Source organism: Agelaius tricolor, unplaced genomic scaffold (assembly GCF_023055355.1).
Source record: "Agelaius tricolor isolate 1412-34295 unplaced genomic scaffold, bAgeTri1.0.p SCAF_15, whole genome shotgun sequence".
Classification (NCBI taxonomy): Eukaryota; Metazoa; Chordata; class Aves; order Passeriformes; family Icteridae; genus Agelaius; species Agelaius tricolor.
Window position 1 is genome coordinate 1,939,864 of NW_027269275.1, and position 63,060 is coordinate 2,002,923.

Genomic DNA, 63,060 nt, shown 5'->3' on the forward strand with positions numbered 1-63,060 from the left:
CTCTTTTCCCCCTGAGCAGGGGGATGAGTCCCTTCCCTCCTCATTTCCTGAATGTCCCCTCAGTCCCAGCCCCACACGGGACAGCAGAGGCACAAGGGGCTGGAAATGCAGCTGGAGCCACTTGCAAGGGCAAATCCTTAATCTGGGCCCCCTGTCTGCTGTGGGCACCAGGTTATCAGGGAGCTGCATCCTGAGCAGGGAGCTGAAAAACCCCTATCAGCATCTCCTCTCCCAGCAGTGGAGCACAGCTCCTATCAGCTCCTCTCCCAGCAGTGACACAGCTTCTTGAACAGCTCATTTTCCTGCAAGGAAACTGGACTCTCTGAGCTCCTTGCATAAGAATTTGAAAAATGTCTCCTTTTTTTAAAATAATTAATGTAACAAATTCCTTCAGGAGCCATTCATCTTCACTGCTGTACACCATGACAAAGTGAGACAATCTGACCAACCTCAGCCTTCTGGCAAGGCAGGAAATCAATCCCACCACCTGTGCTGGACTGTAATGACAAATAGGGGCAAGAGTATTTAACTGTGGAATAATATTAAAAATTTAATTCAATAATTAAAATTATTAAAGTCATACTTAAGATACATTGAACATTTGCCTACATTTATTATAAGTGGTTCCAAAGAGTGTGTTTTGAGTAATCCCTGCACTTCTCAGTTTTCTTCTGCATTATTTAGTGAAAAAAATCCTCTTTCATTTGTAGTGCACAATGCCAAGAGCTACACCCTTGTGCTCAGTTTAACACTGAAGCTTCCCCTCCTGAGTGCCCTGAGTGGTCTCCAGACTTAGAACTCAGCATAATCAAGATGCTATGAACATTTTCTCCTTCTGAAAGGCCTCCTACACTGCCTTGCTCCTCAGGTCTTCACTTTACCTGTGAAAAACACTGTGACATTTCATCTTTACACCCAGCACGGGCAGAGCTTAGCAGGAGCCCAGTCTCATTAACAGGAGGGCTCTACCCTTTTTGGTTTCCAGGTATAAAAATTCTTCTAGGTAGGACACTTCCAAACAGCTTTGAAAGTCCTGTTTGTGCAAAGCAGGCATAGCCTGTGCTGATCAAGTGTCAGTCACCAAAAGTTCCTCTCAGATATTTGCTAGCTGCTAAAACTCCTCTAAAACAACAGCAAATAACAGACCAACACTGGTGTTTCTCTCAGAGCCAGTTTCCTTTTATTCAGTTCCCTCATAGAGTCAGCAACAAATAAGTAGATAGAGCAATAATAATGCTAAGTTTATCTTGTTTCCTCCACTCCCTCTTCTCCCTGGGTTACTAAGGCTTGGAACAATAACAGGATGCCGGGATGCAGGATGGGAAAGGCTGACTCCCAGCTGGAAAACCTTGGAGACTGGAGAGCTGAACACTCCCAGTATTGCTTCACAAAAAGAGAACTGGATCTTTCTATTTGATTTTCGTTTTTTGTATTCTGCTTCACATTTTGGGATTCTGTTGGGTTCAGTTTGCCTGATTTGGTACCAGAATGAAGCTTGGCCACCTTGGACTCGGGTAAGAGACAAATGTTATTTTCTGTCCTTCAGCCATCAAGTTCTTTTCAAAGGGTTTTTTACCTCCACCCAGATTATTTTCTAATGTCTTAAATAAGTTAAGAAATATCAGCAAATGGGCTATGAATTTTATACATATCCACCAAATTCTTTGGGTCTTACACTGATGGCACCCATGCCAAGTTAAGTACAAACAGCAGAGCTGTTACCAATTGACACTGGAAGAGGAAAATCTCTGGCTTTGTTGGGCTATACCATAATATTCCCAGATTATTTTAAATATATATATACACATTTCATGGGGTTTTGGGTATTGCTTTGTACTATTTAGATCACGTTGCCAATGTTCATCCATAATGGAAAAGAGGTGGAGATTGTGCTGCCAATTGCACCTGTGAAGGCTTTAGGAAGGGATTTCCCTCCTGGTGTGGACAGGTGCACTCCAGGGCTGTTTGCAGTGAGCAGAGGTGCACTGGGCTGGGATTTGGTGCAAATGTTTTATTGAAGTGGATTTGGGGTCTGTCTGTAAGGTGGGTGGCTTTCCTGTGCCCAGGGCCAAGAGGTGACAGCCACCGTGTGCTCTGGCCAGCTCTGGCATATCTGTTTAAAACTGAGAGGGGAGTTCATGCAAACCCAGGTCAGTGCAGATGTGGTCCCCTAATTCCCAAGTTTAAAGTGTCCCAGGTACTTTAACACCCTAACTCTGGAGTGCCAGGTTTTACAGACCTTGTTCTAAAAGACCAGCAATTCTTATTCCAGAGGTTCCTTGATCTCAGTGGTTCAAAAAGACCCATCTTTTTTCTGATGGGTTATTTTATGAGCAGTGGCTCGACAGAAAAAGTTGTTTGAAAAGGCTTTTATCTTGTCCTAGAGCAGGTGTAGCAGGTCCCTGAACTAACAAGCTCACTGTGCAGCTTGCAGAGACAAAGCATTTATGCATAAGAGATGAAGTGATAGTGGTTTTTCTGTAAGAAATCCATTCTGCAATAGTGGGACTGTCAGTGTGCACAGCACCTCACCATGCTGGCTGTCACACTGTAATAAAGATTAAAGAAGGAAAGAGATGCAAGGAAAAAAAATATGGAAGAAGATGAATTTCTGTGAGAAAATCTCTTCCATTCTTAGCTCCCAAAACCATTCCCAGCTGGCTGTTTCTGCAGTTAACAAAGGTAGAGTTAATCAATGTGTCCCTGCCTCCTGTGAATATAAATCATTAGATCAGCATTTGTAAAAGCACACAGTATTATAGATGCTCATGCAGGAAAATATATTAGACAAAAGCAAGGATGCTCCAAAGATTTACAAAAGCTTCTCATCTTAGGTTAATTGGTGCCTGGTAACAACAACCCATATACCAGAAACAAATCACAGAAATGCTGACTTGAAATTTATCTCTGGTATCTCCAGGAGCTGTTTTATCCTTAAACAAAGGGTGACCCACAGGAGAAAAGGACACAGGATGCATTTAGCACAGGAAAACCTTAGAATGGTACAGTGTGCTACAGAGAAAAATGGGAATTTACAAGTAATAAAACAAATTAATTTGAAAGCAAAGCATAAACTCAATTAAAAAATCATTCCTGCATTGCCCACAAAGCCACAAACCTGGGTTATTTTTCAGACTGCTACAGCAGCACTGCAATGCATGAGGAAGCATTTCCCAAAGCTCTGCTCTTTAACAGAAGACCATAAGAGTGTTCTTTAAGCATTTTTAAAAACTGAAATTGAGTCCCTGAGCAAGGTGCAGCTCACAAGATGCAGGGCACACAGGCAGGGCAGAGTTAACAGCTCTGCTGCCAGCTTTGCCTCACATCCTGCCTTGCTGAGGAAACTGCTCTTAAAACAGGATAGAGGTAAAAATCACAGGGCATGGCTCAGAAACTGCTCTGATTGACAGCACTGGTGGAAAAAAGGACTTCACCATCCCTCCATAAATCAATTAATTCAATTAATATTTCAAACTCAAAATAGAAAAAAAATTCATAAAACTCTCTTTTCTTGTCTGGGTATGTGTCTACAGAACTACAAGCTTAAATCAGGCCAGAAAATAATTTTTGTTTTTTAAAAGAGCAAAGGTTTACATGATCAAGATAACTGATGATTTCTGGCAGCTGAGCTTTCTGTAAGGAATCTTCATTGCATTTCCATCATAGTTGCAGGTTTTGCTCAGATTCTACAATTCAGAGGTTCTAATTAATTCAGAGGTTCTAATGTTAGTGCCAAGAAGAAAATAAGAGCTTCCCTTTGTGAGAAATTTGCTGGGTATGAAATTACTTTGGTGTCTTTTTCTTTTATTTTTTTTTACAAATGGGTTTCCCTTGTTATCCTTGTGAGTTTACAAACTGAAACCCCTCCGAGTTGTGGTGTGAGTGCTTTCCCCTGCTCCCCTGAGCACAGCAGACAGGGATTGTTGGAGCTTGGCTGGCACAGAGGTGCCCAGCTCACCCTCACCAGAGCAGCTCCCGCAGGCCCTGGGGAGCTGCAGGAGAGCAGAGCTTGGGCAGCAGAGCTGGGCACTCCTTTGGGCCATGATAAAAGGCTTTTGTCGGCTTCCCCTCAGGGCTCTGCTCTGCCCAGGGCCATGCAGGTGTAGCAAACACAGAAACCCAGCACTGGTGTCCCTGTCACGGCCAGGAGCCACCAGCTGTGCTGCTGAGGAGCTTCCAGGGACCCCTGCAAACCAGGGGTCTCACCAAGAAATGCTGGGGATAAACCTGTGCCAAATGAAGGCATGGTCTGGAAATGAAGGCACTGCCACCCTTCCAGGACAGTGGTCCAGGAGGGACCCAGGCAGCCCCACTGCCACCCCAGGCTGTCCCTGCTGGGGCTGCAGCCCCTCCCCAGCTCCAGGACCCAACAGCACCCAGCACACACCCTCTGCCAGAGCAGGATTCCTTCCCAGCCCCAGCCCAGCTCTGCCAGGGCAGTCTCATTCCATAAAGCCATTTATTCCCATGCAGGAGCACAGAACAGCCCCAGCTGCTGCCTCCAGGAGGGATCCCAGCCAAGGAACCCCAGGGCTTTTATCCCCTCCCAGTCCAAGGGTGCCCAAGCCTGGCTCTGCCTGCTGAGCCCTGGGCTCCTGCTGCCTCCCTGTGCCCTTTGCTGGGACTCCCACATCCCCAGGGCTCCACCTGAGCTACCCCAGAGGCTGCACAGAATGAATTCCTCACCACACCCCTCAGCACTGCACCTCCTGAATTCTGCAGCGAGCCTGGCCTTGGAATATGAAAAATCAATAATAAATTGTGAAGAAGCTGTTTGCAGTTCTTGAGTGCAGGAATACAAATTAGCCCCTTTCATTTGATTTTCACTCATCTGCATCAGAATTTCAGATCTGTCAATAAGAATAGAACTGGCTGTATTTTGAATGCAAGCTTTTGCTGAATATGTTAAGTTCTGTCATCTCCTGGAAGGGAAGCTGTTTGTGCCATGATCTGTGCCTGTGCTGCTGCACACATCTCTTGGGCAGGCAGGGGGATTTGGGGCCCAGCCCTCCCATTCACAGGACCTGGAGCAGCTCAAGACCTGGGATTTCCAGGGCTGGCAAAGACAGGAGAAGGGCACAAGGGCAACCTATCCCTCCATGGCACTGCCCACACTCCAGTTTTGGTGCTCTGAGAATGGACCAGGGGTCAAGAGGTGAGCAGACTCTGGAAGACTTTTCTCCAGACAAGTATTTTTGTGTGAGAGCAAAACTCTTACTATAGATTAGCAGCTGCATTTGAAACCTTTATCAAGTATTAGCCACAAAAGGCCAGAAGTTATAGTGAAAAATGACAGATATTTTAAAGAAAGGCCAGCACAAACTAGGGAGTGGCACAGGCACTTTCCCAAAGAGCAGCAGAGAGAAAAGAGTGTTCTTCTGCCCCAGCATTGCTACCTGAACTGCAAGGACTTACACAGAGCACCATCGTAGTTAGAGGTAGACAAAAAGGCAAAAATGTTTTCAATTCCTCCTTTCCAAAACCCAAAGAGGTCACTTTTATTGTCCCCTTCTGTTGCTGTGCACTTTCCCCAGCATCCTGTGGCACAGCTCGAGGCAGCAGAGGCCTCTGTTTGTGCCAGATCTGTTACAAAGGCACAAAGCAGCAGTGGCACCTCTGCCTTTGTCCTTTCCCTGCATCCCCTCCCTCCCAGCCCCACCTGCAGGGTGTCCCTGACCCCTGGCAGAGCTCAGCAGGGCCAGGGGGGCTCTTGCAGCACACAGGGCCCTTGGCCTCATTGTGCAGGACAGTGGGAAGGGAAATTCCACTTCCACCAAATTCCTTCTCCTGCCTTTGTCCACGTTTCTAATCCATGCTCTGGTAGCTCCAGTCTTCCTGTTCCCCTTCCTTTGGTGATGCTATCTGCTGTGAATCTGTGCCCTGGGAACCCTCAAGGAGCACAAAGCCTCCTTCCAGGGTCTGGCCTGGGAGACCAAGGGCTGCTGCTGCTGTCCTGCCAGTGATAGGAAATCCTGCCATTGATGGGAAAGGCTCCTGGGATGGGCTCAGCTCCCTCAGCAGAATCCCCCTGGCACAGGGCTTTAGTTGGCTTCTCCATTCTGTTATGGGATGGTCCCTGCCTCTACCTCCAGCCCTAGACCTGAATTCATTCGTTGTTTTCTCTTTCTGGCTTTTGCTGTCATTATCCTTCAGATATAAATGGTCTGTCTGCAAGAGAATCAGTTTACTCGTGACTTGGTGAGCTTAAAGGCCTTTTCCAACTTTAACAATTCTGTGATTCTATGTTAGGATTAGGCCAAGCAATCAATATTAATAATAATGTATCAGAGTTTTCAACACCCCCTCTAGGAGCCCAAAGCTACAGTGGATTTGTGTATATTGGCTGTTTGCTCAGTGCTGGTAATTTAGGGGTTTATTATATATTATAATTTAGGGCTCTCATGAAAGCATAAACAATGATGGCACATTTTAGTTCCATTCAGACCTTACCCAGCACACAAATGAACGAGGGAGGGCAGAGAGCTGGAATGCTTTTTGCTGGGGGTTCATTTTACAAAGAGAGAAATGGGAACTCCACAGGGACAGAGCTATCCCAGAGCTCCATCCTCTGCAGCACCATCTCACAAACACCTTTGCTTTGCACCCTGGGTTTGCCAGCAGCAGCTTTGCTAAAAGTTTAGGATTAGAACAGATCCTGAATTACTGAGCTGCACTTGGACATGACTTCAGTTCCAAACAGGAAGGAAGGGACACATTTCTCTGTGGAATATATTTTCTCTTTTCCCTGCTGTAAAGTGATGAGCTGCATCACCTGCCAGATTTGGACTGACCTGCAGCTTCTTCAGATGAGGAGAAAGGGTTTATTCACTCCAGAAGGGCTTTCCAGTGGCTTTGATCAGAACTTGAGCTGTGGCAGAAAGAAATGTTCCACTTACACAGCCTCTGAAAAGCTCCACCTCAGCTTAAGAAAAATCTCTGTTAAATCATAACCACTCCCACATAGAAACAAATCCACACAGAAGAGAGTCACACAACTTACAACAGCTTTCCTCACCTCTTTAAGCTTCCCTGTGTCTGGGGCCTGTATTTTCAGGCTCTCCAGCTTTCCCTTATCAGCACATTAAAGAGGAAATTTGCTGCCCTAGCTTTATTTTGATTTAAAGATGGGATTTTCCTGACAAGAGCTAAGCTGTAACTAAAACTATTGGAAGACTCATTGTAAATTCCTAAAAGCAGTAAAAATATCATTTGCATCATCTCATAACACATGGAGATAATACAATGGAAGTGTTCCAGGAAAGGACTGTAACTGTAGGGATGGACATAAAAGGTCTTAAAGTTAATTAAGCCTGGTCTACAATCTGCTGGATCTGCTGGATAAGGACAGGAAATTGAGAAGAATGAACTGACATTTGAATGAGACATTCTAAAAAGGGAGAAAAATACAGAACACTAAACAAAATCTATCCAGACACACCCTGTTTTTTCAGCCTCTTGCCCAGACAGAAAACAAGAGATTTATGTATATGTGCATGCTTTCTTTATCTGCCACAATGCTAATTTTCAGAGGAAATACTGATGCATTCAGCTACCCCAGAGAACACTCTGGACAAAGGAATGAGCACACACAGGCAGCTGAGCAGGGTTTCTCTGGGCAGATTAGGGCAGTGAATGTCACTTATGGACCTGGGGACGATGCTCCTGTGCCACACAGCTACTCCTGCTCCTGAGCTTTTGTTAAAGACAAACAGGGGGAAAAAATCTTACCTGCTCTTAACACAGCTACATTGTACTTTTCAAAACATCATATTTATTGCAAGTGGTTCCTCAAAGGAGAGGGACTTTTCCTTAATGAGGGGGGCTCAGCTGGAGATCTCTGCTAGGAGGCCTCTCTGATATTAAGGATTTATGTGGAAGCAAAGGGGAAATGGAGAAAGCTCTTCAATACATTATTCTTATTTGTACCTTGTATTCTTTCAGCTTGGCCAAACTCTGGAACACCCAGTGGCAGCTTCAGCCAAGCTCTGTAGAGCTGAGCCAAGCAGGGGAAGCACCAAAGCAGAGCCAGTCTGAAAGGTGCACACCATTAATGTAGGGAGCAAAGCTGGTCAGAGAGGCTGGAGAAATCTTTGCAGTGATCACAAACACCTCCAAGATGCCCAAACTATTCCATTTCTGCACTGGAATGAGCAAATAATTTTTGGAGGATTCTCTTGTCCTCCTGCTCCCCCAAAATCAAACAGCATCAGAGGGGGGGTGCTGGGGATGAGGGGGGCTCAGGGAGACTCCTGCACCTTCATCCCACTGAGCCACCTCAGTTTGGGATGAGCAGGAGGAAATTGGCTCCGAGGAAGCAAGGGAAGAACTGGATCTACAGCCAGGGAAATGTGTCAGTGAGACTGGAGCCCCTGCCCAGGGGGAGTAAACCCGAGCATCCCTGGAATCTGCTCTTGGATGCAGGGAAGGGAATGAGCTCTTGCCTGTCTGCAACACTGGCACTTCATCACTGTTTTCAACATCTGCCTTTATCAATAATTAATCCAGATGGGAGGTATCTTCCTCTTTATCTTGGAGGAGGAATTCAGAGAGGGAAATGTCTGCAGTTCCAAACTATGCGTGCAGGGTGATCCCACCCATCTTATCAGCTCACTTCAGAGCAGAAGGGCTGCACTTAACCCAGAGTTAACCCCCACAATGGCTCTGGCTTCAAAAGCACTTGACAACTGTCACCACAAGACATGTGGCCAAGAGCAAATTTTCTGTCATTTGATTGTTTGTTTCACCCTTGCAACATCTGCCAAGTAAATAAATCAGAGCAGTCATAGGTATTGTGGGATTTCTGATTGTGATAAATGGAATGCTCTAAGCCAGAGAGCACAGAATGTGAGTGACAGTGATGATGAGGTGAGAACATTCTGTGCCAAGCCCCAAATTCTGCCTGTGGGTTTGAGCACATCCCCTAACACCAGAACACCCCTGCTCTCACTCAGCCCTCACAAACCTGCTCCCAGGGACCAGAGGCTGTAAAAAGCTACAGCAGAGTAGGTTGGGACCTTAAACTCCATGGGATTAATGCTGTCAACAACTGAGGGAAAGCCAAAATTTTCTGTTTATGATGATGTTTTTATTTGCTATGAAACAAAATCAAAAATTGGTTTAATAATTTAATCACAAATATTTCAGCAGCTGTGTTTATACTGGGCACTGTGCTTAAGCACATTTTACCCCTTGTATTTTGGACTGACATATTTGTAATGAAGTAAAAGGCTTTGTGCATGGGCAGACTGGACAATACCACTTCTTTAAAGGACTCTAATCCATTTTGGGAATACTTCAGGGAAAGTAAAGCATCATGTGACTATAGGAGAAAGAGTCAGAAGCCCCAAGCAGCCCCAGAACATTTCAGTGCTTCATGCTCTGTACGTGTCCCCTTTCAAACTGGTTCTCATCAGCTCTCAAGTGTCTCTACAGCTTCTGTGGTGACATCCAACATGATCATGGACAATGAGCAAAGCAGGGATTCTGCCCCTGCAGGAGACAGACCTGCCTGGAGTGGGGAGTGAGGAAGGTTGTGAGTTGCTAAAGCTCCCTCAGACTGAGTGTGCCTCTGACAGACCCTCACCTCTGCTTCTCTTCTGGCCACAAGGTCAGCAGATTTACCAAGATGGGATTTCTTGCTGGACATACCAGGATGGTCACAGAAAAACAGTCATTCCCTAAAACAACAATTAGCTGCATCACCAATCTGATGAGAAGGAAATCTGTACTGTCACTGCTCATTTTAATGACTCCAAAGCATTGTTTTATCTCCATCACATCTGTCATCCACAGCAAACAACCCTCAGTTCAAGAGAGCACTGTTCAATAATAGAAGTCATTCAAGAATTATTAATTTATCCAGTCCAAAAATAGTCCCTCCTTAAGGTACATGAACAGTCCAGTAACTGAAACATTAACATATATTTAATTTGCTTCTCAGTTACCAGGTTTACAAGAAAGAAACTCAGCTAAAAACCAGATTACTACAGATTGACAGGATAATTATTTAATTTAAAATGAGAATAGGAATCAAAGCTTGTGCACATGACCTGGAGGAGCAGCCCCTGAGGGGTGGCTCATTTTCCTGGGTAAGATTTTTGACATAACACAGAAAAATAAGTCCTAGATTTTCTTGACCTATGTGGAAGTTGCACAATTTTGTACAGTTTCTCCAGGTCTTCTTTTATTAGATCATGTAAGGGATTCGTTTCCACAAACAGAAGAGTTTCAGATCCCCAGACATATTTAAACTAACACTATCCACAAAAGGCTACAGGTACCAAAACAATGCAGGACAAGCAGGCACAATCTATCAGCCCATCTCTCCCAAATATCCCCAGGAACAGAGATTCTTTGAGGTTTTCTTGAATTCTAACAGAAGACAATTTCAGAGCTGACTCTGAGCTGTGCAGGTGTTATGTAAAGGAAATCAAGATCTAAGCCAAGCAAATGTGTGTTTGTGAACAGGAAACTGAATCTGGACCTACACCAGAAACACACATTCAATAAATAATTGTTTCCATTCTTTATCAGATACAAATCAGGCAGGAGCACAGACAGCATTTTTCTTTCAAAAAACTGCAAAATATGCTTTTGAAAGTTTTTAATGAAAGTTTTAATTTTAAGAAAATGCATATTAAGACAAAATTAGCTAGAAATTGAGAGAAACCAGCAGAGGTTAAAAATCCTTGCACCTTTGAGATTTTGGGCCTTGGTGCTTCACTGTCTGACAGGACCCTCCCAACTCAGTCAGATTTATCAGCAAGGAACAAAAGGGATCTTCCTCCCTCACTCTTTCTGTTTACCACCAAAATCTTCCTGGACCATGCATTTCTGATCCTCAGCCCTCACTCTGCCTCCTCTCAGGATTCCCTGCAGCACTTGGGACCAGCAGTCACTCACTGAATGCAGGCAGGGCTGTCAGGATCTCTGGCAGGGCTCCTGGGAAGATCCATTTTTGCTGCTCACCCATCTTTGGGGCTGTCACACACTGACTTGGAGAGTGGCTTTGCTTCTTTGAAAAGAAAAAGAAAAGAAAAAGAAAAAAGAAAAGGAGGATAAAAATAAGAGGAAAAAGTTTAAAAAACCCACCAAACCAGGGTCTTGCCTCCCTCATTTTCTTCCCAGTTCTGTATCTGAGCTAACAGAAAGACTTGGAGCACAATTTGACTGCCTGCTGTCCACCAAGGCAATATACATTCAATGTATACAAAGCAAATATTTACAGGTCTTTTATAGTCAAATTTCTTCATTTCCAAAAGAGAAATCTGTCTTAGCTGAGGACTCCATCCACCCAATGAGGTGAAGTTGTATTTTGCGTCATCCAGGAGAAACTTTCTGGTGAACAGACAGGGAAAAACAATCATTAATAAATTCCCCCCAGGCCTACCAGAAACTTGAAGCTCAAATCACAAAGCCATTTCAGATTAGAATTAATTCTCCTTTTCCCTGGAAAGAAAACATGAGGAGCCCAAAGGAGAAGTGCTGAATTTTGTCCTCACCTGTGTTGATACCCTGCTGCAGCGCCAACACCAAGAACTGAGCAGCACCAAATGCAGCACGAGTGCTCTCACAACACTGCTATTTTTAAAGAAGCAAGTTTGCTTAAGATATTGCTCAAGTGTCTGTTCATTCAAAGGTACTATCCCAAGTAGAAAATGTCATTTTTCCAATCAGTTTTCAGGCAGGCATTTGCACTCCAGATTGTTTAGTCATCACAGTGGCTGTTTACTTCAAGGTACCATCATTGCATACAAAATGGCATTTTAGAACCAGTTCCAGGCAGGCATTTGCATTCCAGGCTGTTTAATCATCAGTGGAAATCACTTCTCACATGCACAGAATCGATACAAGGACAATCAAAACTCAGCCCCAGGTAGTCAGGCACTGCTGAAATCAGCTCAAGAACCTGGAAAGGAACAAGCAGCAGAGTGTTCCCAGGAAAGAGCACTGCTGTGCCTTGCTGGGACATGTGACAGACACAGAAACACCGAGTTCTGCCCCGCCACACAGTACAGCCAAAAATGGAAAAAAAACCAACCAAAAAAAAAAAAAAAAACCCTAAAAAAAAAGATTCCTCTGAGTCAAAACTGCACAATTTCATTAGGCAGCTGTTCTCAGTGTCACTGGGGTTTGAGGACCTCCCCAGTTCCTGCTGTCACCGGGTGCCCTCAGCTCCTGTCCCACGGGAGCCCCAGCAGCAGCAGCACAGAGGGGAATGGGAGCAGAGATAACAACACAGTGGGGACACAGTGGGGACACAGTGGGGATACAGTGGGGACACAGCTGGGAAACAGTGGGGACACAGTGGGGACACAGTGGGGACACAGTGGGGACACAGAGGGAACACAGTGGGGACACAGTGGGGACACAGTGGGGACACAGTGGGGACACACCTGAGGGCACAGTGGGGACACAGCTGGGAAACAGTGGGGACACAGCGGGGACACAGCTGGGGACACAGCTGGGACAGAGTGGGGACACAGTGGGGATGCAGCTGGGACACAGTGGGGACGCAGTGGGGACCCAGTGGGGAGGCAGTGGGGACGCAGTGGGGTCACACCTGAGGGCACAGTGGGGACACAGCTGGGACAGAGTGGGGACACAGTGGGGATGCAGTGGGGACACAGTGGGGACACAGCTGGGGACACAGCTGAGACACAGTGGGGACACAGCTGGGGACACAGTGGGGACACAGTGGGGACACAGTGGGGTCACACCTGAGGGCACAGTGGGGACACAGCTGGGACACAGAGGGGACACAGTGGGGTCACACCTGAGGGCACAGCTGGGGACATGTCCTGCTGCTGCCCTGGGAGCTGGGCAGAGCCATGGGCAGCAGTTCTGAGCTGAGGGACAGCAGAACCTGAGGCCGTTGTCACTCAGGTCCCTGCCAGGACACCGCAGACACAGCTCAGTGCTCTGGGCTCCAGTGCCCTTCTGGAGCAGACAATGGTTTTTATCTGCCTGCAGGGCTGTCAGAGACATGAGGAGCTTTATCAGCCCAGGCTTGCACAGCCCTCTGTGGCCCCTGAGAGGCTGCATTAAGTATTGCTCAGGCTATTTGCTTTTAATGATGTTCTGTCTGCTCACCAAAACTACAGCACTGCAAAGGAAAAAGATAATTTATCCCCTCCTGTGTTTGGTGTGCCAACTTTCTGTTCCTTAGGTCCTGCTGCAGTCACACATTTACTTTTAGTCTTACCCGTCCTATAGATGAGAAATTAAAGTTCAAATGAATTCTGTAGGGCCAGGCTGTTCAGAGTCATTCTATTCCCTGAGACCAGGCCAGGTTCTGCTCTCTGTATCTGCCATGGTTTCATTGAGCACTTTTGGAGGTGTTTAGATAGTCTATCAAAGTATATTTTTTCCATCTGAAAAATAATTTTTCAGTGCCGTTTGCTCCAAGAAAAACTAATTTTTTTTTTTTTGTATGGGGTTTTTCATTTTCATTTAGATGAATCATTTAGATTCTTACTGGAATCATTCAGATTCCAGTAAGAATCTAAATCATTCAGATTCCAGTAAGAGAAAATAAACTTTTGTTTCCAGCCTTTCTCACAATCAGTAATGCAAATTATCTCAACAACACAGACATGACCCTTTTAAAATGTGTTGGATTTCTTGTGTATTCGTATATCTCGTGCCACTTTTAGCAAATTTCTCTCCCAGAATGTTCATTATCACCACTCTGCATTATCCATTTGGGGTTTTTTGGATGCTGAAAAATTCTCAAAGATAAGCATAAGGTTTTTGTATGATTGACCAGGAAAATAAATCATTTCAGAGGCAACTGTCCCTCATGTCCTAAAAGCTCTGAACAGAAACTGATTTAACTTTTGTTTAACATACAAGCATAGAACAAATTTATTTTCCAGCTAAACTACTAACCTTTCATAAGGATTAATACACACTTTTAGAGTTAGAAGTAAACTAGGTGAGAGGCAAGTAGCTGAAAAAAAACCCACAAATGTTCATAAGAATATTTCATCCAATGTGTTTTCATTATGTGGAGACTGTATTTATATCAGCTGTTCATCACCTTTACAGTTGATTACTTGCCAAAACAACCTGTAAAATGCAAACTTTTAATTAGTACAGTATTGTCTGTATCTCCACCCAACATTTTTAAATAATTACTCCCAGTCTGGAAGAAGAAACTGCACTATATGAGTCATGTGTCACACAAATCACTTTGAATACCAGAATTTCTCAGTTAACTGTCTATAGTACCCTGCAGACCAAGAGTTATTTGTTAAAATAATTCAACACATAAAATGAATAATATGGGTGGGAGAACTCATCATTTGCTGGAAGAAAATTTAAGAGCACAGCAAGAAACTCAGCTGCTTGAATAAACCACTCCCTGCTAACTTTCAGGAACATTTATGGTGCCTGATTAGACTAAAGGAAGCTGGAGCTGTTGGGCTAATGAGCCAGGGACAGAGGGATAAGAGGGCTGTGGGGGCAGAGCAGGGCAGGGACTCTGCAGCATCCCAGACATACACCTGCATCCCCACCAGGCTGCAAACTGGGGAGTCCTTGCTGCCAGGGGTGCACCTGATCCCCATCCCTCAGTCCTGGCTGCCCAGCAGACACAGAAGAAAGGAAAAGCTGATCCCTACAGAAAAAAAGAAGGGAAAGCTGATCCTACCTGTTAACAACCCCTGTTATCCCTCAGAAATGTCCTTGCTGCTGGCTCCGTGGGAATGCTCAGGCATGGCAATGTCCCCTTCTGCTGCTGCCTCTGCACACTGGGTGAGAGCTGCTGGGAAGGGAAATGTCACAGCCAGAAAAGAGCATTTAGCACAGCTTGTCAGGAGCTGCAGTCAGGGAAAGTGCCCTTCCCACAGGAGTGAGCCCCATGGCAGCACTGCCCACACTGCCCTGTGTGTGCTGCCAGGGAAGGGCATTCCTGAGCATGGTGAGGGACTCAGGGACAGCAGCAAGGGCTGCCACGTGGAAAAGGGGCATGGTGCCCTGGGGAAGGTGTGCTCAGGGTCAGCCTGTCCTGGGGAAGGTGTGCTCAGGGTCACCTGTCCTGGGGAAGGTGTGCTCAGGGTCACCTGTCCTGGGGAAAGTGTCCTCAGGGTCACCTGTCCTGGGGAAGGTGTGCTCAGGGTCACCTGTCCTGGGGAAAGTGTCCTCAGGGTCACCTGTCCTGGGGAAGGTGTGCTCAGGGTCAGCCTGTCCGGGGGAAGGTGTCCTCAGGGTCACCTGTCCTGGGGAAGGTGTGCTCAGGGTCAGCCTGTCCTGGGGAAGGTGAGCTCAGGGTCACCTGTCCTGGGGAAAGTGTGCTCAGGGTCACCTGTCCTGGGGAAAGTGTCCTCAGGGTCACCTCTCCTATGGGGCAAGGCACTCCCATGTCCCTGGAGAAGAGCAAGCAAAGAGCTCCAGAGTGCACTGTCATTTTCCCAAAATGAGCAGCTTCAAGGTTGCCAAAGGTGAAGCAGAGGTCAGTTCTTGCAAGAGGCTCTCCCACCTCAGTCTGTGCTTGAGCTGCAGTGCCAGAGGGCAGCCAGGGACCTCCAAACTGCTGCCAAAGGAACAATCCATTTCCCAGGGGGGTTGACAAATATGAACAAGGAATCCATTAATCAGGAGTTAAAGGAATTGAAGCCTCCTAAAAATCTACAAACACAAAGATGGACATGCTGAGTGAAAGGGGCAGCTAAATTTCAGCTGAAATGCACATTCATGTAAAGAGATTCAATCAGCACTTTCTGTTTTAAAACTTCCAGGCAGCAGCTCAGCACTACAGGAGAGCTCCACTCAGCAGAGGAACCAGAGAAAAAGGCTCTTTAAACACTTCAGTCTGCTCTTTGGCCAAACTGCAGCCTGTGCTGGTTGGCATTGGCCAATGGCTTCCTTTGGTTATTGTGGTTTGTAATTTTATGGATAAAAGTCAGACTTACACAATCACAGCAGAATCATATCGCTGCCTTCCAGTTTCCTGTTGTAAAATGTCCATCTACACAAATAAAGTATAGAAAAACAACTAAATTATACTCATTTTTTTCTAAAAATATTCAAAGTCAAGCTAAGGGCATAGAATAGAAAAAACTAGCTAAATCAAAAGGCTTTGTTTGAATCCAGAAAACTGTATCAAACACAGCTTATCTACCAAAAAGCAAATTCAAAGGCACCTTCTTCACTTCCTACCCAGCCACAAAGGAGGAACATTCCTCAGGTTATGTACAACAATGTGAGAGAGAGAAAAGTACAGCAGAGAAACATTTCATGATAAATAAAATCTTTTTAACTGACATTGATGCTGCACCATGGGATAACACTGATTGCCTGGTTACCAGAGAGTAATTTTGGAAACGTCTCAGCACCTTCCTGATGAAAATATTAATTTAATCTCACATCCAGCAGCCTGTGTGATGTCAACTTCTCATCACAATTAGTGGGTTTATTTTTGATGTGCATGCTGACAGCTCCTAAAAGCTAATGGAAAGTCATTTATGTGCAATTTAAAGTCTGATTACTTGAGTGTTAAAGTTCCCTGACAGTCCTTTATATTGGGAATGGGAAATTTAGGAAGAAAATGAATCAGCTTTGAATCAGATAACATTAAAATAATTCCTCTGATTTGAAAGTCAGGCCTAAAGTTTGCTAATATTAACACAGGATGCAAAAATTTGGTTTCACCTGAAAATCATTTCACAAATTATCATTTTGCAGATGTTAAAGTCAGGGAATAGGGGATAAAGGAACTTTATGTGAGTCTCCAAAAGCTTCAGAAGACAAGGAGTTGAATCGATAGATGAGCCCTTAAAGAAAGATAATTTGCTGTATTGTACTTGGAATTGATTGAAAATTTCACACTAATAACGTTTTCCACCAAAAGAAACCCCAGATTTTATTCTAAATCGATCTTTTCCATAGGAACATATTGACTACAGCATATTTTGTCTCGGGGCATGTCAAAACACTGCATTTGGGTTTGTCAGGCCTGAACATTCCATTTCCAGTAGAGCTGAGCTGTGGTGCCAGGCTGGCCTGGCCCTGGGCACCATGGGGAGCTCAGCCCTGAATGTGCTCTCAGAGCAATGACAGTCACCAGGGGGATGCTGCCTCTGACACCAGCATCCAAAGCTCACTTTTTATTTCATTGAAATACTTTGTGTTGTTTTTTTACAGTTTTCATCCAGCTAAAACTATTTTATAGAAGGAAGAAGCCTTCAAATTTTGGTGCTGAGGCAAATGAAGAAACAAAGTGATCAGACTTCCCTACAGAAGGAATCTCCATTTGCACTTCCACGTGTGCTCCCTCTGCTGAATCTGATTCTGTTGTTATTTATATTTTTGCATTTCTATGTTACTTTCTAGGCTACAGAAGAAGATGAGCCACCTTATTCTACTTTTCTCGTTGTTCTTGGCCCCAGCATTTGCTGATGGAAGAAGTCAGAAATCCACCCAAAACCTTTGTTCAAATGATGTCAGCCACAAACGCCAAAAGAGAGACTGGATATGGAACCAATTGCACATCCAAGAAGAGCTTGATACACCTTTGCCACACCATGTTGGCAAGGTAAGCAGCAACCTGTGAGCAATTACTAAAAATAGCAAATGAGGATCTTGAAAAGCAGTATTTGTTTGCAGTCTAGGCAGGAGAAATGAAAAGGAAATAGAAATGGGACTTAATACTTACATATTAACATGTTAAAATCTTCAAAATGTGGGCAAAGAGTAAGTGAAAAGAGCAGTGCCATAGGAATTTTAATTCCTTTGAAGAATACAAGTAAATGTAAGGGAATAGCAGGTCTGGAGATTCCAAATGCAGGAACAGCCACATCACCTGCAGGTGCATGGTTGGGAAGGAAGTCTGGTGACTGATGTATGTCAGGATTTTCCTGGCAGCATAAGATTCTTTCAGAAACCTCAGAGATCAGCAAATAAAAATAAAAATCAGCAAATAAAAAAAACAACAGTTTACATCTCTCAAAACTCAAAACACGAGTGCTATGTTTCGAAATACCGTTACACAATCAAAAATGTTGTTGCATAAAGCGAAAGCAAAGAATTTTTAAAAATACTCACGAGCATTGACCTGGTTGCAAACTCATGTTCCTCAGGGCAGTGCTCATAAAAGCCAATCATCCCCTGCACAAGCCCTGGAAGGTTCTCCCAGTGCAGCCTCTCAAAGGGATGCACAGTGGCACTGCAGATGAAGCAGCTGAGCGTTCCCTGCCCTGTGCAGCACTCACATCTGTCAGGGCTGTCCCAGCAGAGTCCAACAGGCCCTGCTGGCTGCTCTGGGCTGCCAAAAAAGCACCACAGAGAAAGCACAGAGCCACAGGGTCCTCTCAGCTCCCACGAGGCATCTCTGCCTCCTTTCAGACCAACTCAGCCCCAGACTGAGGAGCAGCTTCTATCCCTGGAGCTGTCCTAAATGAGAGTAATTCTCTCATTTTGTCCAGCTCTGGGGTGTTTATGCAGCACAATCTCCTGAAGGCTCCTGCAGCACTGAGCCCTTGATTAACCCTTCAAAGAAAGGCCCCAGCAGCAGCGAGGCAGGGCTGAGGGACAGCTGCAGGAGTTTGCTGGCACATCTGGATTTTATCTTGCACCACTCAGTGCTTTCCTTTTGTCCTCAGCACCAGAAAAGGCATTCTGAGAGGTTTATGCTTTTTACACTGAATAGGTACAAAAAAAATCAAGAAAGAAGGCACAGACTATCCCATCTTTGAGACAAGGGTGGGGTTATCTCTCATGTGGCATCTCCAGAGTTGTGAGCTGCTCTCCAGCAGTGCCAGCTGCCAGAAGCATGATTAAGGAATGAGGGGTGGAAATATTAATGACACATTTCAAAAGAGAAAACTGAAATTCAAACAACGCTCAACAGTAAATGACAACTACAGGATAAATCAAATCCTGAACACCCAACAGGTGACATTTATAATAACATCAGTAACAAAAGGATGGAAATACTTGGTCAAACCCAGCAATCCTTGATAATTAGCTGGTTGAAATAAGAATACTGAAATAGTGCATGGAAAATTGGGATTTAAATCTTCTAGCAGTGTCCCTGTATGTGTGAGGGTATAGAAAGGGAAGTATCATTATGGTATCTGCAGATCAACTAGTGTGCAAAAAGCATTTAGAATTGGATTAAATTATATTTTAAAACTGATTAATGCTCATTCCTCTTCTCTGCTTATGACCTTAAATTTTTAAATCTACAGGGTAGAAATGTAACCTTCCTATCATACCATGAGCCTAAAAACTGCCTATAAGGGATTGTATGTGACTGAGCACAAGAAAGCTGTCAGCTGTGGCAGGAATTCTGCTAAATGCTAAGGAATAGAGGCTAATGCTGAATAATGTCAGGAGCTGTGAATACAGATTTCATCCTGTAATCCTGTGAAACTGAGCAAAAAACCCTGGCAGGTCCAGAAAGTTGCAAACAAAAGTCACTCAGACTGAAGGTGTCTCATGTTATTTCAGACATAATGCAGTTAATTATTTGTAAGTGTTGGCTGCATGAACAATTTAGACCTTTAGGAAATATGAGGTATGATTTAAAAAAAGCTTTGTTCTGTATAAGCAAGGAAGTTTCAGTGTGGGTGCAAGGGTGCAAGTGTCATCCCACAAGCCCAGCTGCTGCTGTGGTGCTGCTCAGTGCTGTCCCAGCTGACAGCAAAAGCCCTGAGGGTTCCCAGTGGGTGAGGAATTCCTGGCTGTGTGAATTCTCCAGGACACTCTGCTGCACCCAGCTTTATCCTCCTGAATGACTCTTTGCTCCCAGATCACATCCAGCGTGAGGAACAAGAACGCCAAGTACATCATCGAGGGCGAATTCGCCAACACCATCTTCAAGGTGGAGGAGACCAGCGGGGACGTGTACGCCTTCGAGAGGCTGGACAGGGAGAAGAAGGCAGAGTATGAGCTGACAGCCCTCATCATCGACAGGACAAACAACAGGTCCCTGGAGCGCCCCTCCAGATTCATCATCAAGGTGTACGACATCAACGACAACGCCCCCGTGTTCGTACACAAGGTGTTCAATGGCTCTGTCCCAGAAATGTCACCAGTGGGTATGTCCTCCAGCACTCACCTCCCCTCACGGCTGGCCTTGAAAAGTACCACTTATATTAATATGTACCTTGACAATCCTTCTCTAGGAACCTCAGTCACCAAAGTGACAGCTGTGGATGCTGATGACCCCACAGTGTCGGGTCATGCCACCGTGACCTACGAAGTCACCAGAGGAGGGGAATATTTCACCATTGATGACTCTGGTAAGTCAGGCACACGAATGTCCTTACACTTTGTCCATACCCTACCCTTTGAAGAAAACACAGGTTTAAGGCTTTCTCATTCTGGAAAAGAGGAATAATCATTCAAAAATATCATTTTAAACATGATTAAAAAGGTTTTTCATTCACACTCCACAATGCCACTGTCTGCATCTAGAAATGAACTCATAAAACCAGGATATCAGCTGCCATGAACACAATGAGGAGATAAAGATCATTTTTTCCCACCTTTGGAAAGATTAACCAGGAGCTGGGTTCATGTTTTCAGTTTAGCATAGATACTGTTCCAGTGACCAAACATGAAAAGGGAATACACAAATTCCAAAGCAGCATTCAGTAATCAATAATCATTTGCTTTCCTAAACTTCCTTGCTTAAATTTTGCCCAGTTTTAAAACCAATGTCAGTATCTCTTGTAACCACACTAGTTTGCAAGAGCAAAGAAAGCAGGTAAAGAGGTTAAAGATCCATTAAAAGGAATATTCTGCACAAGCTCTCCTAAACATTCCATCACGAAGGAAAATTTCTAACATTTCTTGAAAAATACCACTGTAAGATTGGTACTTAAAGCTGACTATGTGGAGATAAAAAAAAGATAAAAATTTGCCACCAAAATTGAAGAGATGTTGGACATGCTGCAAAATCTAATTGTATCCAATATTATTTTTTCACAGGTGTGATTTATACAAAAGAGCCTAATTTAGACAGAGAGACCAAATCCACGTATGAGATTGTTGTTCAAGCCAAAGATGCTCCAGGTTTCTCTGGGGATTCCAGCACAGCCACGGTGATCATCGCTTTGTCCGACATCAATGACAACTCCCCAGAGTTCAAACACTGTGAGTGCCCCCAGCCCTGAGCCACCCTGCAGCCAAGGGCTGCCACAGCACAGCCAGAGCAGCTCATGGTCCTGCACAACTCAGCTTTCCTTAAAAATGGCCAAAACAACTTTACATGTTCAGAAGCTCTTCTGTGTTTCAGCCAGGGCCACTTTTCCTGGGGAATGCACACCTAGAGCTGAAAACAAAAATCAGTATTAATTTCATCCCTTTGCTAAAGATCTTGACAATTTGGGGTATTATTTATGCTTTCACATGTCTTAGAGATATACAATGCTAAATTCTCAATGAAATATTTTTATGTGCATCTGTCAAGTAAGAACAGTTTTAACTGAGTCCTAACTTCCATGTACACACTCCTTATGTATTTCTCTTTTTTTTAACAGCATCATTTCACTTTAAAGTTCCTGAAAACGTTTCAGTAGGAGGAGAAGTTGGCAGAGTCAAAGTAGAAGATATTGACGAACCACAGCACAGAAATACAAGATACAGCTTTATCCAAGGAGAGTTCAGGGACACCTTTGACATTGTAGCAAATCCATACACAAATGAAGGAATCATTAGGCCAAAGAAGGTACTTTTCCCCATAACAAAGATGATTCTTGTGGTTTTCCATGTGTAACAAGTGATATTTTTGGTTTAGGACTAGCAGCAGGAAAAAACAGAAACACATGAAAGTCAGCATGAAATATATTGATCCTGAACACCAGCTCTCTGAGCTCTGGATGAAGAAGAGCTGGTGATTTCAAGTCCTTTTCAACCTCCAGACCTAAAAAACTCCAGAATTACTGCAGAGGGCAGTGGGGGCTGTGTCAGATATTTAGGTTAGGTGCTTTGGGTTCTCTCAAACTTCAAATGGTTGGATGCTTCAAAGAAACAGTGATTTAAGAGTTGAACCAAATGGCCAAGTCAAAGAATCCTTCCCTTCTGAAGCCCACCTGAAACCAAAGCAGAAAATGTGATCTCCTTTCTAAAGTGTCTTTGCAGTTTGGTATTTGCTCCAATTCGAGCCACAGATCCCTCGCTTTCCTCAGGGTGAGGAAAAAGCTTTTTTTTAAAGAGCTTCCCCACTAATTTCTTATGTCTTTAAGACTCTCCAAAGCCTTTATTAGGGTCTGTTCTTTGTTTTTTTTAAATTCTGAAACCCACATGATTTGTACCGAGGGACTGCTGCAGAGCATTGCCAAACCAAGACTTCATTGATTTCATTGACTTGCTGTTAAAAAAAAAAGAGGAGAAAGGACTATAAATCAGCTCCTGTAATCCTCAGATCGACAGGAATGTGTTTTTCCCTTCCAAATGCCTCTCTGTAACTGCTAAGACTAGAAATGTCATTAAGAAGAGAAAACTTTCAGGAAAAACAGTACCAAGGATTTCAAGACTGGCAGTAAAATCCTTGGCTGTGGTCACACTGGGTATGAGCAGCTCTCCTTCACCAGGTGCAGCTCTTCCCCAGCTTCCCAGGAGCTGGGGAAGGCAGTGCCTGCCCAGAGGAGGAGCAGTCACAGACCCCACACACCCTCCCTGAGGGATTTGGAACCAGCTTTTCCTCCAGCACACAGTGGGCAAAGTTCACCCTGTTTCCAATGTGATTTTGGCTGTGCACACGTCATAATTTTAAATACACAGCCATGTGAGATAAAATGTCAGCTGCTGGATAAGTCCCATCACTTCCCCTTGCAATGTCTGCCCAAAAAGGAAAACAAGAGTACCATAACTGCTGTGAATCTCAGCGCTCCTAGAATCTCAGGTGGTAGAACAAAGGAAACTTTGAAAGGATCATTTCTTACTGCCCAAGCTCCTGGCCTTCCTCCCATTGTGTGATTCCTTTTTTAGTCTCAGGCAACTGGAAAAACAGGGAAGAGGATGTCATTTCTCACTGAATGCCCCAGCTGTCAGCCAGTGCAGATCTGCAGTCTGCCTTGAGTGCCTTCAGAACACAAAGCATAGACAAGAGGAGAATCTCTTCCCCAGCCTTTGGGGGACAGGAGCTCACCAAGTCTGGTAGTTACAGCATTATAAAAAGACAATTATTTAACCCAAAAGAACATTATTTTGCTGAACTTAAACTACTGGATGAATCTGTCCCACAGCAGAGGTACCTCGAGCCACGCTATGATAGAGAAGTTCAGCTGGGAAATGCTCTCCCATGGGTCCAGCCAAGATGAAATTTGGTAACATTGCCAAACATGAATGAAAGCACAGATCTTAAAACTGCACAGAGAGCCAGTGGAAAGTTTGCTTAGACATCACCAGTGAAAGAATATCTGTAACTGTCTCTTTGTTTTTAGCCCCTGGACTTCGAAGCAGTGTCAGAATACAGGTTTAGCATCGAGGCCACCGACCCCACCGTGAACCTGCGGCACTTCAAGCCCGGCAATCCCCGGAGCGTCGCGAGCGTCGTCATCGAGGTGACGGACGTGGACGAGCCCCCTGTCTTCAGGAGACTCCCCTACGAGTTCAAGGTGAGGGAAAACCACGCAGAGGTGAAAACTCTGGGCTCAGTCCACGCCGAGGACCCCGACGCAGCTAAACGGAAAATCAGGTAAGACAACACCAGCTTTAGCAATTCTGCTTGAAAGTGCAGAATCCATTAAGAGCACCAAGAATTTGACAAAGAACCCAGACTTTGGCCCTATGTTTTTAGAATCTGCCTGCCAAACAAAACAAAAGATAATCCAATTTAATTTTTCCAGCACTGCAGCCATGGATATATATGCTCACCAAAAGCTGAATATAAATTTCATCTACCCATGTCTTTACCACATGGACTTACTGATAAAACATTTGCACATTTAGGGAAAAAAATATAAACTTGGATATTTTTCCATGGTTATAATTTATTGTTATTTTTTTTTTATTGCAAGAGCTCTCTCAATCATATGTTTAGAGAAGAAAATAGACTTCTGAAAGAGCAAAGTACAATAATACAGAAACTCTTCCCACAGATGTATTTCACTCTCAGAGCTTGCATAGTTTTAGGGCAATATTGTCAGCCCTCCTGTTCAAGATATTAATGTAATTTGTCACACAAGAAATCTCTGACCTTCCTCTGAGAAGAAATGAAATGAAACACAGCATTACCAGCTATGCATTGACATATCTTGTTTTAAACAAAATCCAGATATATTCAGCGTAGAGCAAATCCTAATGGAGACTACGTCAGGGTATCCAATACCGGAGTTATTCAACTTCCCAAGCCTCTGGACAGAGAATTCAGCTCCTCATACAACATCACTGTGGCAGCTGTGGAGATCCTTGAAGATGGTGAGTGCCACCCATTTCCCAGTTGGAAAGAAACCCAGGTACACCTTTCCAGCAGGGCTGTCAAAAAGGAAAGGCACAACCTGACAGCATGTTCCTGCTGAGCCAGCAATGAAAGGAGCACTTCAAGGTTTGCATCATCATCTTCCCAATCAAACAAGTCCCTACAAATAGGTCAGAGATCATTTTAAGATTTGACCCGTCTTTGCTCAGCTCCAGGGAGTGGGGCAGGCCAGTCCCAGCTTGGTTTGATATTTCACAATATAGACATGTTCTGTGCCTGCTGCTTTAGTGCCAGAGAACAATGCTCAGTCCATCAGCATGCAGTGGGAAGAACCAGGAAAGCCATAATCTACTGTCATTTTCCTCCTGAAAAATCCTTGTTGATTTAACCCCTACAAGAGGTTTTAGGAAAATATCTCAATCTCACAGGGAAAGTTTCAGTTATGATGGAGCTAGAAAACGTTCATTATGTGGGAGGCACAGAAGGGGGCACGAGGTGTGGGGACTCTGGGCTGTGAGCTGTGCCCTGCTGTCATTCCAGGCCGCCTTTCCGACAGAGAGTCCCATGCCCACGTGCACGTCATCGTGGATGATGTCAATGACAATGCTCCAGAGCTTGTTTCTCCTGAGGAACCCCGAGTGTGTGAAAATGCTGCACCTGGAAAGGTGAGACAGGGAGAGCATTTCCCTGAAACCTGAATTACTGCTTGTCAGCTCAAATAAAAGATGTCTTTTAATAAAAGTGAGTCTCAGTTTGCATGCCAAAACACCCGATTATTTCACTGATTTCCAAAACATCAGGAATATCTCTTAAGGATATTGCAGTGTTGGAATATTGACTTTTATCTGCTTGCACACATGGGCTGCACAGCTCCTCTCCCCCCAGGCTCTCACATCTGTGTATTGACAGCTGAGCCATGAAGGACAGTCAAGCTTTGCACAGCAGGAATCAGCAACTCAGTTCTATCACACAGATGCTTGAATGTGATACTGAGGAGGAAACCATTTCAAACTAGTAAGAGAAACATTGCTGCATGGAACATTATTTTGTAGTCACAGAGTGCAGGGATCTGCACATCCAAATTGTTACTACTTGGCACAGCGTTGGTATTTTGGATTTATATGTTTGGTCTCAGACACAAGTGTTCAGCCCATACTATAATATTTGTTTGATTAAGACAATTTGAGTCAAGGCTTAGGGGAGGTACCAGTTTAGTGTATTTAAGATGGAGAAGAGAACTGGACGCACAAAGGGAAAGATCATGGGCTGAGATAAGAACAACTTAGTGGAAACAGCAATGAGATAAGAAAACGAACAGTAATAGCAACAATACAAATAATAGAAATATATATATAGAAAAAAATAGAGAGAGTGCAGAGCAGCCACACCACCCAACATGCTCCCTCTGGCTCAGCACCAGCCTTATCCCACCACTCCCTCCACCACACCTGCTCAGACAGAAGGAGCTCCTTCTCCAGGAAGAGAGTCCCTTTCCTCTCCCAGAAATGACATGAGGTGCTCAAGAAAAACCACTGTGCCCCCTCCCAGCTACTGGAAAAAAAATTAATTCTTTCCTGGCCAGAACCAGGACAGTTCCACTGCCAGAACTATCTGCTAGAACACGCAAGGTATTAATTTCACCTTTAGTTTAATTTATAAAATACCTTTGGGATATAACCAGACACATTTTTTGTATTTTATACATCTAATGTACATCAGGTTGAAGATTTCAAAATCCAAGCATGTCCTTCAGGCATGTCAGTCTCAAAGGCATTCCAGGAATGACAGTCACACCTCAGAGTAGGCTGAGGACTTCAGAAGACACCATCTTAGACACTTCAACAAGCCATCTGTCTTTAAAAATGAGGCTTTTTTCATGCTTTCATTAGACACAATTTGAAGAGGCAAAACTGGTCTTTTTGAAGACCCACAAAGAAAAAACTGAAACTGAAAAAACTTGAAAAGGAATATCCTGAGGTGTCTGTGTCCTGCCCTGAAACTGAAGGGTTACACAGGACACACAGCCCAGCTCAAACACCCCACATGCTTTACCACTGTAATGTACACTGAAAACTGTGACCTCTTCCATCCTTGCAGGTGATTGTCAGGATTTCAGCTGTTGACAAGGATGAAACATCTCCCAGAGGCTTCTTCAGATACTCGCTGGCCACAGAAGACAGCAACTTCTCCCTGATTGAGAACTACGGTAGTGTGTCCCTGCAATGCCTTCCTCAGCTGCCAGAGCAGGACCCCAGGGCTCAGGGAACAAAAGCTGCAGCACTGACCTGTGGCTGGTCTAGCTGAGCTAATTAACTCTATTTTAAAAGGCTCAAATACTAAAAAAAAGTATGTTTGATGAAACCAAAGTTTCACTGGGTTCCCAAAAGGCTGGCACTGTGTAAGGGGAAGAGGCTGACTGGTAATGTGTGAGGACAGTCTGGTGGAGATTATCACCTAATGGGGTGTCCTTTCTTCTTCCAGACAACACAGCTAACATCACTGTCAAATACGGGCAGTTCAATCGGGAACTTGCCAAATTCCACTACCTGCCTGTGCTCATCTCAGACAATGGTGACCCTGACCTCACCAGCACAAACACCCTGCTCATCAGTGTCTGCAAGTGCAACGAGAAAGGCAACTTCACCTTCTGTGAGGAGAGGGCAAAGCAGGTTGGCGTCAGCATACAAGCACTGGTGGCAATTTTTATCTGCATCTTCACAATCATTGGTGAGTATCTGACTTTTGGAATGTTCTCTGCAGCACAGTGTGAGGATGTTTTGTTCTTTCTTTAGCTGAGATCTACAAAAGCTGTGTGGCTATGGAATGGTCACAAAGCCAGGAATGCTGTACCTATTTGATTCATCTCATGTGCTCTTCCTCTCTGGCCTGTTTGAACAGCTTCAGCTGCAAAGCTGCTCACTCCTCTAGACAGGCTATTGCACACATGTATAATATACTTGATTTACTGGTACCAGCCTCATACACAGCTATAAAACAGGAAATTTGGGCTGGGGCAATAACAACAGGATTCCTGGTTCCTATGGCAGGAACTAGTCTGGAAACCCTTGAAGCAGTACAGTGAACATAAATACATTTATAACAAATCAGCAGACCAGTACCTGTTTGCTGCATTTGAAATCTATCAGAGAAGGCTGAGCACCTTTTCCTTGCCTGAGAACTGGCCTGTTTTGCAAGTACCACATAAGCAGCATCTGATGCTTGGCATTAAGAGTTCAAGGCAGGTGTTGATTCAATGACCTTGAGACACCATGCACTTGTACTTGTGATTCCAGCTCAAGAGTCAGGGGGACAATCTCTGTCCAGACTGAACTCCTTCAACAAATCCTTAAATAGAAATTTTTAAAATAAATATATGTTAAAAAAACACTCAAAAAAAAAAAAACCCCGAAAACTTCAGACTACGTTACGTATCTTAAATGCAATTTGTTTTAGTGCCTTACTTCTCTATTCACACGTGCTCATCTAAGCTTCCTTTGCAGTGATTGCGTTGCTGATTCTGCTGAGAAGGAGGCACAAGAAGGACCTGAGTGGGCTGGGGAGGAGCGTGGCAGAGATCCACGAGCAGCTGGTGACCTACGACGAGGAGGGCGGTGGTGAGATGGACACCACCAGCTACGACGTGTCCGTGCTCAACTCTGTCCGCAAGAACGGCCTCAAGGCAGAGCCCGCTCCCTCTCCCTATGCACAGGTCCAGAAACCTCCTGGGAACATCACCCCTGGAGCTGGGGGCATGGAGATGATGATTGAGGTGAAGAAGGATGAGGCTGACAATGACAGGGATTTGCTGCCCTACGACACCCTGCACATCTACGGCTACGAAGGCGCCGAGTCCATCGCGGAGTCCCTCAGCTCCCTGGGCTCGGGCTCCTCAGACTCAGACATTGACTATGACTTTCTCAATGACTGGGGACCCAGGTTCAAGATGTTAGCTGAGCTGTATGGATCAGAACCAAGTGAAGATTTTGTGTATTAAGCTCAAACTAGCCATGAGTTTTCTCCCTCCCGCTACAGATAGACACCAGAGACTGCCAGTGGCCAAAGAGGAACTCACAGCTCTTCCCTCAAGGATTTCAAACAGGCATGGAAAAAACCTGCAGTAGCATTAAAAAGACACACAGAGATCACCTATATTAACTTCCCCCAGCCCTACTGTCCTCACTAACAATCATTTTTTGCCCCAAAATTCCTGCTCACTGATCTGCTCAAGTCTTCCAGAACACACCTCCTTGCACCCTCTTCCCCATTTCTCCAGGTTTTGTCCCCAGTTTCTCCCTTAATCCTCTCCTCCTGTATTGTTCCCATCCACATGCATCCAAGGTCACCCTCCACTGGGACAGAGAGCTCAGTGCCATTGGGAATGGATGTTTTAGCCCCCCTGGATCTCCAGCTGGCTGCTGTGCCTGCCCCTCTTGCAACATCTTTATTGATATTCCACACTTATGCTCACCCAGCAGAAGAGAGGAGGAACATATGGTCTATCACTTAGTATTAGAAATTATTCCATCACTTTCAAAAAGAAGCATTGTTTTTTCCTTATTTCCCTTCTATTAATTATTTTTGCTTTATAGTTTTCTACTACATCTACGAGTTACTCAAGATAAAATTAGACAGGATTTTTAGACGCACAATCTGGTTTCATCTGTCATTTTTAACAGCCTGATGACAATTTCAGGCACATTTCTGGCATGCTAGAATTTGCTCTAGCTAGCAGCAAAATTGTTTTTTCTCTCTGTAAATAGGATCTCAGTGTTACTCAATGGAACATGTCCTGCAGGGCAGGAAATGTGGAGATCAGGGGAATGTCAAGACTCCAACACTGTAAATCTCTCTAGATGGAAATACAGGTCTCTCTAGATTTCTAAAGAGGTTGAATAGGGGGTTTATTCAATATTATTAAAGCAATAGCATTTTTTCAGGGACAAAAAAAGAAGGGCCTCATTACTGTGAAACTGTTGTGCTTTTTTTCTAAGCAGGTACTGTAAAAGGAGTTTTTTCCACCTAGGAAAATACTGTAGACTCCCATACCAAGATGCTACACACCAACACACTGGGCTGCTTAAAAGCACCACAAATGTAAGGCAGGTTTGGAGCTGCAGCCACCATGTCCCTGGAAAGGGACTGTGCTCAGCTTCCACCTGTGAAGAGCCACAGAATGACCAGAATGAAACTTCCCACACTGGAAGGGACCCAGCCAAACACCTTTTGGGAACAGCAGGTCCCTTGGGACCACGGCCTGTCTCTGGCTTCCAGCACTGCAGAGTCCTGGTGCCTCCAACAGGAACAGAGCCCTACTACACAGATCCTCCACTGTGCAGGGTCTGTGCTGGAGCTGTATGTATTAGTTTAGTTGATTTGATTATTTAAATCTGGTAGCTAACCAAATAATACTAAATACTTTTTTTTTTCCTTAAACAAGTATAGTGGAACCTCGCAAATTTGCTTTTTACTTGTTCACATCATCTCCAATTCACACTATTCACATTCCCTTCCCCTGAAAGGTTTCCTTGGCAGGAAATAACAATGCACAATCCTGGTCTCACACTGCTCCTCACTGCTGTAAAAAGTCCAATGCAATACTTGGCTGGACATTAATACAACATCAACAATGTAATCACTCAAATTTTCAAATATGAACTAAAGGAAAACTGAGAAGAATTCTGTCCATTGGGCAAATCAGCCTTAGAACCTATCCTTTGTTTTTAAAAAGTACATTTTGGGGTGACTGCCTTGGTTTTATTTTGAATGGGCTCATTGTGTTTTGTTTAATCCAGCCAGCAGTATGTGCTCTAGGGGTTCCACATATTTGTGTATTATAAAGAATGCTAACTAATAACACTTACAGTTTAAGGGTTTTGTCAGTACCTGTGGTATTGGCTATCAGCAGGTAAAGTTAGTTAGGAAATTATTTAGTGCAGTAGGTCAAGTACTTTGGTAGGTATCAGCCAGATTCTGTTACTTGGAATTGCTGTTTTTAAGTCTGATTTTTTTTTTTAAAGTTATTTTAAGGAACACTGTATCCATTTCCAATGTATATGATGTTTGCACTGGACATTTTCTTTTTATACTCCTGTACTGTATTATGTTGTTTTTTTACTACATAAAAGCCAATCTCGAGTTTGGATTTTCTGTGCATTAATGAGCTCCACTCAGCAGACAACATCAGGGTTTGTGCCACAGTGAGCCCAGCCATGAACACCCCCCAAGGGAGCCCAGCCTAGGCACCAACTCACCCATTTTCCCCCTCTCCTGGCACAGCTGCTGGCACAGAACAGCCCCAGCAGGGCAGGCTGGACCCTGTGGGACCCTGCAGGCCCCATCCCAGCCCCAGCAGAGCTTTGGGGTGCCAGCAGCCGGGAATCAGCGTGGCCAGGAGCCACCCCGAGCCCCTGCCCTGCTCTCCTGCCCCCTGTGAGAGGCTGACACAGCCCCGGAGCAGGGCAGCCCCAGGGGATTCGGGAACGGGATCAACGGGGCCGAGCCTGCCCGGCCCCTCCCTGTCCTGCTGCCCCACACTGCAGCAGGGTGCAGAACCTGAGCAGAACCTGTGCAGAACCTGTGCAGAACCTGAACAGAACCTGAGCAGAACCTGAACCTGAGCAGAACCTGAGCAGAACCTGAGCAGAACCTGAACCTGTGCAGAACCTGAACAGAACCTGTGCAGAACCTGAGCAGAACCTGAGCAGAACCTGAACCTGTGCAGAACTGAGCAGAACCTGTGCAGAACCTGTGCAGAACCTCTGCAGAACCTGAACCTGTGCAGAACTGAGCAGAACCTGTGCAGAACCTGAACCTGTGCAGAACTGAGCAGAACCTGTGCAGAACCTGTGCAGAACCTGTGCAGAACCTGAACCTGAACAGAACCTGTGCAGAACCTGTGCAGAACTTGAACCTATGCAGAACCTGAACAGAACCTGTGCAGAACCTGTGCAGAACCTGTGCAGAACCTGAACCTGTGCAGAACCTGAACAGAACCTGTGCAGAACCTGTGCAGAACCTGTGCAGAACCTGAACCTGTGCAGAACCTGAACCTGTGCAGAACCTGTGCAGAACCTGAACCTGAACAGAACCTGTGCAGAACCTGAACCTGTGCAGAACCTGAACAGAACCTGTGCAGAACCTGTGCAGAACCTGAACCTCTGCAGAACCTGGACCTGTGCAGAACCTGAACCTGTGCAGAACCTGGACCTGTGCAGAACCTGTGCAGAACCAGAACCTGTGCAGAACTGAGCAGAACCTGAACCCGTGCAGAACCTCTGCAGAACCTGAACCTGTGCAGAGCCTCTGCAGAACCTGAACAGAACCTGAACCTGTGCAGAACACTCTGGGGCACAGAAGACCCTCCAGCTTCCTCAGGACAGACACAACACATCGGTGCCAGAAATTAAAACCACCCCTAAATTTGCAGCTTTAGGCAGCACAGCTCCCCACCTTCTCTTTTTGCTGCTGCTAATGACTACCCCAGTATATTCCCAAGATTAATCTAGGGCTTTACAAAAGATCACATCCATTTTCCCCAGATAGGGCACTTATAATTTACAGAGCCCGGAATAAAGCAAAAAAGTTCAATTCCTTCACTGCTAATTGCCATGAGCAAACACCAGATCAAACACACTTTAGCACAAGTTGTATTAAAAACACAATAGATGTGCTAATTATCTTATAATGAAATGCATTTTTCCATAGAAAGAATTTGATTAAACAGCTACTTGCAACTTGTGGGAGAGAATCTCACAAAGGTTTTCATTATTCATTTAATTAATATGCACTTTAATCTCTTATCCCTAAAAATATATCATAAATTATTATTTTATTACATTCAGATCCAGAAGTTCATGCCATTTAATAAAGGGTTTTTTACTCCCACCCCATTAGAACTTTTTATGAAGCAATGGCTTGTGATGAGAATCCTTGATATGTATCAAAGCAGCCACGAAAAGCTGTTTGAATGTGAACACCTGGCACACAGTGGCACATCCCAGGTAGGGCAGGTGAGCCAAGGTCCCCTTATCAAGGCAAATTTACACCAGTCAGAGAAAGAAAGAACAATTCTATGATTTATTATCCTATTGCAGTCCAGTGCTGCTGCAACAGCAAGCCCAGTGAAAACAGAAGGATTGGTTACCAGAGGAAAATCAAATAACCATTTCTGAGCTCTTTTTCTTCAAGTGCATTCTTCCTTTCCTCCTTTCAGCCCCAAGGGCTTGGGACAGCCCCAGGCTGGCAGTGACCCCTGCCCTGCCCAGGAGTTGTCACCCTGCCAGGGCTGCCTGCAAAGCCTCCCTGCTTTCTGGAGCTCAGGGTTCAGGGTACAGATCCACCTCTATACATTTATTTTACATCTTTTCACTCCCTAGCGTATGTCACATGCAGGGAAAATGCTCTGGTGGCAGTAAATATGGTGATGTACTCTCTTATTTGGTCAGAACTAATAGTTACACTCATTATATTTCAGGTGGGGTTAGGACTAAAATAAATAATCTTCATCCTTTCTGACCTATTCTCCCTTTTTTTTTTTTTTAATAAATGTTTCAAGTTAGAGAGAGTAAGAAATAAAACTCTTCACAAACTTTCTGGGATGAAATACATCACCAAGGTGATATCTTTCTCATTGAAATCTTCCCATTTCACAATCTTAGTGTACCACAAGTCATGAAGTCCTACCAGGAAATGAATAAGAGTCTGATCAGATCACAGTGGAAGATTTAGATTGAATCTTGTCCATAGAAAAAAACACAGCAGTAAACAAAACACCAAAGACATTCTTTCAGGCTGCATCAGAAAATAAGGAAAATAAAACAATACCAGAAAAATGCTTTTATGAGCAATAAACATGCACAGATCTTTGCTGACCTCTCTCACCTTCCTGACTTTGTTCCTGCCTGACCTAAAGGAAAAGGGAAAACCAGCAGTTCCTTCCACTTATCCTCAGTGAGGAGCTGTCCCACCTGCTTCCCCTCAGGACTCCCTCAATTCATCCAGTTAACCCCTTCATCAATGCCACAATCAGTCAGAAATTTCTGCAATTCTTTGATTCCTCATTAAAAAAGGAAAACCAGTGCTCTGGGTGAAGGCACCAGAACAAAGCAGGACAGAGCTCCTGGGCAGACACATCCAGCAAACACAACCCCAGTGAGGTTTGCCAAGAGGTCAGAAACAGCTGGGCTGCAAATGGTCCCAGGAGCTCTGGTGGCAGCCCCAGGAGCCCAAAGCCTGGCCTGCAATGCTGCTCCAAAGCAGAGCATCCCCACATGGGGAGGGCCAAAGGCAGCCCCAGGAGCCCCCTCTGCTCTGCGCCACGGATGGGGACAGCGCTGGCACCACGAACTGCCCTGGGCACTGCACAGAGCCTGAAACATGAACTGCCCTGCACAGAGAGCCTGAAACATGAACTGCCCTGCCCTGCACAGAGAGCCTGAAACACGAACTGCCCTGCACTGCACAGAGAGCCTGAAACACAAACTGCCCTGCACTGCACAGAGAGCCTGAAACACGAACTGCCCTGCACTGCACAGAGCCTGAAACACGAACTGCCCTGCACTGGGCACTGCACAGAGAGCCTAAACACGAACTGCCCTGCACTGCAGAGAGCCTGAAACATGAACTGCCCTGCACTGGGCACTGCACAGAGCCTGAAACACAAACTGCCCTGCACTGGGCACTGCAAAGAGCCTGAAACATGAACTGCCCTGCACTGCACAGAGCCTGAAACACGAACTGCCCTGCACTGCACAGAGAGCCTGAAACACGAACTGCCCTGCACAGAGAGCCTGAAACATGAACTGTCCTGCACTGCAAAGAGCCTGAAACACGAACTGCCCTGAACTGGGCACTGCAAAGAGCCTAAAGACGAACTGCCCTGCACTGGGCACTGCAAAGAGCCTGAAACATGAACTGTCCTGCACTGCAAAGAGCCTGAAACACGAACTGCCCTGCACTGGGACACTGCACAGAGCCTGAAACATGAACTACCCTGCACAAGGAGCCTGAAACACGAACTGCCCTGCACTGGGCACTGCAAAGAGCCTGAAACACGAACTGCCCTGCACTGGGCACTGCAAAGAGCCTAAACACGAACTGTCCTGCACTGCAAAGAGCTTGAAACACGAACTGCCCTGCACAGAGAGCCTGAAACACGAACTGCCCTGCACTGGGCACTGCACAGAGCCTGAAACACAATTGCCAGTTCCAGCGTTCAAATATGGCTTTTCTAAACAGCTGTCCAGGCTTCCCTCTTGCCTCTCCCCCCTAAAATTCAGAGCAAACCCCAAAATGTCAAAGGCCTGAGCTGCACTTGGTGTGTCCCATAGCACTGATGTGTGGAACCCCTGGCACTTCAGGGAACCTGAGCCTTGTCCCTGCTCTCAGCACCGATACCCTGCCCTTTATCCGGTGATCCCGATCCTGGCCCCAGGACACTCCCTGTACCCCATGTCCTGCTCTCAGCATCAGGACACTGCCCTCTGTCCCGTGTCCCTGCCCTCGGACCCGGGACGCTGCCCTTTATCCCGTATCTCTGCTCCCGGGACACTGCTCTCTATTCTTTATCCCTGCACCCCGCACACTGCCCTTTATTCCCTTTATTCCCTTTATTCCCTTTTCCTGTTTTATCCCGACCCGATCCGCGTCCCCGCCGCAGCAGCGCGGGCTGCAGTGACCGCCAGTGGCCGCCAGGTGGTGCCCGAGGGCAGCGCTGGGCACGGCCGCGCTGGGGCTGCCCGATGGATCCGCCATGGAATCCCCATGGATCCCAATGGATTCCTGATGGATGCCCGATGGATCTCCCATGGATCCCCCATGGATTCCTGATGGAATCCCCATGGATACACAATAAAACCCCCATGGATTCCCGATGGATTCACAATGGATTCCTGATGGAATCCCCATGGATTCATGATAAATCCCCCATGGATTCCTGATGGATTCCGATGGATTCCGATGGATTCCTGATGGATCCCCCATGGATTCCGCATTGATTCACAATGGATCCCCCATGGAATCCCCATGGATCCCCCATGGATCCCCCATGGATTCCTGATGGAATCCCCATGGATGCACGATAAAACCCCCATGGATTCCTGATGGATTCCTGATGTAATCCTGATAGATTCACGATAAATCTCCCATGGATTTGTGATGGAATCCCCATGGATTCACAATAAATCCCCCATGGATTCCCAATGTATCCCCCATGGATCGCAATGGATCCCCTATGGATTCCCAAAGGATTCCCCATGGATTTCCAATGGATCTCCCATGGATCCCCGGTGGACCCCTCAGGAATCCCCAATGGAGCCCTCATGGATCCCCCATGGATGCCTGCTGCATTCCCACTGCTGCCCACTCCCCTCCCCTGTGTGCCACCTCACACCGACCATGGTCAGTGAAATCAGTGATGCCCCAAAGGTCATTCCATCCATTCATTCTTTAGCGCTGACTCCACAAGAATTCCCAGACATTTGTGGAAGCCAGGGAGGCTGCAAGGCTTGGATTTCTGCAGGAAAAGGCTGTGATTCGTTCAGGCAGCAGTTCTGGAGGGCATGGAGGGCAAGGAAGGGCTCTGGGGAGGAGGATGCCATCTCCAGATGCCTCCTTCAATCAGCCTCAATCCAGACCATCCTCCCTGGGGCACGTTTTCCAGGAGGAGTCAGCACCAAATCCTGCTGCTTTGTCACAAGACACTGCACTCTGGTTTGGGTGATTTGGAAATAGGATGTCCGACCCTATTTCTCTAGAATATTCTCTTTCCAAACCAAACTACAACTACTGAAGAGGATTTTCTGAAGCAACACCAAATAATTTTTATCTTCAGTGACTCTTGGTTCTGTTTTGCCATGAATGAGAACATTTGTTTACAGGCACACACCTTATCCACTAGTTACAATTCATTAATTATTTCTGTGTTATAACCATGCAGCAAAACTTTCCCAAGTAGCCACAGAAACAAACCAGTAACAAAAATGTACCAGGAATCTTCCAGTGATCACCTAAAAGTTGGAAGTATTCACAGAAATCCTGTCACACAATTACAGATTAGTAACTGCCTGCAAATCAAAGACTTCTTGCAAGTGGATCCAGTTCAGCAAGTCAATCAGCCTCCATCCTCTCTCCTGCCCCTCCTCTGCACAGATTCCTGCAGATCCAGCAGCTCTGCCAAGAGAGAGCACAGTGGGAGAGGCTGGCTCTGCCTTTGGGATCCACATCCCCTGCAGATCATCAGGACCAACTGCAGCTGGTCAGCCACAAAGAACAACAGCAAACACCCAGGTCAGCTTAAGATCTGTTTGTGACATTTCACTGGGCTAAGATAAGGACAAAGGTGACAAATTAAGTGTTTGTGCACACTGACAACATGTCCCAAACAGCCCTGGACTGCAAGCAGGATGCAAAGGGAGGAGGAAAGAGAAACAGCAGCAGGTGAATTTAAAATGCTATTTCTCCCTCTGACCCAAAAATTCTGCTGTACACAAGTAGCAAATTCCCTGTGAGCAGAGCCAGCCTGGAGGGACACAGCTGCCCCATTGCTCACAGCAGCTGAGCCACCTCAGCCTGCTCAGCCCACACCTCTGCTGCCCCACAGACCCCATCCTGCCCCCACAGAGTGTCCAGGGCCTGGTGACCAGCACCCTGACCAGACCACACCCTGACCAGATCCCACCCTGACCAGATCCCACCCTGACAGATCCCACCCTGCCAGATCCCACCCTGACAGATCCCACCCCTGCCCAGATCCCACCCTGACCAGACCACACCCTGCCAGATCCCACCCTGCCCAGATCCCACCCTGACAGATCCCACCCTGCCCAGCTCCCACCCTGCCCAGCTCCCACCCTGCCCAGATCCCACCCTGACCCAATCCCACCCTGACCCGCTCCCACCCTGACCCAATCCCACCCTGACCCAATCCCACCCTGCCCAGATCCCACCCTGCCAGCTCCCACCCTGACCCAATCCCACCCTGCCCAGCTCCCACCCTGCCAGGTCCCCTCTCCAAAGGAGCAGCTGCCAGCAGTGAGGGTCCCCCCAGAGCTGCTGTCCTGGCACAGTGACAGCACAGGTGACACCTCCAGCCTGGCCAGCAGGTCCTGCTGGCAGCCTGGGCTTGCTCCAAGGCCACCAAGGACAGGTTCTCTGCACACACCCCCTGCAGCTGGGCTTTGCCATGCCTTGGAGCACAGCCTTGCTGGCTGAGGAATTCCTGCTGGAGCAGGAGGGAGGATGGATAATGATGCATAATGTGAGTGTGTGACACAGCTGGGGAGGACAAGAAGCTCTCCTCTGTATCACCAGCTGGAAAAGAGCCATCCACGTGGACACTGAAAGTGCCCAAATGTCACTGCTGGCTGCTCCAGCTCTGGGGCTGGGTGGGCTCCCACTCCTGCAGCATTTTGCCCTTGCAGACACAAGCAGGGCCCTGCTCTCCATGGAATTCCGAGCCTGGGAATGACCTGAGCTCCACAATTGCAGCCAGGTGAGGACACAGAGCAGCAAAATCCACAGCCTTTGTGACCAGTGCAGCCAGGACAAGGCTCAGATGGCCATGGCCAGTCCTGCTAGAACTCAACAGCAAGTGCCAGCACCAGCAGAAGCCAGGTTAGCAGGGATCCACCACAAAACTCAACTGTGGGGAAAAGCTGGCACCAAGGAATACACCTGGAAAGCCAAGGGATAAACACTGGGCAGTGAGAAATGCCAGGTGGCATGCTGGCAAAAAAAACCCATTTTGTTACTCTGTTTACTTGGCAATGCCCACTGTCAGCAGCCTGAGAAATCCCAACTTGAAGAGCCTCAGATCTGCCCCTCAGGGCCTGCCTGGATCTGGCAAAACTGCTGCTCAAGCCAGGCAGAGAAATCACTTGGAGGAGGTGCAAAGCATTAAACCCTCCCTGAAGGGCCATGAAAGAACAGCCAGGCCCTCTTCTTCCTTCACTGGAAGAGCTTTGAGTTAGCTGGAAACATTAGTGATTCTCTTCAATCCTGGTAAAACCATCTCCACAATTAATTCCTTCCTATAAATAGGTGATTAAGCATTAACCCTAATCAGAACTGGGCTTCTTGGATTTCATCACCATTTCTGGATTTTTGTGCACAGTTGTCACAGCAGGCCCCTGGCCAGGTAATAATCAGCATTGACTCCATGATTCACAGAAGGCTGATCAATCCCTTTATTATATATCATTATTAAGAAACCCATTGCTTCTATAGGCAGTTACAATACACCTGGACCTAACTGGTCCTTCGATCAAAACCCATCACCATTGGCTAATTAAGAAGCCACCCTTTGGTAAACAAATCTCCATAACACATTCCACATGTGCACAGCACCAGGTGTTGAGGTAAGAATTGTTTCTCATTCTTTTCTCTGCTCCTCACAGCCTTTCCCAGAACAATGCCTGGGAAAGTTGTGTTTCTGTGACCAGAGAGCTGCTGCCACCCACCCTGAGCCAAGCACTCGGGCAGGGCTGTGTGTGACCCCTCTGCTGTCACATCAGTCCCTCCTGAGGGCAGTGGAAGCACACACAGCCTTCCAGGAGAGGGGATCTGGCAGAACATTAACTGGTGACCAAAGTGACTATGCCAAGCTGGTCACCTTTGGTATTTTAGGAGGCAATTAGGCCCTATGAACACCATGCACTAAGGAAGCCTGCTGGCAAGAGCAGAGCTCAGGGCCTGTACCCTCACTGGGACACAGACTTCCTTCCCATCTCAGGTACATCATGAGGCCAATTTTTGCTTTTTCACATCAAGTCTTCAAAGTGGGATTCCCTTCTGAAAGGCCCTTCCCCTTCCTGTGCCACAGGAGCCACACAGACACACTGCAAGGCTTAGTTAACACACACCAATGCATCCTGAATAAGGAATTTCTCTTACATTCACTCATTTTACAGATGAAATTTTTAGTACCACTCATCATTTTAAAGCAATTTCCAGGCACAAGAGAATTTTGCAAAAGATCTACAAAAATCTGTAAGTAAGACATGCTCCCCTGCCCATATTTACAGCTCTGCATGGCATGTACAGCATTATTCCACTGCAATTAACAGAGAACCTGCAGCACCTCACAGGTCCCTGTGACCAAGGGTGAGGGGTAACACTTCACATCAGGGAGTGTTAAAACACGGCAGTCAAACACACATCTGGAAGTTAAAATTACTGTCTTAGGCATTTATAATCCATGACATAGCCACAAAGAGTATTTGCAGCAGAAAACACTGGTGGGAAATAAAGTGTTCTTTTTATGAGATGCTAAACATATGAACAACACACCTCATGTGGCTCTGTATGGGATTGAAAAATATTTACTTTTAGTCAAGGGATCCAAGTCTCAGTGCCTTTTCACTCCTTTGATTCTGCCTCTAAGAATTATGTTTATCTTTGCCATTTGTAGTACTCACATCAGACCTTTAGTGCAGCTGCCCAAATCAGCCTTTTTCAAACCACAATAAATAACCAACTCTCACCTGTTTTTCTTGTATAACTAAGAGTATATTTTTTTAATTTCTACCCACCTCTGATGTTCTCAGTCACCAGGTTCAGAGGCCTTCTGTGATTTTCCTGACCTCCTCTGAGCACAGCACAACTACTTCATCCTGCAGGAATAAGTCTCTTAGTGAACTCAAAAATATGTGTTGGTTACTGGTGTTCAGATGCAAGGACAGTCTGCAAGGAGTCCACATGGCCACAGGCCTCTGGAATAAATACAAATTTATAAATATAGAACTCTACACAGCTCTGATCTGAACAGGGCTCCACCATTAGGAGAGCAGTTTCACATCATGATGTTTGGACAAATGTTAAATCACAGCACAGCACATTGCAAGCAACAAATGAAGATCTAAAAGCTGAGTTATAGGGCCCTGAAGATGGGTTAGACCCAGAAATGCTGGTGGAAGCTGAATTACAGAGATCCTGCTGTATGGAGCTCTGCTGGGCAAGCAGTTCCAGTCCTTTCAAGAATGCTTTGCTGCAATGGGAACAGCCTGAGCTGCAATAGCAGGTTTGCAACACAGAGAACATTACAGCAGCTGATCTTATTCCTTCCAATAAACTCATTTCAAAAGATTTTTTTCTGCTGATCCATATCATTTGCCCTCGTCTCTAGAGAGAACAAATGCCTTTTTTCTGCCATTTTCAGTTAGCTGTGATTTTCAGATTCAGCTTGGAGCAGCTTCATTCAATATCAAATAAGTTTTTTTTCACATATTTCATTTATTTGAAGAAACTGAGGGTTTCCGACTGAATGCTGTGCATGTGATTGCACTGCACCTAGGAAACTCTTCCCTTGCTAAGTATCAAAAAGCTGCAACATTTACCCTACCAAGGAGCCTGAGAAAATGGAACTCCCACCAGATCTTTCCACAGAAGCAGCCAAAGGAAGGAAGAAGTCAGAATGAGTGGGGGGCATCAGGAGAAACACATTTCCCAGCCATGACATCAGGCAGTGGTGTGAGAAACAATGCTCACTTTTAAAATTTCAAAGGTTTATTAGACCTTAACAAAAATACAACAAAAGGACTGAATAAGGGAAAATGACAGCACTGAGAGCATGGAATAAACCACCATGTGCTCATCTACAAAATGGATGTGATGTCTTGTGAAGGCTGACCTGGAACAGAGACTAGACAGAGCTAAAGAATAAAATAGGGATTTATTAAGAGGCCTCCGTGGATCCACCTTGGGCAGCACTACCCAAAATGGCCACAAAAATGGACAACCGGACACGGGGTCTCTCACTTTTATAAGTTTTGGTCCATTTGCATATTGGAGCTAACTGTCCAGTTACAGCTCTATCCATGAAGTCCCATCCTTCTTGTTTTTCTCTCTTCATTCTGCTGTTGTTTGTGCTCTTGGGACTGAGGTCTGGACTGGCTGTCCTTGGTCCCCAGCCAGAGCAGGAATTGTTTTGTCTCCCTACTCTGTGCAGAGAGCTCACCATCCCCTAATATGAAACCTAGAGTAACACACTAAAGCAGAACAGGATCTGAAAAATAGAAAAGCTAAAACCTGAGGCATCAGATGCCCCACCTTTTATACCTCTAGCTCCTCCTAAAGTCTTGTCAGTCGATTCCTTCCTTGCTGTCCAGGGGTGGGATCACTTTCCTACACCTTGATTTGAGGTCAGGTGTTACCATAGTAAGAAACCAACCCTCCCCAAATGCCCAGGGCCATCCCATGAAAACAATGCAAGGGGGAGGACACATTGCAGTAACACAACTGTACATCTACAAAACTTCTCTTAACATACATGTAATGTTCACCCCTTAATTGTGAGAGCCAACCACCTCATTACACATCTATAACAGTGGGAAGACAAAAAAGAATGAGAGTCCTCTCTTCTTAGAGCACAGTTTGTGCTTGCTCAGCTTGGAGTTTGTTATCCTTATCCCACCTTCCCAAACTGGGAACTGTTCCCTCCACACAAACCCCCAGCACCTTTCTCTGCCCTTACACCCCCACCTTTGCCAAACAAGAGCCCAAACCCCTCTTCTTGCACTCTACCCATCCCAATGAACATCAGCAGGTTCCTATCTGAATTAATTAAATCTGCTTTGTTTTTCTACATTCTACAGAAAGAGACACTCCCTGCAGCTGAAAAATGGCAGCAGAGCCACAGGAAACCCTTCCCTCTTTGGCCACATCAGAGCCCCAGAGTCAGTGACAGCAGCACCTGACCAGAGCCTCCCAGCACAGATCTGAGCTGCAGAGAGCAGAGCTTTTCAGTGTCCATCAGCTTTAATGTTCCACTGGACTCATCTTTGAAGGCAAGGCATGATCCAAGCCAATTTGTATTCAAACCTTCCCAACTGTCTGCATTTATCCCCAGCCTCTTAATACCATGTTTCAGTATTAAGACATTTTGTTTTATCCCATCTCTAGCTACAGCTGTTCTAGGATTCTGATTTTTCTCACAAGTAATCCTGTTTTTCACCTAACAGCCTAGAGCTCTATCAAAAAAAAAAAAAGGTGGATTATCAGCTCAACTAATTGCTTATTTTTAATAAAGCATTCTAAAACATAAGTGATGATTGTGGGGCTCTATATATACTTAAGGAGTAAGTAAGGTCAAATCACTTGAATTTTTCTTGACTTAGCAAATACAGCAAAAATAAATTATTCATATAGTAGGTTGTCTCATGTCTTGACACACTTTTTTTTTTTCATTAGCAATTAATTCCACTCAATGGCAGGAAGACAATTTTCATAAACTGATCACTTCAGTGAGGATTTCTCCGTGAATTAATGGGGCTTAGCGGTCTTTATGTAATAAAACTTGAAAAATTGAATGTCAAATGCAAAGGTCTACCTTTCCTGTGCCTTGTGTAAGCTTCTAAAACCATGTGCAATCCCACATAACAATGCCTGGTTTCCCTCTCTCTGGTGCCCATTTCAAGGCCTCCCAGGGAAGCACTGTGCAATTCCCAAACCCAAGTCCACGTTCAGAGCCCCTTGAGGGTGGGTGGACTCTGTAAATAGATCTCTTCACAGCAGCACTAATCCTTTCCCAGCAATAAATTCCCCTTCTTTTCTCCCAACCCCCACAGGGCTGTGTCTCCACCTTTTAAATGCAGCTGAATTTTGGTCTCCAGCGAGGGTAAGATCCACACCCAGCCCCTCATGTGAGGCAGCTAAAGGGAAAAGAAAGGAAGAACGTGTACAGAAAGACATAAGTGCATGGGACACATTTTCATTTTGCTGCCAGTTTGTCGTAGACAGGTAGAAGAATTATAAAAGAAAGACCTTATGAAATCAGACCTCACTCTGCTAAAATTGACACAACTGGCCTGGCATTTCTTCTAAGCGTAGCTAACAAGCAATTTGCAAGTTCCCATGTGAAGCTATTTTGTGAATAAGAAGTTCCTTTAAAACAAAAATCTGTTCTGAGCATGAAAAACAAATTCATCTGTGTAAACAATAAGATTTGGCCCACAAGAATCCAAAAAGGAAAAATGTTAACATATGTAGAGAGAGAAAATTTGAAAGGCATATACAACAGCCCTTACTGACCAATGAACTGAGTTTCACTGTATTGCTGACCAGTTAGGTTTAACACAGTCCCTTCTGATATTTCCTACAAATATGAGCTTTGTGAATAAAGAATTGGCTTTCTGCATGTAGAAAATGGAGTCTCAGCTGATTTATTCCAACACATGGTGACCTCGAAGACGTGATCGATGTGAGAAGAACAGCCTGTCATGAAAGAAGAAGGTGAAACGATCAAAGCTGACCACAGGACTGGGCAGGGAGATGGGATTTAGAGATGGAATATACAAAGTGGGAAAGGAAGATTGCAGCCAGCCGTGAGCACAGCCGAGCACGGTCTGTGTCTGCAGAGAGACCAGACATAGCACATGAACACAACCCCTGCAGCACTGCTGGCTGCAGGACCAGCACAAACAGAGATCCAAGCAGAGAATTTACACAGTAGCAAAAGGCTACAGCTATGGTCAGCTACGGGATCGGCACAGAAAAGCAAAGTCAAGAGACAGCTGGGGGAGCAGAACCCGGGCAGCGAGTGCACGGGGCCACAGACGGCGTGGGACACACAGAAACCAACATAACTGCTGGGGGAAAGCACAGAGAACAAAACTGTGAATCACAGAATGCAAACACAGTCCTGAACCATGGAGGATACGCGGCTGAAAGAGACACGGAAGGTGAGGCAGCCCAAGAGCTGCCCAGGAGAGAGGGGCCCTGTGAGTCGTGGGGACAACAGCTCAAGAGCAGTGGTGAGTCAACAGTCAAGAACCAGAAAGTACGTCTGCTAAGGTGTGGGGAAACAAGTCTCAGAATAGAACTGTGAGAAATGACTGATCACTTTTTAAAATTTTATTAAGCTCTAACAAAAATTATGACAAAAGAACTAAATAAGGAAAAATTACAGTGCTGGGAGCCCCCGTGACTACCAGCCACATCCTCATCTTCAAGATGGATGCTCTGCCTTTTATACTTCTAGCTCCTCCTAAAGCCTTGTCAGTTGACTCCTTCCTTGCCATCCAGGGGTGGAGATCACTTCCTTACATCTTGGTTGGAGGTCAGGTGTTACTATAGTACCAGGCCAACCCTCCTAAATGCCCTGAGTACCAAGGCTATTCCATGATAACAATGCAGGGGGGAGGACATATTACAGTAACTGTACATCTACAAAACTTCTCTTAACATACACCTAATGTTCACCCCTTAATTGTGAGGGCCAACCACCTCATTACTCATCTATAACAGAACCGTGATGTGGAAATGGCACATGGGAGCAGTAACCATGCAGAAACATGCATGTCACAGAATGAAAGCCAAACTCTGAGTTAAAAGAGGTAAAATATGTTGAGAAAAGGAGAGAAAGTATGGTGAGTATGTGCTGATACCTTTGTTACTGTGTTGTGTGGTCCAGGGGCTGGCTCCTGATTTGGCTAATGTATTTAGCGTAACCTGAGCCTACACTGCTCCCAGGACAGTGCCTGTGTGTGTGTCCCTGCGTGCAGGTGCTCGGGAGTGCACAGCCCCTGTGTCAGTCATTTTCCCTTCTATCCCAGGGCCAGACACGGCAGTAGGGGCAGTGGGACTCAAACCTCGTGGAGAAACAAAGAACCAGGAGCCTGGAACCAGAACTTAGTTGTGTGCCCTTGCAAAATTACCTCTGCTGTGATTAAGTTACCCCCCCAGATGGGGCGGACAGGCGGCACAGGCCCGGCCAGCTGCCGCTCTCTGGGGACCTGGGTGACTGTGGGGGTAGCGTGGCAGCCATCTGAGCAGGTCTCGTCCTCCAGCAGAACTTGTAAACTGCAGGACTGGCAGAGGCCAGACAGAATTTTAGTAGCAAAGCTCCTTTCCAGACCCAGAGGCTCCCCTGGGGCTGGGCCCCTCGGTCAGCACTCCCCCATGGAATTCACAGACTCCAGAGCAGAAGAGGAGAGCCACGGGCTCTTTGTGCCTTTCCAGCGTTCTGTATGTTTGTCTTTTGGTATTTTTCCCGCTATGGTGTGCAGTTTTTAGGGTTTGTTTTTATTGCCTTTTCCCCTCCTTTTTTTCAACTGCAAGTGTTGTAGGGGGGGAACAGAGGTGCAGCGGTGCAGGACGGAGCCATGGAGTTTTCCCTTCCCTAGCTGGCAGCAGCAGTGGCACAGGGCAGCTCAGCCCCCCTTCCCCCTCTTTGGGGCAGCACCTGCCCATCACTTGGGACTGGCTGATCTGTATTTAATTGCTATTCATCCATGAGACCTGTTGTAGCTATGAGGTGGTGCAGCAGGCCTCTCCCCACCCTGCCCCAGCATGTGGCTTGGCCACTGCAGCTCTGCTCCATTTTTTTTGGTTTTTTTTCATGAGACACAAACTGGTTTAATTAAAACTGTAAAGGAAAACAATATGCAGGAATAAAAACTCCAGATACATAGCACTTATTAATTATGAAGCTGTTGCTGATCTTGGAAAAGCATTTGAGAATCCATGACCAAATATTCAGCCTTAAATTCTGAGGGAAAGGGAGGGAACGGCCATGACCTACCAAGTCCTTGCACACACTACTGCACATAAAACTGTACTACTTGATATACTTTTCCATGACCTTTTTGTGAATCTCTGATCTTAGAGTATCACTGATGAATCTTTTGTCCTTTTTTGTCTTGTCTATCCCCTTGGCACAGTTCTTGAACACAACATTATCATCATCCCGCCTCCTTTTAACTTTGAAGTTTGCCTGAAGCTGTGCTGGCCCAGTAAGGTTCAGCAGTGTGTTACCACTCAGGATGTTCTCCATCCAAATTCTTTCTTCTTTGGCCTTTTGTGCTTGTTCCTTTGGAGCTTGTTCTTCAGCTCGTTCTCTCTTGATTTTTTTCCAGTTCAGCCAGAAGAGCTGCAGTGTCATCACCATCACTGTCTTCCAAGTCCTCATATTCATCATTTTCATCACTTCATCATCTTCATCAGTAAGAGGATCATCTGCATCAAGATTTGCTGCAGGAATTTGGTCTAGCCGAGGCTTCTTAGACACAGAAGTTGATGTTGTATGTTCTCTAGTTGGTTTGTCTCTGTTCTTTTCTCTTGCAGCAACTCATTCTCTCTCCTCTTCTGTTGGCTCCCTGGCTTCATATTGGCTGTTGTATGGTCTCTTCCTCTCATCTAACTACATGATTTCTTTGATGTGGAGAAGTCAAGCCTCTTCAGCATTTAGAGCCATTTTTAGTTTTTCTTGCTTCTTTTTCTCTTCACCCTCAGTGTCAGAATTTGAGCTCTTGTGCTTCTTTTTTTTTCTCTTTTTGTTTCTCTTGGTGGATCTCCATCGGTGTTTTGGGTTTTGTCATGTGTTCCTTCTCCTCCTCAGGCTGCTCTTCCATTAAACTTGCCTCTGTATTAGCAATTTCTTTCCCAGCTTCTTCTATACAGTAGGAGTATTTGATAAAGGAGTGACAACACTTGTAACCCCACTTGCCTTCTTTCTGGTACAAACCCCAAATGCATGTATGGATGATCTTCACATCCTCTTCCTATTCAGAACAAGCAATAGCTTTCTGCTGTCCTTTGATGACTATTCCATGCCTATAATACTCCACATAATCTTCTGTTTGAGCTAGCAGCACTTCAACTGGGGGGGAGGGGGGCATCTAAATGTTTTTGTCCTCCATACTTCTCTAGGATTCTTTCTTTCATTCTTTCTGCTGAGCCTTGAAATCTTCTTTTTTTACTTTGGAAGATTTATAAAGAAGCTCTAATTTTGTAGGTCCACTTGAAGATGAACTTCAGAGCCTTTGTCTTAAACTCCCAGGCAAAGAGCAGAGTCAGTGCCATGGAAATGGTATCGGCTGTGTAGCAAACAAAGTTGTCACCTGCATAACCAACTTCATCTGGATTCTTGCCTGTATTGGCTTAAGAGTTCTCCCTTATGGCTCTTGTTTTGGGATCATAATAAGCAGAGGTTGGATCCAGATTCCTCAAGTATTTAGCAGTATCTTCCTGAATATGTAAATTTCAGACTGTGATGCATCTTTTAGAGTCAAAGTTCTGCCCAGGCATATCAATGTCATCTGTTTATTTGTCTTCATCTTCACCATTATGATCCCTTTCTGTCTGTGAATTTGATTCCTCTTCTCCCACTGGTGTCTTGGGGACTTCACTTGCCCCAGCTTCCCTGATGCCAACTCCTCCTGAAGCTTCTGGCCTTTCAGTGCACATTTGGCCAAATCAACCCTGGAATATTCCTCAACAATTTTCATGTGCTCCTCTGGGTCATAACCATTCCACCAATCTTGCTTCCCATCATAATCAAACATCAGCTGAGGCTGCACATGTTCATCTGGGGTAATATTCATGTATTTTGCTCCAGCCTTCCTTGGTCTCTCCATGCAGTCTTTCTTTTTGTGTGTCAGTGCCCTGCAGTTCTCACAGGCTGCTTTGCAGTACCTCATGGCCACAGGGTGCTCCTGAACTCCTCATTTATACAATCTCCAGAGGAGTTATACTGCTCCTGCTTCTCTGGCTGAGGTCTCTGATGCTTTATCGTGGGTCCCTTAGAAGGATCTATGCACCATGAGGAGATGTACTGAGGAATATGAGGGTTGATATAATTTCCTTCTTCATCCACTTCAGCAGGTGCATTTCCTAGTTTTCTCTGCTCTTCTAATTCTTTTTCCTCCAATTTTCCTTCATCATCTTCTTCAGTTCCTCCAGGCTCACATCATTTCCCCCTCTGTCTCGGTTTGGAAAGACAGCTAAGGAAGGCAGGAGCCTCCCCTGAAATGGAGACTGTAAACCCTCCTCACCCTTACAAATTACTATAAATTTTAAATTAAGGGGCTCTCAGGCAAAAAATATGGGAGCACGAAATAACAGTTCATTAATAGGGAAGAAAATAAAAGGATAAAATAAACAATGCAGTACACTAGAACAACACTGCCAGAGTCAGAACCCAACCTGACACCCTGTGGGTCAGGGTGGTGGCAGCAGTCCCATTGGAATTGTGGCTCAGCCCTTCTGCAGTGTCAGGGGTGGTTCTGCTGGAGCAGGGATCCTGTAGAGAAGGATGGACTCTTCCTCTGAAGATCCAGTGGAAGAAGAGGCAGCTGCTGTTCCTCTGGGAAATCCAGTGGAGAAGCTGTGCTGGTGTTCCAGAATCTCCAGATTATATCCAAGCAGGAATGCTTGGCTCCTCCCTCTGTGAGTGGAGCATCTCACAATGGGTTGCTGTCCTTTTTATCAGCCATGCAGTGACATTCAATAGCCTGTTATCAGCAGATGTCCCCTCCCAAGGGAGGAGGGATTGTGGAAGAGATAAGACAAACTGCCCTCTTGACAAAAGACAACTGCCGTACAGATGGTAATAGAATACATCCGGCCTTGCAATCTGGAATACCCTCCTGCAGTGGGGGTGTTCACTACCACACCTGAGGCCATGTTGGGTTTTTCCTGCCAGCCCACAGCACAGCCCTGCAATGCCCCACTCCCTGTGTGCCTGCAGCTCTCCTCTTCTCCCAAGATTATTTGCAGCAATTAATTTTAAGTTCTTAACTAAGTCCTCTAACCTTGAACTATCTGCGGGAGTTCTTTAAAGTTTAGAAATCATTAGCTAATGAAAAAAAATTTTTACTGCTGAAGCAGACAAAGTCAAGATAGGACCTCACACCCTCTTGGTCAGGGTGGTGGCAGCAGTCCCATTCCATGGTGGCTCAGCCCTCCTGCACGGCCAGCTGTGGTTCTGTTGGAGCAGGGATCCTGTAGAAGGGTGTAGTCTTCCTCTGAAGATCCAGTGGAGGCCTAGAAGGGTCTGATCTTCCTCTGGGAAATCCAGAGGGAAAAGCCCAACTGTGGTATTCCAAACCTCAGATTATATCTGGATAGGAATTCTTGGCTCTTCCCCCTGGGTGGAGCATCTCCCAATAGGATGGTGTAATTTTTATCAGTCATGCAGGGACTCTCAATGCCCATTAACAGAAGATATCTCCTGGAGGGAGGATGGTCAAGGAAGAGATAAAGAAAACTGCCCCACCTGGTTTTAACAGCTAAAACACTTCCAGACCCATTAACAGGAGCTATCCCCCTGGAGTTATGAGGGATGGGTCATGGAAGAGATAAAGAACATTCCCCACCTGGTTTTAACAGATGGTGATAGAACACATACTTCTGGTTACATCCTGCATTGCAATCTAAGACAGTTAAATATTACTTTTCAACATTGTAAGATGTGTATTTGTTTTCTTGTAAGGGATATGATGACTCCAACTAAAACAGCTGTGATGAAACATGACAAACACCTGTTCGTGGATAAAGATGATACAGTGTGTTCACCCTTGATTTTGTCAAAGATTCTATTGCTCCTTACAATCTCTGCTGTTTTATCTTCCATAGACGACACAGAAGAGGCAGTTATGATTCTACATTATGGCTGTTACTGATTGTAAGCTGTTTTAGTGTTTTCCTTTGTTTCATTTTGCTGTCACAGGTACATGACTGTTTAGAAAGGTATTGTCTCAACTCCCTAAGATGGTTACTGCTGATATATTGATTACATGATGTGAACTTACTGATTTTATAATAGGCATTATTCATAAGATGTTATTATTGTATTTATAGCTGGCTTCTTACATGCTTTAACATCTTTGTGTAATTATCTAAAAGACATGTGTCATTTCTTTTTTGTTCTCTAGATGCTTATGCATCTCTCATATCAAGTTAGCTGTCTGGCTAGTCCCTGCACTGGCTCTATGGTTTGACCCAATGCTGTCTCATAATTTTAAGTATTTTTCAGAATTCCAAGAAAAGATACCCGAGCTTTGTTGAAAGCCTCCTCCAAACTGCTAGTCTTGTAGTTTGTCCCAGTTATTATTACAGAAGCACCCCAGCAGTTTGCTGTGTTTGAAGCATCTCTATCCTGAAGGAAACTTCAGAGTTATCCAACTACTAGATGCTTTGATTAATCTTTAACCCCAAGGCCTTTACTCATAGCTGTTATTCTTAAGAGCCTTGTTTTAAAATGTGTTTAGGGAATTCCCTCCCAGATGGAGCTTGGGCGGTGGCCAGGCCTTGGCTCTACCTGGATGGAGAATTTGCCAACAAGCCCAGATGTTTTCTGCATCAAAACTAGATTCAAGTCACTTTGACTTGACAATTTGACCCTTTATATATGACAGCAGAACCTATTCTTAGAGTGAGCTTGGGAATTATTATCTGGAAATAATTATCCAAGCCCTCGCTAAATTGAGGTTTGTCAGCTGTTCGCAGACTCTGGGATGATGGTACAGTATTTCAGAAATTCCTAATTACCTAATTTCACATGTATTATTAATTATGTGTATTATCTGAAATATTCTTAATTGTTGTACCTGACTGATTCTTGATTGCTGTCAGTTTCTTGTTCACAACATGTATTGTTTTGCCTTGATATTTCTTCATGCTCATAACCAGACATGCATCTCATTTAAAAAAAATTAAAAGAAGGGGAATGTAGTGCCTTAAGAAGATCCAAATAATATAATATGTACATTAGAAATTTAGACAACAAATCATTTTGAATAATGCAATATTTGCATTAGAGATTTGGAATAAAGATCATCAAATCTAAATCCCAATTGAGTGTACCACAGTGAAGCCTAATTGATTAATTGACTTGAAGAGAGAGTGTGCTTGTGTTTTATCATCAGCAGGTTCAAAGTAGTCACCTGTTCATTCAGACACCAGTTGCCTCTGAAGAAATGAGGCAGCGTGGAAAGAGAAATAACCTCATCACCATGCAGCCCTCATGGCCAGAACAGGAACAGAAGTGGGACTGCCAAGACATGGCTGTGTCTGCAATTTGCCAACAGAGGCAATTTGGCAACAAAAGCCTCTTGGCATCATCATGGTACAGTGCTCCTATGAACCTTCTTCAGTTATTCCCTGTTCCAGGATCCAGGAGGACATTCAGTGATGTCAAAGATCAACATTTCCAGCTAATGAACTTTCTCCTGAGTGTCAACTACTTGGACTTTAAAACAATGGTCATTTTTTTCCATTTCCCTGAGAGACATTGGAGATTATTCTTTACTTTTCTCATGCTGTGAAACCCTGTGTCAAAGACTTGATAGAATTTGATACATTTTGTTAATTGTCATTGGTTTTTTATGAACCTTATCCCATATCTAATAGATAACTAGTGATAACCTTAATGACATAATACCCTCACAAGAGTGAGCTGTTTTAACATCAGAATATATGAGCCCTTTTTAAATTAACTAACAGGGTGAGATGTCGTAGACAGGTAGAAGAATTATAAAAGAAAGGCCTTATGAAATCAGGCCTCACTCTGCTAAAATTGACACAACTGGCCTGGCATTTCTTCTAAGTGCAGCTCACAAGTAATTTGCAAGTTCCCATATGAAGCTATTTTGTGAATGAGAAGTTCCTTTAAGACAACAATCTATTCTGAGGGTGAAAAACAAATTCATCTGTGTAAACAATAAGATTGTCCTATGAGAACCCACAAAGGAAAAATGTTAACATATCTAGAGAGAGAAAATTTGATAGACATATACAACAGCCCTTACTGGCCAATGAACTGAGTTTCACTGTATTGCTGACCAGTTAGGTTTAACACAGTCCCTTCTGATATTTCCTACAAATATGAGCTTTGTGAATAAAGAATTGGCTTTCTGCATGTAGAAAATGGAGTCTTGGCCGATTTATTCCAACACCAGTTCACACTGTCAGATACAAAGTGATTTTGAAAGCAGTAGAGAAGCAGTGTAATAACAGCATCCTCAGCATGGCTCCCAAATCCATTCCTGGCAGCCCCACAGGCTCTGCACATTGATCATTGCAGCCAAAGCTGCACTTAGCTCCAGACCAAACACCATCAGGAGGCAGTGGTGGTAAATAATGTGTTTCCCCAGGGCTTTTGACTGAATATATGATCATTTCATACACTGAGAAACAGCCACCCACACAGCAAAGTGTCAGCTGCACTCTCCCTGCATCACCTGGGGCTCAACTCAGCCCCGAGAACCAGCATCAGTCAGGGGAATGAGGACCTTGGTGCCCCAGCAGCAGCACAGTTTGAGGGTTCCCTGCTGGGCTCTGGGCAGTGCTGGCTCCCAGTCCCTGTGTTTATTTTCCAGGAGATCCACAAGCAGGAGCCATGCTCACTCTGCCGTGGCACTGCAAGCAATGTTAACTCAACGTGTTCAACATAAACAAGGCCTTCTCACCTTTTCAAAGCATGCTCCAACTCTCTTCATGCACCTCTTCTTCCTCAAGGACAGCCTCTCTACAAATACACAGAGAGTTTTTTAATTTTCACTTGAATATCAAGGCCCAACACTGAATTTTTTATCAGTATTTGCCAAGCCAGGTGCATGTGTCAGCTGGCTTTGGCTTTCATGCTGCCAAAGAGCCAGGCAGCATCAGAGGGGTGATATCAACTGTTCCTGGACAGCTCCCATGGGAACATCCCCCAATTCAATCTCACATTTCAGAGCAGAGGGGAGACATATCTATTTTAAAGTGTGATCACTGGAAACTGGCTGGAAAAACTGACATTGCACCCCCTCCATTCATGTTGTTAGTATTTGCTGTATTCATAAGAGAAACAAGGCATTTTCCTTGCCAGGACAGCAAATGCATCTGGAATTTATAAATCCACGTGTTCTCTCTCCTTTTTAAAACTTGGGCATTTAAACCAAGTATTTCTGGTGGTAAAACACGCTACAATTGCTCAATAGATATTTACATTGTATTTCAAAATCTGACAATAGAGATCGTGTAGAATAATTTTTGTATTTATATATATATATGAATAAATGTTTTCAGTTCTAAGATTTAATAGCTATATGGTTTTGATCTTGACCGTTACTCATTACTAAAAAAATGTGTTATCAAACCTTTGGCCACAGATATTACTTTGAAGATGGACCTGCAATGAATTTATTACATATAAAATGCCCAAGTCAACATTGTTTAAATAACTTCTCCAGATCCAAACTGTTACTGGTGGCACCAGCAATCCAAGTGCCCCAGAATAAGCAAGACTTGACCTCCTTATTACATTCCAGCACCTGAAAATTGCACGGGATTTTTTCTTTGTTATTTTTTAAGGCTCACAAGCTCATTCCCAGAGTCTCAGGCAGTATCTGGAAGCAGAAAGCAGCACAGGTTGAGTGCTTTTCCTCTGCAATGATGGGTTGAGTAAAGGTGACTTTCAGAGATAGTAAAATGAGCTCTGAATGTTTTATTAGCAGAAGCAAGGACTACTGTGAGATAGTTTTAGATGAGCATGGAAGTCAGCTGCTCATACTATATTTTATTTAGTTTTTTCCCTTTGCATGCTCTTATTCTTAAACAGATCTTCACCTGCTGGAAGAGATCCAGGTAGGGCATTGGAATCAAATTCATGTTACAGTGCAAAAACATGAGCAAATGTCATATTTCTGGTGACTTCTGAGCACATCAACACTGGATAACATCCTTGTTTCTCATGCTGGATGATCCAAAAGGAGCAATACACTCATTGGGACAACAGCTTTTTTTCCCTAAGACACTTACATTGTTGTGTAGCAGACCTGAAAAACTGTTGGGGAGTGTGGGTGTGGGTGTGGGTATGGGTGTGTGTATATAAAAATTAGATAAAATTTCAAAAAAAGGTAATATTTTAACAAGTCATAACAGCAAGCCTCAATTCTGAAGCTTCTTAGGGTAAAGTGAATACTTTAGTATTTAACAGGTGCTCATTTGGGACACTTTGTAGACCTTGGGAATGGTTTATTTGTTAGAGATCTGAAGCAAAGTAGCATCAGAACTCATGGATGAGAATCTGGACATTGTGTTCATGCTATACTTTATCCTTAATGACAGATAGTTAATGATAAGAACTTTTAACAACCAGAATAAAGGAGCCTCTAAAATATAACCTATTCCAAATAATAAAGTACAAAGCATACAGAGGAATTAAAATGAAATTTAAAAACAAAGCAAAAGAGAACAAACAAACAAAAAACAAAGGAAAAAAACCACACCAAAAACTCTCCAAAACCAAATTTGGTCCCTTTTCAAGCTAATAACCAAACAAATTAAAAAAAAAAAATTAAAACCTGGTTGCCCTTTACTTTCTCCATCCCCTGTTTGACATTCAGCACATTTTCAGTTAAGCTTGGACCAAATCTGTGTTAGTAAGAAGGGCAAGCTCCTCTGTCCACCTTGTGCTGTAAAATAATGAAAGCAAGAGTGGCAGAGACACATCTCCAGTGCATCTCCATGCTCCAGTGTTTGTACCATTCAATTGTTTCTATTTGGCTTCTGATAAAAGTCAATTGTCCTTTTAAGTACTAAGAAACAATAAAGTGGCTGTCCTAACTACAAATCACCAGCTCAAGGAGCCTGTGCCCTCCTTCCCCTTCAATTCTTTCTCTTTTCCCAGCTACTCCATCATCATTTCCCTCTGCAGACAGCTGTACTGGCTCTGGCTCAGTTCTACCTTCGAGTGCTCAATTCACAACTGCTCCTTTATAATCTTACCAGCAATTTTGGGAACATCATGTTCTGTCCCAAGCCTACACAAAGGCTGACCAGAAATTGTTGCAGTCTGAGGGACGCAGCACCCCAGCCCCTCTGAATTGATTTTGGTATCTCTTTACCAGTTTGTGCCACCCTGTTTGCTCTTCCCACTGCATTAAACACTTGCCCAGGCTGTCCAAGTTTTACCCCAAACCCCAGCACAACCTTTTTGTGATGCAAACCTCTGGATCTGCTCCTTCTCCTTTGCTGTGCTCTGTTCCTTCTGTCCCCAAGCCTGCCTTGCATTTCCCTGCAAAGGAGTTGCACAAGGCACCTGAGTGCCCTGGTTTCCACCTCTCCACATCATTTATCACAGTGCTCCTCTCTCCTAGCACACGAACTCCTCTGCTCTTCAGGTTTTAAACTAATTGCCAGACTGCTTATCCTACTGCACATTTATTCCCACAGGGCAAAACTGTTAAACAAAAGAATAGGTTATACCCTTACTTTAACCATTATTAAATAGTTTATAAAAATACATGTCTCATTTCAGGACTGGTGCCGGTCTGTCAGGAAACCTGGAGGATGCTGATTTTTTTTTCATGTTTCATATAAAATCTGTCTGTATTTGCATCATTCCCTGTGCAAGTTCTTTTCTGTCACTGGTTTCTGCATCTCATGGCAGTTCCTCTGGGGCAGGAGCCTCCCAGGGCCTTATTCTCCCCTCCCTTTTGCCAGCCCAATGCCATTTAAACCAAGCTGGGGTTGCACAAGGGTTTCACGAGCCCTAAGGTTCCTCCCCAAGCATTTTGTTCTCCAGTCTGCATCTCTTCCTTACTACCATGAAAAAGTTCACAGCTCCAGTGAGGAACTTTGCACCTCTGCTTATTTATAAATTTTTTACCACCTTCAGAGGCTCTGCAGATTCACAAACACTTCATAAATAACTAGTAATAAAGTGGAGAGATACTGACTTGTGCATTCACTGGTAAAACACAAACCATGAATTATGGGGTTTGTACTTCAAGGTGAATGAAGTATTTCTTGTTAGCACACAATGGTGTCAGAGAGATAAAATCAATGCTGGGTCACAATTACAGTTTGGGCTGCTGCCATGCTGCCTTTTCCTCACTTGTGCTTTTGGTTTAGGTGAACAAAGGCATGGCTGGATTCTCATTCTTGCCTGCACTAACAGCACTGCAGGGCTGTCTTCTCTGCCCTCTATCAAAAGCCTCTTTTAAAAACCATCCTGAGAATAAATGACAAATACTTCAATACAGTGTAAAAAAATAAGAACTAAATCATAAAACTGCCAACCTCTACAAGGGTTACACTGACCAGCAATCTTTTAAATAGTCAATAAACTACTCTGCAGTGTGGAGCTTCCTATCATTTCCCTTTTCTTTGCTCCTTCTGACATCTGATGCACACACTGAGCTCTGCCAATACAGGACGGGGACTCTGCACCAAAAAACCAGATTTTAAGCCTGGTCTCCCCAGGGCCATGGATACCCCTACCCTTAGGAACAGGTGTATCCATGTTTCATGGGATACAGGCAGCTCTGATCAGCCAAACCTAGAATTTCCAGCACCAAGTGCAACACCCATGTCAAAGAGTGGACGTACAACATACAAAAGGGGTTAACCATTCTGACATGCAGATTTATTGTTATGGCTGGTGGTAGTGCTGTTACCTTATTTTAAATGCTGTGTATGACATAATTCAGTATTTCTTTCTATATATTTAGGTATATTTATAGTTCTGTATCTCCAGGGACACATTTGTTACTATTTGTTAGTAATCCATTGGCCATCCTTAATTCTGAAAGTGCCATTAGCCTTTATAACAAATTCATTCAAGGACCAATGGAAATAAACCCTGAGACTCTACATGCACCATCAGGTGATCTAAGGTCTTTGAAAGGTCAACACAAAATAGATTGCATAATTAGCTATAAATTTAATTAAGGAGTCAGAGAATGAGAGGGAAAAGAACACTGAGATGAAATTTTCCATTCTACATCCTTAAAAACTGGCATCAGGAAGATTGAATGCATTTAGGGGAAATATTGGATTTTCAATAACAATCTTGGACCACATTATTTCTTACCATATATACAGATATATTTAAAAAAAATAGGCACTGACAGAATAACTCACCGTCTTCCTCAAAAGTCTGCAAGTAAGTGAATAAATAAGAAACTAAATCTGGCCCCAGAGCCCAAGAGCATCTTTTGTTCCAGAGAATAGGACAGTTGGCAAGCTAAAAATCAGTAAAACAGCCTCTGAGAATTTGGACATGACATAAAATTCCTACAGAATCCTTTCCTGCCATGGCAGTTACAGCAAGAGAGCCTCTTCATTCCAGGCCTCATTCCTTTACATGGCAGGTAAAACAACACAACTTCTGCCTTTGGGTCTTCAGGCTGCTGTGAAATATTTGTTACTGATATGTTTCATCTGTATTAATAATTTAAAATTATTTTTCCTCTTGACAGATTTTTATGCCTAAAGAACAAAACCACTTGATTTAAAAGTCTAGAAAATATTATTCAAAATAAATTTACCTGTCCTATAAATGCCAGCTGAAAAATGTTCTACAGTAAATGTATATCTTTAAAATTCCACCCTTTCCATTAAAATAGCTGTCAGCAAGGAGGAAATTCCTTTGTTAGTAATTCTACAATAATTCCAAACTCAGAAAGTATTTCAAACCTGGAAAACATCTGTTTGTTTGAGTTTTTCCAGAAAATTTGAAAACTTTTCCTTCAAAGAACTCTTCTTATTACATTTCAGGACCCAGAGAGCCGTGAAAGCACAAAATTCTTCCCACATCAACCCCAGAGCCCCTTTCCCTGACCTCTTTTGCTCTCAGCAGCAGGCACAGTTTCACTGAGCCACCTCCACCACACCGTGGAGACTCCAGCAAGGAATTCCCTGAGCCCAGGGCCTGGTGTAATCAGCTTTTCCACAGTGCCAGAGCACTGGCAATGCCCATCCTGGTGCAATCAGCTTTTCCAGCAGTGCCAGAGCACTGGCAATGCCCAGCCTGGTGTAATCAGCTTTTCCACAGTGCCAGAGCACTGGCAATGCCCAGGGCCTGGTGTAATCAGCTTTTCCAGCAGTGCCAGAGCACTGGCAATGCCCAGGGCCTAGTGTAATCAGCTTTTCCACAGTGCCAGAGCACTGGCAATGCCCAGAGCCTGGTGTAATCAGCTTTTCCAGCAGTGCCAGAGCACTGGCAATGCCCAGGGCCTGGTGCAATCAGCTTTTCCATAGTGCCAGAGCACTGGCAATGCCCAGGGCCTGGTGTAATCAGCTTTTCCAGCAGTGCCAGAGCACTGGCAATGCCCATCCTGGTGCAATCAGCTTTTCCACAGTGCCAGAGTACTGGCAATGCCCAGGGCCTGGTGTAATCAGCTTTTCCACAGTGCCAGAGCACTGGCAATGCCCATCCTGGTGTAATCAGCTTTTCCACAGTGCCAGAGCACTGGCAATGCCCAGCCTGGTGTAATCAGCTTTTCCACAGTGCCAGAGCACTGGCAATGCCCAGGGCCTGGTGTAATCAGCTTTTCCACAGTGCCAGAGCACTGGCAATGCCCATCCTGGTGCAATCAGCTTTTCCAGCAGTGCCAGAGCACTGGCAATGCCCAGCCTGGTGTAATCAGCTTTTCCACAGTGCCAGAGCACTGGCAATGCCCATCCTGGTGCAATCAGCTTTTCCATAGTACCAGAGCACTGGCAATGCCCAGGGCCTGGTGTAATCAGCTTTTCCACAGTGCCAGAGCACTGGCAATGCCCATCCTGGTGCAATCAGCTTTTCCAGCAGTGCCAGAGCACTGGCAATGCCCAGCCTGGTGTAATCAGCTTTTCCACAGTGCCAGAGCACTGGCAATGCCCATCCTGGTGCAATCAGCTTTTCCATAGTACCAGAGCACTGGCAATGCCCAGGGCCTGGTGTAATCAGCTTTTCCACAGTGCCAGAGCACTGGCAATGCCCATCCTGGTGCAATCAGCTTTTCCAGCAGTGCCAGAGCACTGGCAATGCCCAGCCTGGTGTAATCAGCTTTTCCATTATACCAGAGCACTGGCAATGCCCATCCTGGTGCAATCAGCTTTTCCACAGTGCCAGAGCCCTGGCAATGCCCATCCTGGTGTAATCAGCTTTTCCATAGTACCAGAGCACTGGCAATGCCCAGGGCCTGGTGTAATCAGCTTTTCCAGCAGTGCCAGAGCACTGGCAATGCCCAGGGCCTGGTGTAATCAGCTTTTCCATTATACCAGAGCACTGGCAATGCCCATCCTGGTGCAATCAGCTTTTCCAGCAGTGCCAGAGCACTGGCAATGCCCAGCACAGGGCAGGATGAGCTGGCCCGAGGTGACACGAGGGCAGAAAGCTCTGCAGACACCACAGCAGTGATGAAATCTCACTGCCTCCAGATTTTCCATGTAGAAAAGACTTTCCTGTTCCCATAATCGATTTTGCTCATTTTGAGGTGTTTTATCTATGACTAATTGTATAATCCAATTGACATTTATTTCATCACCACCTTTTCCACAAAGCAAAAAAAAAGATGTAGTGAACAGTATCCCTCAAATGTCTCGCTATGAATACATAAAAATTCTCAGTAAAAAGTGATCTCATTATAGCAAGAAAATTTATTTTGCCTTACAAAAATTGGCTACCAGACTGCAGCTTCCAAGGATCCCAAAGCGAGCCCAGGGAGATGGGAAGCTGAGCTGAGGTCTGTCACTGTGCTGATGGCAGCTTTATAATGAAGTCCCTTGATAGAGAAAATGTAAAATCATCCTAGAATAGAATTATCTGTCTGTGGGTTTTTTCCTTATCAGTAAACTGGGCAATAGCCACTGTGGACAGCAACTCTATGCAGCTCCATCCATACAGAATACCATTCCAAACTTCACCTAAATGTGCTTGGGCTCCCCATCAGTCACACTCCCCATTTCTGTATACTGGGAAAACATGAGAAGATGGCAGAATTCAGACTGGAACCACTCAGGTTCACACAGGCACTGCCATGGTCTCACCTGCTCTGTGATGCCCCAAGAAGGAAAAACTAACCCAAAGTCAATAGATAGGAGCAGCAGGAATACTGAATAGTTCTTATTTTTGTTCCAGCTCTCCCAAATACCATCCATAAGCAAACTCCTATGTGTTAAATAATTTATTTGTGGCAAGTTTTCTTCAATACAAATCTGTTTTACCAAAACAGAAAAGCAGATGCTACCAGAAGAAGCAACTAATGATGTAAATTTCTTACAGTATGCCCACGCCACAACACAGCAGTGCTGCACTGGCTGTGCAAACACGAGTCTGGCCCGAGCCCCACTCCACAGTCAGGTTCCACTCAGCATAAGGAGCAAAGCAGGAAAGTCTAAAAGCTCAAAAACACCCAGGAAAAAGGGTAAAAAATGACCCCACCTCCACATGCATGTGATACAGATTTGGAAATCAGTGGGGTGAGCAAAGCCCACACCATTCCAGTCCACTGCAGCTGGGCACAGGGACTACTGCTGGTTCCAGAGGTTCCCATTTGTGAGACTGTCCAAATTTTCCCTCATCTGCCTCACGATCGTCATTTGGGGACCACTGAAGAAAAAGACCCCCCTGTCTTAAATCTCTGGCTCTGCAGGAGAAAGTTACACATGCCACGGGCCCCGAGACCTGAGAGCATTGCTAAGCCATTGTTTTCATAGGTGTATTTATTGTATGCCACACTGAGCTCAATGAAGGACATTCTGCCCTTTTTCCAACAATAGCTCTGGGATTTTTCCCCAGCTCTCAGCCTGGCCACACTTCTCCTGAGTTCTGGGTGGTCCCCTGCAGAAGACCCCTCTCACTCGTTTGCAACCACCATGACAGACAAACTGAGATGTAAGAAGCCTCTTCACCAAAGAAATACCAAGACATGAAACCCCTATGTGAGAAGGCTCCCTCTCATACTTTCCAAGGACTGGGACTGAAACCCCCAACCCGGGGGAGGTGTGGGGGGGAGGCAAGCTGACCAAAGCAAGATGGATGTTGCAGGTGCGAGCAGTGGACCAAGAAGACAATGGCTCTCGCCCACTGCTGAGAACATGGACTGCGTGTACCCTTTTCTAAACACCATTCTTTCCCCTGAAGATACAATAAACTACCTTGGATTTGGTTTCAAAATTCATTCCCCTTCCCCCATCAAAAAAGAGTATAACTAGAGTCCAGATGGAGTGCACCTCTGAGATCTCCCCAGACATGATCTGGTGGAGTCCATTGGCTGGACATCAAAGGACTTCTCTGTTCTGTTTGATAGCTATGCACCTTTCTTTTTTTTTTTTCCTCCTCCCTCTTTTCCTTATTTTTCCCTTTTTCCCCAATTCCTCCCCAACAAATTTTTCTGTGCTTATTTCAATAAAGATGCATTTGTTTTGATTATCATTGCAAACTCCCTTGTACCATGTTGGTTTTTGCACCCTGAGATCCCCCACGAACCATCACAAAAGCCATCAGTGAGGACGGCTCATGACACCATTACCTGTGGGGATGTTCCTGCAGGCTCTAATGGATCCTGTTGGGCACGGGCTCTCTGACCCAGAAACAAATGTTCTCTATCTCAGAAGCAGCTGCAGCTCCTACTGCAGCAAAAGGACAAGACTCGCACAGAAAAGGCTCTAAATCCAAGCTGAGAGATTTCTTCAGAACTGCAAACATTGAGCAATTTCCCTGCATCCAAAGTCAGTTACTAAGGCACATCCCACGATTTGTGAGCTTATTTAATTGTCTGAGCATGGATATCTCAGTCAAACTTAAGACCCCAAGTCTGTCAGGACTAAACTTCATCTGATACTTTGAGTAAATGTGAGGTGCCATTGAACAAAGATGTCATCACCAAAATCTGCAGAATTACTAAACATTAGGAATTCCTGAACTTTAAAGTGGAGGAAATATTTTGATATCCTAAAGTGCAGCGTTGCACACATCCATGATTCTTGACAGGCAGAACAAGGCCATGGGGCATGTAACCAAAAACCAACACACAGAAAATCAGATTTTCTCTGTGTGTACAGATTCACACCTTCATGCCATAAACAAACAACAAAGACCACGAAAAGGAAGCCATGCAGTTTCCATTTATTGAAATTATAAACAAGGAGTCTTTCAATGAGTCAAACGTTTTGAGGGGTTGAAGAAATTTATTACAAGGTAACTTCTGCAGCAGCATTCTAAGGGATTTTAGGGTACCAAGGTACTATAGTTTTGGCAACAGGTACAGATTTCTGTGATCCATAAGGAAACACCTGTAATTCCCATAAACCCTCATTTCAATTGCCTTAGACTCCCTTAATGCTTGCCTGGATTTAAGAAGAAAAGAAAATGAAAAAAAGGTGATCAGTACCAGCAAGAAACTGTTTACCAGGGATTGACCCCAGACTTTATTACAGTTCTGCATCCATCACTGCTAAACCAGGGAGAAGCTGAACAGCCTAAATACTGACAGCAAAGCCGTTCTGATTGTGAGAACTTGTTCTCCAGGCTACAAAACTCCTGAAGGGAGGTTGTAGTCAGGTGGGGGTTGGTCTCTTCCACCAGGCAGCACTGACAGAACCAGAGGACACAGTCTCAAGGTACGTCAGGACGTCAGGGAAGGTATAGGTTGGATATTAGGAAGAAGTTTTTCACCAAAAGAATAATAAAGTACTGGAATGCTCTTCCCAGGGAGGTGGTAGAATCACCATCTCTGGATGTGTTTAAAAAAAGACTGGACAGGGCACTTGGTGCTATAATCTAGCTGAGGTGTTACGGCGTAAGTTGGACTCAATGATCTTAGAGGTCTCTTCCAACCTCATTATTCTGTGATTCTGTGAAAACCACCCAGGGATAGGGAAGTAAAGAAGGCTCTTTAGCTCCAGCTCCATGTCTGTATAAACAGGATCAGTGGGACCGCTCCACAGTGTCCTGCAGAGCTAATAAGCGTGTGGGTGACAGAAACTGCCCATGGAACTTGGATCATGAAAAACTCCAAGCTGCTGACAGAACATTCAGAAAAGGGGCCTCACTTCACACATTCTTTACCTAAAAAGCGAATGATGCTTTTCCTAGAAGTAAACAACCAGTTACGAAAGCTCATTCGCTTCAGTACCTGCTGCAGCCCTGTTCCCCCTGTATCCAGCACTACGGCATTTAACAAGCACAGTGAGAAACGTCCCCAAGACCCCTGGTAACAAGTAGA

The 63,060-nt window shown here is 44.9% G+C and overlaps 1 protein-coding gene and 1 pseudogene across 2 annotated transcripts; one reads left to right on the plus strand and one right to left on the minus strand.

Moving 5' to 3' along the window:
• The first annotated feature begins 1,326 nt into the window (after positions 1 to 1,326).
• Positions 1,327 to 30,512, plus strand: CDH5 (cadherin 5). Of its 2 annotated transcripts, none has more exons than XM_071440186.1 (12): positions 1,327 to 1,514; positions 17,335 to 17,536; positions 19,754 to 20,042; positions 20,130 to 20,246; positions 20,938 to 21,102; positions 21,489 to 21,676; positions 23,394 to 23,647; positions 24,227 to 24,369; positions 24,911 to 25,035; positions 26,468 to 26,576; positions 26,852 to 27,097; positions 27,859 to 30,512. In XM_071440186.1, exons 1-12 carry the CDS (start codon positions 1,489 to 1,491, stop codon positions 28,362 to 28,364), a joined length of 2,370 nt encoding a protein of 789 aa, XP_071296287.1. In that variant the 5' UTR covers positions 1,327 to 1,488; the 3' UTR covers positions 28,365 to 30,512. The 2 variants fall into 2 exon arrangements, with proteins under 2 accessions (XP_071296287.1, XP_071296288.1); XM_071440187.1 differs by having other exon boundaries at positions 27,871 to 30,512.
• Positions 30,513 to 45,899: 15,387 nt separating this feature from the next.
• On the minus strand, positions 45,900 to 47,781 carry LOC139596573 (spliceosome-associated protein CWC15 homolog pseudogene; annotated as a pseudogene).
• Between the last annotated feature and the right edge of the window lie 15,279 nt (positions 47,782 to 63,060).

Coding starts and splice junctions, on each gene's coding strand:
- CDH5 (XM_071440186.1), top strand. CDS start 1,489: ATGAAGCTTGGCCACCTTGGACTCGG. Junction 21,677..23,393: donor GAATCATTAGGCCAAAGAAG/GTACTTTTCCCC, acceptor CTTTGTTTTTAG/CCCCTGGACTTCGAAGCAGT. Junction 26,577..26,851: donor CTCCCTGATTGAGAACTACG/GTAGTGTGTCCC, acceptor TTCTTCTTCCAG/ACAACACAGCTAACATCACT.